At 51.6% G+C, this 70,446-nt stretch overlaps 2 protein-coding genes across 2 annotated transcripts in view; one reads left to right on the top strand and one right to left on the bottom strand.

The window, feature by feature from the left end:
• Positions 1-12,786, bottom strand: part of WNT3 (Wnt family member 3) — a 45,578-nt gene extending 32,792 nt beyond the window's left edge. Inside the window, exon 1 of the mRNA XM_039846805.1 lies at positions 12,594-12,786. Coding sequence (XP_039702739.1) covers positions 12,594-12,673 — 80 coding nt within the window. The 5' untranslated portion in view covers positions 12,674-12,786. The remainder of the gene's footprint in view (positions 1-12,593) is intronic.
• Positions 12,787-37,768: 24,982 nt separating this feature from the next.
• WNT9B (Wnt family member 9B) lies at positions 37,769-60,215 on the top strand. The gene is made up of 4 exons (XM_039846804.1): positions 37,769-37,903; positions 54,146-54,402; positions 55,787-56,052; positions 56,912-60,215. The coding sequence occupies exons 1-4, from the start codon at positions 37,824-37,826 to the stop codon at positions 57,383-57,385; spliced, it is 1,077 nt and encodes a 358-aa protein (XP_039702738.1). The 5' UTR covers positions 37,769-37,823; the 3' UTR covers positions 57,386-60,215.
• The last annotated feature ends 10,231 nt before the right edge of the window (positions 60,216-70,446 follow it).

Genomic DNA, 70,446 nt, shown 5'->3' with positions numbered 1-70,446 from the left:
CCTTCTTCTGGATTCTGTACCAGTCAGACACTGGGAGACCCCGTGTCCCATCCAAGTCCCCAGGCCTGGCTGGAACATTCAGAGAGCCTGGGGTGAGAGCACTAAATAAAGGTTCATCCACAGCGTGCCCAGTATTTAAAAGTTTCATGTCATGTTAACAAACTGTTAAATATAATATATTCTACCCAACTCAATGAGCAGTACACTTACAATTTATGTATTTTCCTATATGTATATTTCAATAATAAGTTTAAAAATCCATTCTATCATCTTGGCAAAATACTTCATTCACCACCTGGAAGGGGAGGTTCTCCACAGAGTTCTGTGCTAGAAAAATGACATGAGAGAATCAGCTCCAAACCTACAATCTGCTTACCCCTGCTCCATTCCACACTGGACACCCCACTGAACCCCCAAGCTCCATTCACGAGCCCTGTAAACAGCCTCCCCTTGACATCTCTTAGCTGTAAGGGCACCCACTCCAGCAGCATGGACTGCTCTGATGGAATGAACCCCAGGCGGAGGTCTGCACAGCCCAGAAGTTGGCTCATGGCCATTTGAGCAAGACACCTAAGGGGCCTGAGTACCTGGAGCCTGGTTGGGGTGTGGGATGTGGGCTCTGAGTGGATACGACCCCTTGGACCCCAGAATCCTTGCCCTGTGAGGAGGAGCATGGCCTTAAGATACCAGAGTGAAGCCCTCTAAATGAAGTGCCTGCAGCAGGACCCCCTTTGTCCTGGTCTAAATACAGTTCTGTGAGTCGCCACATGTGCAAAAAGATGTAGAGAAGCAGGTGACAGATAAAAAAGGGAGAACAAGGTGGTGAAGGGTGTGCAGAAGGCTGGGTCATCTGAGAGGGATTTTTCTGGAAAAGGGAAGACTCAATGAGGAATTAGACTGGTCCTTGAGTGTAAGCTGAAAATCGACAGTGATGCTCATGTCCCCAGGGGACCAAACGAGAACATCAGGGCCTGGACTAAGTCAGGAAAGATTGCAGTCAGACCTAAGGAGGAACTTCCTGACCGACGGGCTGTGGCATCACCAAAAGGGCTGGGAGCCTTAGGCGGCTCATGTTGTGGTTGGAGCTCTGGGATTTGTGGAACCCTGGGCAATAAAGTGGCTCTTTTGGGGGCCTCAGTTCCCTCATCTGTAGAATGAGGATAACAAGAGTACCTGCCTCCTGAGGCCGTTGGAGGATGAGCTAATGTGTGTGTTATGTTTCCTCAGCATGTACCACACACAACGAATTAGTCACTGGCCCTTAAATCCTGCCTCCCATCTCCTTACTTGGGCTCTGTGAGCCTTGATTTTCTCACAGGTAAAATGGGGAATGAAGATGCTGACCCCTTAGGACAGTTTTTACTTCAAGAATGGTGCTGTGGTCACAGACTCCATCCTTACTAAAAGCTGAGGAAGGCTCCAGAATCTCTGTTGCAGAAGCTTTAGTTAAGACAGAGGACGCCGGGCCTGTGGTTGGGCATTCTCTCCTGACGTCAAGGGGCTTGTGGGGTGGTCTCCAGAGGTGCTTCCAAGGGCAGGAACAGAGAGTTGGTGAGAAGCTACTCGGAGCTGAGAGGACACCTGGGCTCCCTGGCTGGCCGCTTTCCTCTGTCCCTCGTTGAGGCTCCATCCGTGAATGGGGGCTTGGCACCTCCCAAGCCAAGCCAGTGCTCCTCTAGGGTTTTGCTAATGGGAAGGGCCTGGCTGGCAGTGAGGGACCCTGTGAGCTTGAGCCCAGCCTTCCTCTGCTTTACCTTCCTGCCTGTACCTTCCAGTGACAGCAGTCCTCGTGATGGCTGTAGAGACAGGGGGAGGGGTGGAAGCAGCCCAGATGGAGAAACATAGTTGATGTCACCTACACAATGGCAGCACTAGCTCTGGCTGGCTTCCAGGGCAAGGAACCAGATGTGAAGGGAGCCGAGGAAAGAGGAAAGCACTATCGTTGGCCAGAAACGAGAGAGCTTCTCAAGAGGATAATTATGTACCAACTTCAAGTTTAGAATGAAGCAGATCATGGAGAAAAGATGGTGACTTCTTGAAGACAAAACTTTTATACGCTTTTGAGGAGAAAGCCAATGATAAACAGAAAGAAACTGATCAGAATTCTTGCAGCCCAAAACTAAACAGTCAGGGCCAACTCCCTAATATAGCAAAATTTATTGTTTTTAATTTACGTGCACCTTGCCTCTGTCCAGAAAGGATTTAAAGTGGCTGACAGCAAATACAATGAATATTTATTGAGCATCTACTATGTACTTGCCAGGCACAGAGAACACAGAAGTGTGCATGACAGTGCCTGCCCTCTAAGGATCTTATAATACAAAATACATGAGATTAAGTAATAAAATGAAATAGAAAATCATCATGAAGGTGAAGGGGAAGACAAATAAGCCAAGTCAAGGTCAATACAGGTACAAGGATTGAGCTTCAAGTTTGACACTGGGTTTTCTAACAACTGGGAAACTTTATCTGAAAGGAGAAAACATGCTAGTTTTTCATGGAGAAATAAAGCTAAATATTGAATTGTAAAGGTCAAGTAAAAAGTTATCTATATCAGAGATACTAACACAAGAATTGGTTTAGGCAAGAAAGAGTATTCCAACTGTTTTCTGGTATCTGTATGATGGAGACTGGATGCAAAGGAACAAAGCAGACAAAATAGAATGATAAAGCTTCTAGCTGGAAATAATGGGAGGGGTTATGTACTCTACTTCCCTCCTGTTTCACAGGTGAGAAAATGGAGACCCAGAAAGCAATGATTTGCCCAAGGCTACCCCACCCTAGCCCCTCGCAACACAATGGTCACTTAGTCGCCATTGCCAGCTTGAGGACATGTGGAAAGTTTGCCAGTGACTTGCACATGTTCCCAAATAAGAGACCCCCATCCAGAGGTTCAGAAATAGAATTATGAAATCCAAAGCAGCAGCCCTCAAGTTGAAGGTCAAATGCAATGTTGCCTCAAAGCCATCCTTTGAGGAATAAGGAAGACTATAAGTAAGTAAGTTCTTGCCCCAAATAAGAATTCCTCTTTTAAGCCTGACTTAACAGTTGGAATACTCTTTCTTGCCTTTTTGGTGTTAGAAGGAAAGAGCTTTGGGCCCAACAGGGCAGGGGTTCAGAGTATAGGCTGCGTGACCTGAGTCCTCACCTGTAACATGGACAGAGTTTGGTTTTGAATCATGATGTGTGACTAGGGATCAGCCCATAGATACAAACATACTGACCTATTTCTGGCTGGAGAAGCAAGTTCCACCTAATGGGATTTTTAAACTAAAGGCTTAGACGCCAGAGAGTGGTGTGAGCTGGTGAATGTGGGGGGTAGAAATAGTACACGTATAGGAAACATTTGCAAATGGAGCTGGGACGGAGAAAATAATCCCAGGGAAACTGAGTCTATGGAGACAAGGCTTACCTCAGCCTCTGGGATGGCAGCCTACTCAGGTCAGGGGCCAGCGGGCACGAGGTTCAGGTGCCTTTCAAAGTCAGCAGAAGCAACGTGCCCTGAGCCTCGGGTCACGCCCGGGGATGAGGTTTTTATTCATTCTGCTCGTTCAGTCTATTCGTGACACTGTCATGATTCAAGTGTACAACTGGCACTCTCGGAAACTGCCCTTGCCCATATGCCTTTCCAGGGCGTGCGACATGCAACACAGGGTTGTGCTCTTATTTACTAACCCCTACTGTATGCTGTGCACCAGGGGAGGGGGACCGAGGCGACCAAAACACAGACTCTCCCTTGGGGGGAGGGCACCTGCAGTCTAGGAGAGGAAAATAAGCCCCCCAAAGCCCATGGTAGAAGGCAGTGCAGTCTGTCCCATGGGGGAGAAGAGGAGGGAGTGATGACATCTTCCCTGCTCTGAGGGCAGCAGTTCAGGAATCTAGGAAAACTTCCCGAAGAAGAAGGGTTTTGATCTGAGTCTTGAAGGCAAAGTAGAGTTTCAGCAGTTGCTTGTGGGGCAGGGAGAGAGGGGTTGGCAGAATATCTCAATGAACAGGCACAAAGGGACGTTGGGGGGTTCATGGGGGATGACGAAACGTACGACTGACAGGTGGGTAGAGGCCAATTCTAGGGAGTCTCAGAGCCAGACAAGAAGTGGGGAGCCATGGGAGGTGTTAGAGCAGGGGAGAGACAAGCTCAGGAAACCAGGCTGGGCAGCAGCGAGGAGCCCGACAGGCTTCAGGATGCTGGCTCGCTGCACTGCCACGGCCCGCGGCTGGTTTTCCTCACTGGCCCAGCTGGCTCTGGCAGATCAGTGGGACTCTGTGCCCAGGGACAAGTTTTGCAAAATGGCCCTCCCCACAGACCTGGGTTCTGGGTCCTGTTGCTCCCATCCCCCCTCCACCCCAACTCCCTCTCTCTCTCTCTTTCCTCTCTGTTTTTCCAGCCTAACTCAAGTGAATGGTCTCCCAGTTGGTGAGTCCTTATCTAGGTGACCACAGGCCTCAGAAGAGCCCCTTCCAGCTCCAGCTCTTTCCCCTCAGCCCTCCTCACATCTACTCACATCTCCCACCATTGCATCCTTGCTTAGAAATCCTATTCCATGTTTGGCAGAGCCCAGGTGAGGCCCAAGATCTCTGTATCAGGTCAGAAGGGCTCTCAAGCCCCATGCCCTCAGCTGCGAACCTGGGTGTGCCCTGTGCCCACTTGGCCTCAAACTTTTGCTCCCTCCGCTGGGTGCTCCCCACTGTACCTCATGACCCCCACAAAAGGAGCTGAGAAATCCCCTGTCTGGGCCCCATTCCTTCCTCCTCATCTGGAAATACTAACTCCTCAAGCTCAGAGGCTCAGGGCGTCCTGATGGGTCCATTCTAGCACCCTCTGACCAAAGGCTGGCTCTCACTCCTCTTTTCCAGTAGGAACCGGCAATGGCGTTAACTTTTCTAGAAAGAACGAGATGCTTCTCCAAGGGCTTTCGTAAGGAGTATTCCTTCTTAAGTTCTTGACAGACCTGCAGGTTTGTGTTATTATCATTGCCCATACTGCAGATGAAAAAATAGAGGCCTGGGGAATAGAGACCCATCCATGATCTCACAGCTGTTTGAAGTGTAAAGTTTCATGCCCTGGCACTCCCCAGCCTGCCCTGAGGGCAGCTCTCAGTGCCAACCCCCTACCAGGCACAGATAATCCAAATAGCCGGATGACCAGAATCGGGGGTTGAGATCTCAGAGCTGGAAGCCCAAGGCCAGCAGTGTGTCCAACTCCAATCTTAATGAGGCCCAGAACAGTGAGGTAACTTGCCTAAAGTCACTAATAACTAGTGGCAAAGCCAGGTTTTAGGTGCCCTCACTCCCTGCCCAGAAGCCTCCCACCACCCCATACTGCCCCTCTTGTCTGAGTGTACTTCTGCATCTCCGTCCTTCTCGAGATGGATGGGTGTGCCTAACATTTCTGGAATTCACTCCACACACATAATGAGGCCATTTTGAGAAGGCCCGCCTCAGGGGGAACCAGAGAGCTGTCTAGTGTCCCCATCTTGACCCCTGCCAACTCCTCCTGGCTGTACACGCCAAGCTGCAAACAAATAAACAGACCCTATTGGCCTGGGCTTCCCTACCCCCTGCCCTCCCCCGCCCCCTCCCCGACACACCTTTCTAGCCTCAAGAACTAGGGGCGGAGTTTTGAGGTTTCAAAGCCTCTAAGAAGGCTGCCTGAGCACTAAGAAGCGGTAGAGAGATGTCAGGCCGGTTGCTGCATAGGTCACTGTTCATAGAGGGAATCCAGATGTCACTACAGCAGGTGACTGCACAGAATGGGGCTGCTCGTCAACAGTGCAGAAGTGAGTGATTTGGGCTCTAGCAGTTGAACTGTGGTGACTCCCTGAGATGTTAGTTTAACATGTGGATAGGAAAGTTTCTCTCCCTCCGATACAAGGCTGATCCTGCCTGGAGACCCTTCTAGATCTAAGGCAGCCATCGTGCCCACATACCTCAGGTTGCCTAATATCAAAGAATTGGGTTTTGACCTCTTAGACAGAGCTTAGTCCTCAGCTCCGGCCTGTGGCCCACTGAGAATTCAACAACAGAAAAGGAGCCCACTTGAAGGAAGGACCCAGAAGGAGCCTTTGGATAGGGCTCCGGAGAGAAGGTGTGAGGTTGCCACCCTCAGGAAGATTCTAGAACCCCTCTGCCCAGGTGGGTTAACTATTCACCTGCCCAGAAGCAGGGAGGAGACCAAGTGATCTTTCCCAGGCGGTCCTATGTCCCAGCACTTTCTGTATCCCTGACTCCCTTGGAGGAGTCCCAGGAGACCGGCCTCTGGCCTCTTCCCTTTTTCTCCACGTCCTGCACCCCACAAGCTCTTCCTGCTCTCCCAACCTAGTCCCTCATTGAGGACAGAGAATTTCTTCTTCAGTGCAGGAGAAAGAGGGACCCTGCTTGGAGTTGGGGCAGCTCCCGGGCCAAGGCCCGGAGGGGGAGGGGGTAGAAGTCATTCCCCCTGCTGTCGCCCCACTCATACCTCCACCCCCCAAAGAATGTAATTAAGCAGCAGGCCTCTGCCAGGAGCCAAGCTTTCTGCCTTCCGTCTATAAATCACCTTCTGAATCATCTCTCAGCTCCTGGAGGAGCAACTTCTGTTCGGGCTGCTTCAGGCGGCCCCAGTGCCACTCCCCCCCTCCAGTAAGCCTGCCTCCCCCACCCCTCCTTGGCCCAGCCCAAGGTGGCTCCTGGTCCCAGCTGGAAATGGCAGTGGCTGCAAGAGTCTGGCAAGCCGTGGGGTGGGAGGAGGGTAGGAGAGACTCCAGTGCCCTCTTTCCCTTCCTTTCTCCTTTCTGGGCAGGCGAAGAGCTGAGTTCAGGTCAGCCTGGCCTAGCTCCCTCAAGTTAAGGATAGAGCTATATGCTCATAGTCACCAGTGCCAAGTACAGTGTGGCAAGCCGACTCTGAGGATAAGAACAAAACTAAGCCAGGTGGGGCCAATCCGGGAGGACTTCTTAGAAGAGGCAAGTTTAGATCCAAGACTTAAAGAAGTCAAAATAGCTTGCAGATGGGGTGAAAATAACATTATATAGTACTTTCTGTATGCCAGACATTATTCTAAGAGTTTTATATGTATTCACTCATTTAATCTTTACGACAATCCTAAGAGATAGAATCAATCATTATTATCATCTTACAGATAGGGAAATTGAGATTCAGAGAAGTTAACTTGCCCTAGGTTACCCAGATAGTACATGAAAAAGCCAGACGTGAATGTGAACATTTGGGGGAAGTGAGGTTTAGAGGTGCAAGCAGGCTGGTTTGACAGTAGTGGAGCTGCCAGTTCTGGGATTTAGGTCAGATGGGGCTGCCGAAGTAAAGGGCTGGGCTGCCTAAGACAGGCTCTGAATACTTGAAATGGGTCCGGGAGGGGTGGTGGAAGCAGAGTCACAGGGGGAGTGACACTGGGGCCACCTGGAGCTCCATGCTTCACAGCAATGAATTAATCAGGACTCTGAGAGGCAGGAGGGACCCCTCAGTATGGTCTAGGTAAAAGAAGCCCAGAGCAGGCAGGGACTTGAAGTACAGAGAAGGAAAGGGACGCATCCTAGGTCACACAGCCAGTCGGTGGCAAGCTCCTAACTCTGACATACGTCTCTCCACTCTCGGCTCTAAGTACTTCCTGTCACACAAGATGATATGAATGTATAGATGTAATATCGGATTGGCCCTAACCTTTGGAAGAGGCACACCTCCTCCCCCACCTAAGGACAGAGGGTAGGTAATGTCTTTCTCTCCTTGGTGGCTTTAGAAGGATTCTGTGGCTCACAGGAGGGTGGGTAAAAAAGACGAGAAGAGCAGAATCTCCTCAAACCCTGGGCTCACCCCATTCTGAAGCCAGAAAGGTTGCCCTTCCCACTCTCCCTGGAAGCATCTGTTAATTGTATCTTCCTCTGAGAAGAGTCACCTCTCTTGCCACAAATCCCGGCTCCTTGTCCCTGCCCAGACTAAGTAAGTATTTAAAGTCGAGAGAAAACCCCAAGGTCATAGCTCCCTTCCCCCACCTCATGTTCATATCACCTTTTCAATTCTACAGCTGCCCAGGTACTGTTCAGGTTTATTAGCACTAAGTTCTGTAGAGAGCAGGATGAGAGACACTTGCCTGGCTGAGTCTACTCTTTGGGGATTTCCACCTAGAGCCCTTTCTCTTTTCATCAGTGACTGAGCATGCACTCAGATGCCAGAGAGTGTGGGCGCTGGTGGGGTCTGGCTGAGTTTGCCACTGGGAAAGCTGTAGGGATGGAGGACAGAGTGCCCACTGGGACTGGGCACCATGGTCTACCCTCTGCCTCTTTTGACCTTCCCCCCTTCCGACCGGGCAGTTACTCCACACTCAAGCTCCTCAGGATCCCTGGGGCAGGGGTGATGCTCAGGGTCCAGACTCCATCCATGGCTTACCTCTTAGCCCTGGAGCTGTTGACAAAATGCTGTGAGATTCTGGGATAACTTTCCCTGACAGCTACCCCTTCCCCCATGCCTACCCCACACATTAAAGCAGGTTCTTCCAAAAACATAACTCAGCTACAGGTACCTAGTATTATTATAATGTTTGACCTGTTGTGGCTTTTTTTTTTTTTTTTTTAAAGCAAAATGTGGTCCCATAGGAAGAATACAAACAGATCAGCTGCCACTTTTGCTCCCTTTGGACCAAGCTCCACCCACAATGGGGGTGGGGTGGGCTGGAGGGCAGTTAACTCACTTCCAAGAGACCTGGATTAATTTCCCCACCACATCCCCCCAGGGAAAGGCCTGCCCTAGAAGGGAGACCACCCGCTTAAAGCCTGGCCATTCGATCTGGTATCTGCCCATCTGTCTGTCTGTCTGTCTGTGGGATCAACAGCCTCCAGCCAGCTCAGCTCTTCGCCAGCCCCAGCCCAGCCAGCTGTAATTCCTGCCTGTTACAAGTGTTAACACCTGGCCTGGGGGCCTTCCTCCCCCGCAGTCTCCAGGTGCCTCTCTGGGCCCAGCCCACTGACCCCCACAGGGTTTGACTGAACATGTTCACAAGCCTCAGAGAGGCGGGCGGAGGTAGGAGTGGGTGAGGGAGGCAGAAGGACATCTGACAGATGGGGAAACTGAGGCAGGCTCTTGAGTTGAGAAATGGGTCTCAGGTATATTTCCCAGTTCACTGCCCTTGACTTCTGTAGAAGACTCCCTGCCCCCAGCTGTGAGTTGGGGCAGGCTGGTGATCCCTGGGTGAAAGCGGAGGAAACAGAGGCCCCAGATGTGTGGTCACATAGAGGTGGAGTGTGCTCTTGACCCCCATCATTACCCCCTTCCATCAGGGCCTCTGGACTGTAGCAGACACTAGGCTGGGCCCTAATAAGATACTTCATATTTCCCCCGAAGAAGGAGAAGAAAGACAAGTTCCTCCACCAGGCTCTAACTGCAACTGACAAGAAGAGTTACAGAAATCAGGGCTTGCTGTCACCTCTTCCCGTCCCAGCTCTGCCACTACCTGGCTGCAGGGGTCTGGAACACATCTCCTCCTTCCATGAACCTCTCTGTCTTAGGCCTCTCATAGCTCTACCTTCTGGTCTACCTTCTCTCAGGGCTGGGGCCTGACCAGTGCAGGACATGGGGATAGAAATGACTTCTTGAGGGGTGGCATAGACAGAAATCCCAGCTAAAGGATTTTCCCTATAATTCTCTCCTGGGGAGTATGTGATCTGGGTGAGCCAAAGAGGGCAGCCATGATAGGCTCAGATGCGAAAAGGACTGGAATCTGATTGCCGGGAGGGGGAGATGGGAGGGCAGAATGAGTGAGAACAGGAATCTGAAGCCTATCCACTCTACCACCCCTGTCCCAGCAGCCCTGGCCCTGGTCCCAGTCCTGAGAAGGTGACTCACCCTCCACCCCAGCTCGAAGACCAAAGGCAATCAGCCTCGGAGGGGAGGGCTGCTGACCACAGTTCTCAGGAAGACAGGATGATCTTGTGCCAAAGAAGGCTCTGCACACCCTGCCCCTTACCGCCCAGCTGTGGCCCTTGCAGCTTCCTTGTTAGACCTTTGTCTCCTGCTGGACTGTCCCTCCAAGACCATGAACACCCACCAAGCACCCAATCTCGGGATGTCATTCACACCCAAGGGTCATATGTGTGCAAACATAGCCGCAGGCCCAGCCATAGTCACTGGCACTTGAGGACAGGGTCACAGGCAGACTCAGAGACAACCCTCACACTCACACTTACAAGCACAATCAGGTCATGGGCACGAGCACTGATATCCACGCACAAAGACATCTGCGGGGCTTTCCCCTTACATTGCCACGAAGGCATGTGCGTGTGCACACACACATGCATGCACACATACACGCACACAACATTCACATGCCCAGTCATGAACACAGTCATGCAATGTCAAAAGCAGACACAGGTGCTGACCTCGACATGGGCATAGATAATTCTAGACTTTCTCTGTCACACACACACATACACACTCATAGGATCAGCCACTTGCTGACACTTGTATGCAGACATAGCACACCCTGTCACCAGCCACAGATGCCCCAGGCCATCTCACCTGAGTTCACATCCACAGTCACACAGTTGCAGGCACAGATACTCCTGCACACGGAGAAGCACTAGTGTACCGATGACACTCCTTAGGTTCACAGACCCAGAAAACACGCACACACACAGGTCTCTCCTCTCAAACAAAGCAGCATCCCTGTCCCTGAACCCCCAAACAATCCATGTGTCCAGCATTATGTTAGGGCCAATGCCCTTTCTTTCCAGGTTTTTCCAACATCTTTCTATAGGGTGTGCCTATCTAGATGCTCCCCGATACACCATGACACACCAGACTGCCACCCTCCCTACAGGCGCTGCCCCAGGAGGTGCCTCCTCCAGCTCATAGTGTAGGGGAACCTGGTCTCTCTTCCTCATCCTGGCAGCCTGTAGCATTCCAAGCCTTCTCTTCCTACCTTTCCCATGGCCAGGGTCCCTGTGAAGGCAGAGAACAGCATGTCCTTAGCCGGCGGGGGTCAGGGAGGGCCAGAGACGCAGGACTGGTTTTCACAGCGGCCTTCCTCACAACCGGCAAAGCCCCCATCCCAGAATCCCAGCTGCCCCTGCCACCCCCACAGACTTCTTTATGTACAGGAGGCCTCAGGCCAGCCCAGCGCCGCAGGAAGGATGGGCTGGGCAGAAGAAAGACTTGGGTGTCTGTCCTGGAAGCAACTCTCGGCACCCTCTAAACAGAGACCCTTGGTCATGCCCTGCTCACTGCCCTGCTCCTGCCCCCAAAAACACCCAGACACAAACGCTACCACCCCCAAACAACTGGAGGCAGTCTCAGGGTGTGGCCCCCCAATCTGCTGTCTCTGCCTCCTCTATCCTGGGCTGAGGAGGGGGTGGCAAGGCAGGGAAAGGGGAACACGCAGGTGGCACCGCACTCTGGTGGCACTCCTGACTTTCACTCCAGGGGCCATAGCCCCTTTTCTTACTCACAGATCCCAAATTCTTCCTCCTCACCTCCCACCCCCCAGGCCGAGGCTCTCCTACATCCAGGAGGGGAAGATTCTTTAATTAAAGTTTTCCGGAATGCAGGGGGCTGGAGACTGAGGAGAGGCGGGTGTAATTTAGAGAACTGGTTTCAGTGTGTCTTTCCCCTCTGGCCTCTGGGACCTGCAGGGGAAGGGGGGCGATGGGGCTGCTTGGAAAACAAGGGGACTCCCTGGAACTGGAGCTCCCAAAGGGTTGTTTATTCCTCGATCGGCTCCCCCATACACGCACACCCCCCAAAAACACCGTGCTAGGTTTCCCGGCCTTATTTAATAAACATGTCTTTTGCGTCCGCATTTCTCGGGGGTAGAATTCTCCTTTCCCTCTCTCCCTTTCTCCTCGGTCCTCGGTTTTCCAAAAGGAACGAATTTGACATGGAGAATTGGGTTTTTGGTCAAAGAACAAACCCACCCTCCTTCTGAACAACTACATTTTCAAGGATCCCTCCTTTCGCCAGGATGGACAAGCAAGAAATGAATAAAATCCGAATTCAATGGCATCTCGGATCAGCAAATACCACATTCACTTCTGAGGCTCAAGATGAATCTAGAGCAGAGTGGGGAGAGTCTGATGACCCCCCCCCATTCCCCTGCCCCTGAAGCCATTGGGGTCTGAAATATGAAGGCAAATGGGGGTTATTGTGGGGAGATCTCTTGATGGAGACGCCGGCAGAGGTGGGGGTGGCAAGGAAGGAACAGGATGATTTTGCCCATGAAGACCCCAAAATGGAGAAGAGGAGTGGCTGGGCCCCAGGGACTGCGCTAGATTTCCAGAAACCCAACTGCAAGCAAATGGAGGGTCTTCGGGGGGGCCCCCCCGATTGGGATGGGTGGATGGTTAGGATCTAAAAACAAGAGACCTCCTTAGTCGAGGGAAGTCCTCTAGCCTCTGCAGCGAGTAGCAGAGAAAATGGTGATTATCAGAGAAGCCAGGAGTTGGATTCTGAAGGCGACACCAGCAGAAAATCCAGGAGGGGTGGTCGGGTGGGGGTGGGGGCTGGAAGGAGGCACAGAGAAAGGAGCCCCATGCCTGCCAGCCCCACCCCAGCCAGCTACCATCCAGGACTCGGTGAAGAAATCGGGCCGCGGGCAGACAAGAGGAGAATCTTACCACCAAATTGGGTAGCCGGCGAGGACCCTGGTGCCACAGAGCAGGAGGCCGAGGAGCAGCCCGAGCAGGTGGGGCTCCATTAGAAGCAGCGCCGAGGAGGAAGTTTGCCCGCGACCATGAAGAGGGGGAGCGACGCCCCCAATAGTTGGAACAAAGTCCACTTGAGATTGGAAATGACTTTCGGGCTTGTCAGAAGCGCACCTCCACCCGCAGCCTCCCCCCTCCCGAGCCCAGCGCTGAGCAGCCGGGTTTGAGGATGTCAGCGAGCAGCCAATCAGCGCCCGCGGCCTAAGGTAAGAGATGAGTCTGTAGTTCAGCCTGTCAATCACGCGCCCCTCCCGCCTGGCCCACGAGTCGGGCTCCGGGAAGGGCATCGCCCAGTAAACTTGGGTAAAGCCCGCGCCCCGGACACAGTGAGAACTTGGGGGGACACGCACGTTGGACCCTCTGCTGGCCCGGTACCGCCGCGGCCCCCCGCCATCCAGGTTTTGGGAGCTGGGGCTTTGACGGGGGCGTTCACGTGGTGGTGCCCTGTTGGCGTGGGCATGGATGGGTGGCTTCTTTTCTCTCGGGGGACCGTGACCCCTTGGGACTTGGGCCCGTGAGGAATCGACAGTAGAAAGCACAAAAATGTTTCAGAAGCCTCGCTCGGGCAGGTCAAGATCCGAGGGTCGCGGCAGGGGTTGGGAAATGCAACCTCTCTTAGCCTCCAGCCTCCCGAGCCCGCGAGGCACCCGCCACTCGACCCAGCCGCAGGAGGTCGCTTCCCGGGTGTCTGAGAGGGGCGCAGAGGCGTCCGCGGAGGCTCGAAGGTCTGGCTGCGGGCGGCGCCGGGGGACAGAGCCGAGTGTCATTTGAGTCTTTTGTGAGGGATCAGATCGGTATCGGGACCTCCTGCTGCCTTTGCATTTCCTGCAACTGACACCAGCGGCCAGTTGCATTTCCTGCTCTGGAGCCGGGTCACTTTCTCCTCCTTGAGGGGTTCAGACCCGGCCTCCAGCTCGAATCAGAAGCACGACCCACAGTTCAATTTGGATCTTGTGGATGAACCATTTTGCGGCGGGCGAAACGCAGCGGCCCCAGCAGGGAGCAGTTGGGGTCCTCGGAAGATCCTGCTTCTCTCACCCCCCCGCCCCCCGCCCCACGCCCGCCCAACTTCCCTGCTTGAAGCCCTTTGCTTCAACCTAGAGTTTGGCGATAACGCCCCTTTTCCCTCTGTGGACACCAAATGCACCCAAATACTCCACCGTTTTTACCATAGGTAAAAAGTCCTTTCAACCTCCGTGGGTTCTTTCTATTCTCTCGCTTTCCAGAGTCAAGGAATTAGGTCTCAGCCCTGAGTGATGCTGAGATGGAAGGCAGACTTTGGGGTCACTCGCCCTTGTCGCCTGTGCTGCCTGCCTCCCAAATCCCCCTCCCTGGACACCCAACCCCTCAAGAGGCACTTGGGACCCTGGAGCAGCCCTGGACCTGGGGTGAAGAAAGCAAGGCCAGTGAGAAGGGGCTAGGGCCGCTGGTCAGAGAACCGCGGCAAGAAGGGGCCGTGAAAGAGCCCACCCCAAGTCCTTCTGAGGCCTGGAACGCGGGCTTTCCACAGGGTGGGGGGCATGGCTGGTGGAAGTCCACGCCAGGGGGCAGACATTTCTGGCTTTTGATCTGAGCCACCTGTGCCCACAGCTCAAACCCGCTGCCCCTGCGCATCCTGGGAGCCCTCTCCGCACACGGCTGCTGCGGGCGCGGGGAGTTCGGGGAACTGGCCCGGGGCACCAAGGGTCGGGAGAGCCGCCTGGGCTTGTCACGGCTTCTGCCGCGTTCCTAGCCCGACTGGGTGGGGTGGGGGGTGGGGGAGAGATGAAAGAGAGGAGGAAGGGAGAAAAGGGAAGACAGTGCAAAAGAGGAGGGAGGGAGGGAGGAAGGAGAAAGAGAGAGAGAGAGCGCTCCAGAGGCTGAGAGACTGAGAGAAGAGGGGAGAGGAGGGAAGACTAGCAGAGGGAGCCCAAGGAGAAAGAAGGGAAAAGGGGAAAAGAAGAGAGGTTGAGAGGGAGAAGGATGGGCACAGTGGAGAAAATGCCCTAACCTACCCAGGGACAGTGGATAAAGTGAAAGCTGCAAAGATGGGAACCCTTAGAGATGCCCCCCACGGTGGGCTGACTCTGGGCACCGTGTTTCTGATTCATCTGGAAAGAGGGTCACAGTAGATTTGCCATTGTCCCTAACTGTGGAGCCCCAGGGCCCCGGCTCTAGGGGTAGAGGACCCTCCACACATATCCTTTATATCCTGCTAGGTCCCACCTGTAATTCTGTCCTACCCAGTGGAGCTCTTAGCTGGTTTTCTGATCAGAAGTGCCTGCTGGAGCTCAAATCCTACTTGACAATGCGGGGGTGGGGAGGTTGGGTTGGGGAGTGGAGGGTGGGCTTCAGAGCCCCATAATCATCTTTCTTAGAGCTGAAGAGGGCTACCTTCCCTTGCCACCAAGACACCAATGTGGATTCAGTGTGATTGAGAGATAGAGCCTGGACTAGACGACTTCTTGGGGTCGTTTCTGGGTCCCCAAATTCCACAGCCCTGAGCAGTCTGGGCTAAAGAGTTAAGGCTATGGGTTGGGTGGGAGTTGGCCGAGACATGCTCAGTCAGTAGCTCTAGGCCATGTAGGTAAGACTGGCCATTCCCTGAAGGTCCACGTCATATCCGATGCCTCCTCCAGGCAGCCTAGGAGCATTACAAGACCCAGGACATGAGCCCAGGGAAGGCATGGAATAAAGGCAGGGAAACAAGTGAGTGGGAGAGTGGAATCTAGACTTGTGCTGGCCGCACGGCCTAAGGAAGTAAAGGAGAGGCCTGAAGAGGCGGTGTGGGAACTTGCTAGTGGCCTTGCATGGCCCCTGGAGAATGGAAGCATGTGTGGGGATTTCCCCCCCACTTGAAAGCTCCCCAGAGGAGGGGATTCCTGAGCCCTTTCCCCTCCCCTGCCAGGTGTCCTTCCTTCAACACAGGCTTAATTTCCTTCCTCCTGCCGGCTCAGCGCTGCCAGTGGGAACACAGGAATGGTCCTTGCCCGGGGAGTGGGGAGGAGGCGCCCCCTCCCCCTGCCAGGCCACGTGTCACAAACGGAAACACCCTCTCTTTAATGGACACCCCGGGCCGCAGGGTGGGTTGCACTCCTTGGGGAACTGGCTCAAGTCACTCCAAGGCCAGCTGGAGTGGGTGAGGTGGAGGCTTTCGTGCGGTGGACCCCGAGGCCTCCTCCCTGAATGGGAGGGTGGCCTCTTGAAGGAGCGCAAAGAAGGCGTGAGGGCCTGGGGCTGGGGGCTGACACGTGGGAAGCACTTTGTGTTATGTGTGTGAACATTGGGGCCCTCAGACCTGCCCATCTCCAGACGGATTGCCCTTCCCATCCCACCCCCACCTCTCTAGCTGCCCCCAGGTTCCTTTTGATGTGCGCTCCCTGGGGACACGCTGTCGGCTGCTGTGGATTCAGCGCCGCTCGACCGCGCCCCCCGCGGCAGCACCGCGGAGACAAAGAACTCTGCCGCCTGGCACCCGCCCGCCCGCAGGGGGCTACCCGTCTGTCTCACGGAGGGAGGAGGAAATCTCCGATCAAGCGCTGGGCCATTCATTTCTGCTGAGAACATGCTCTATGGCTGTTGGGTGCTGGGGCCCTGGAGCCGGGCGCCAGGACCAGCCTGGGTAGGATGAAGGGAGAGGGAAAGCTGTTGCAGGCGCGGGAAGCAGCAAGTGCGAAAAGCCGGGGGCCCAAAACAACGCGACCCACGCAGAGAACCGCACCAAGCGGGAGGGTGGGGGTTTCACACTCTCTGACCTGGAGAGAGGCGATTTGAACTTTCTGCTAAGAGCTATAGGAGCCGCAGAATGGTTTCAGGCAAGCTCTTTGGAGGCCACTAGAAAGCTGGGCAACCTGGACGCAGGCTGGCTATAGAGTGGGTGATGGGCCCAGGAAATAATCGAACAAGATTTCTTTAAACTGTCCAGCATAGAGGTAGCGTCCTGGAAATGCCAGTAGCATGCACAGGGTAAGCACATCGAGAAGCGACAAATGTCAGTGGAGCACACCGAGGCGCTCCGAAGCCTACCAGCCACTCCGTCGCCTGGCCCCGGCGCGCCCTCTGGCGGCGGTGCTGATATTAAGGCAGGAAGTCCGCCGACGAGGAAGGGAGTCCTGCCCCGCCCCGCCCCGCCCCGCACCCGTGGGCCTGGAGCCCGCGCCTTTGTTGGTGAGCAGCCCAGACCGTTGGGGATCCGGGTTAAGTAAGCGTCCTCGTGATTGAATGCCGTTAATCTACTTCACAATCCCTGAGCTTAGTTAGGGATAAAGTGTGCGTGGCTTCAGGCTCCCCTCTCCTCCCCACCCAGGTGGCTCCCTTGGGAGGGCGGGCAGGTCCCAGATACAGAACGAGGGCGGGCCAAGGCGATGTGAGGTCCCAGGCTCGCACTCCTAGGCAGTTGGGCACCGTTCCTGCGGCTGTATCAGCCTTGTGTCGGTGGAGATATGGGAGGCTGCAAACGGTAGGGTGATGTCACCGAGTCCTTCCTGGCCTGGCCCACCCGCACCCCAAAATCACAGGTGCCACCTGTGAGACCGTGAGGGGTTTTCCCCGTCACAGTAGTTCCTCTAGTCTTAGTCATCTCTAGCTCCCCAAGGGCATTTTGGAAAGTGATTTGGGTCAAAGTCTTTTAGAAGGGAGGGAGCAACAGAAAGAAGTGGGGGGCACCACGGGCCAGCTGCCAGTTGTCTCTGACCCTCCTCTATTCCGTGTGAGGTGGAGATAATACTTTATATCTCATAGGGAGTTGTCAGCGCTAAATGAGAACGGTGCTGACAGAATGCCAGACCGAGGATGGTGAATGATAAATATTGGGTTTCGTTCTTCTCTTAGAGGCTGAAGAACAGGCTGCTCTCTCTTGAGTCCTTCCTTCTGCCCCTGTCAGCTCTGCTAAGCATTTCATCCTCAGGCTCTTATGAGCCTTCTCCAGAAGGATTTACCCACGGAAATTTTGTCTGACATCCCCACTGGAAGCCTACTTCAAAATCTCTTCAGAGACTCCCCCACCTCCATGAGCAGCTCCCCCACCCCATCCCTCTGGGCCTCTTATTCTGCTTTATTTTTCTGCATTGCCCTTAACACTGACCTTATCTAACATACATGACACATCAAATATACCTGTTAAGTTGCTTATTTAATGTCCATTTCCTACTCTAAAATCTAAACCTGGCGGGACTGCTAAAGCCCCGATGCTCAAAGCAGCATCTGGCACATAGTAGGCCCCTTACAAACACTGTTGATGACTGGCTGAGGGAGGGAAGGAGGAGCAGGGGCTGAGGCCTCAGAAAGGATGACCGCTGTCTCGTGTCTGGGTTCCTTATGGCCCTTTTGGGTCTCGAGCAGATCTTGGCCCCTAGAACGCCCCACTCACCCCAGCTAACGCACCCTGTTTTGGGGCTCCTGCTTCCCTCTCAGATGATACCTACCCTGTCCCAAGTAGGGTGAGATCAGGGGTTAGCAGCTTGTCTGGAACTCCTGCTGCGCAGGGCACCTGGGGCTTGGTGGGCCTCATGCTGCCCTTCCTTTTCAGCCTTCCCCCATCCCCTTTATTCTGCCTTTGCCTCAGGGCTCTGAGCCCCCACCTGGGTGTGGCTAGCCGGCCTGAGGCCTTGGGGCATTAACCCAAGGTCATTTCCTGCTTGGGAAGTGCTCCTTCCCTAGAAAAGTAGGGCCTCTGAGTGTCTGTGTGTGGCTGAAATACAGTTCCTCTTGGTTCCTCTTGGTCAGGCCTGTCGCTCCCAGTTTTCCTTCCACCCCCTGGTGTGTGGGACACAGCCAGGCACAGGAGAGGTGGAGAGCCCTGCATGTAGCCTAAAGCCATCCCTGGTTTCTTCTCTCTCCAATCTCAGCCAAGCTAGGGCTTCCTTCACCTGGCTCCAAGGGCAAGGAAGGGTTTCTGATTTTCCACTTGGTGCCTGCTGTGGGCGAAGCTTGGGGCTGAGCTTCAGGGAGGAATGGTCTATCCTTGGAAGCCTGACTTTCTCGTTAATAACCCACCCATCCCACCTCCCTCAACACACATGTTGCACACAGTAGGTGTTCTGTGTATTCAGGGGTGGGGGGGTGGGGCGATGGTTCATTCATTCAGCACATATTCATTGAGCACGAGATGAGCACTGGTGATCAAAAACAGTCCAGGTTTTGGCCCTGCAGGGGAGATAGCTATCCATCAAATGATCAAATAAATGTTTCCTTAAAAACAAAGAGCTGTGAAGATTCTTTTCATCTCAGGAGTCTCGGGGGAAGACTTTGGTGGAAGCACATTAGGGAGATGGAATAGAACAAGCCCAATATTAACTTTAGGAATAATTATCTTGTGCAGAAATTTCTGGGTAAATCCTGGTTTGTACCCTCCAGCGCTCTGCCAGCTAATTTTTCCGCCATGGACAAGTGCAGCCTGCAGCAGCCATTGCTGGAACCTCTGGATGGGTCCTGGGTCCTGGGAGCCTGAACACATGTACGGGGGCCCAGTGGACTGGCAATGGGATCAGAGCTACCTTACCAGCAGGGACCTAGGAGCAGGTGGCTCTGTCTGGGCCAAGCATAGGCAGGTCTGTCTGTCATTGCCCCACACCTGACAGAACTCACCTCCTTTGCTTCTTCACCTTAGCTCCCAGGTGAGGCCTAAATAGGGATCCATATGTCTGGCTAGGGATACCCTCTGTCTGACTGGTTGTCTCAGAGCCTAGATATCAGACTGCCACCACTACTCCCGATGAATCCCAGCTCTATCTCTTACTGTGTGATACTGGGTATATTACTTACCCTCTTTGAACCTGTTTCCTCACCTGAAAAAATGGGTATAATAACACCTTCCTCAAAGGGCTGTTGCCTATTCAATGGAGTGATGTCTGCAGTGTCCGGAATGGCACCTGGGACATGGTAAGTGATGGGTGAGTGTCCCTTCCATTCCTTGACTGCAGTCAGCTGCTCCTTCTTGAGCCTCTCCAGGGCCAAGTCTTCTATTTAGGTTGTAGTGTAGTTTACACTACTGGTGGCCCCTTTTTCCAGGCTGGCAGAGGGACCCAGTTTATTCTGCTATTTATCCCTTTCCCACCTAGGTCAGGGATAAGTCTAGATTGGTCTAAGCCAATCATGGGGACCCATTGCCCTTACAGGCATTGGTTTAGGGATGGACATGTGACCCAGTTTTGGCCAATGAGACATGAGGAGAGGTCTGCTGGAGGGTGCAAAAGGACTTCTGGGAAAAAAATGTATCTGGGCTTTTAAAATGAGGCTAAAAATGTCCTTTTTTCCTGCTTTTAGCTATTGTTGTGTCTGGCCAGGCCTCCTGGAGCTGCAGCAGCCATCCTGTGACCATGAGGAAAGAAGATGAGGCTGACTAGCAGAAGAACTGAGCAAAGAGAGAGAAAGAAGCTGGGTCTCTGACACCATTGCTGAGACGTTAGCTGACCCAAGGGGAGTTCTGCTTTGGAACTTCTTGTTATGTGAAATAATACATTTTTCTTGTTGTTTAGGCCACTTCTGGCTGTTTCTTGCAACCAAAGTCCTCCTAACTAAAATCTGTATCCTCCAGCCCATAGTGTCTGATATAGGGCCGTTAGATGGAGTGTTGCTGATTGACTTACAAGTGGAGTTGCTTTAACTTAAGGACTGGTTAGGCTTCTTTTTCTCGGTTGTGGGGGTTCAGTGTGGGTACGGGTAAGGTTGCAGTTTGAACCTGGAGCTGGACACTTACCCTGAGACAGCTTGAGGGGAGAAGGAAGCAACAAAAGAGAGGGTATGGGCTTGAGGCGGGGTTTAAAGTTAATCCAGAATATAATTCTATATAGTGTTGCTTTTTCCTTTCCTTTAACATACAGCAGCTTCACTGCTAATGGGTACAGGGTATCTTTTCGGGGTGAGGAAAATGCTTGGGAATTAAATAATGGTGATGAGTGCACGACTTATTGAATATACTAAAAGTCACTGAATGGTTCACTTTAAAATGGTGACGTTTATGGTGTATGAATTATCTCCCATTAAAAAATAATAATAATAAGCTGCAGCAGCTCAGCTGACCTCCTTCCACACTCTTTCCTCCACCTGTGATCTCAGCCCGCCCTTCTCCAGCCTCCTTAGGCTCCCTGAGTGTGGGGAGAAGCAGCCCTTGGACACATGCACACAGCACTCCCCCAGGTTGCTTCTCCAAGGGACTGGTGGAAGGACAGAGGACTATATTCTGCCTTCCACCCACATTTTCAGGCCTCTGTGCATGAGCCTCGCCCTCTGACCAGGATCTCCTAAGGTCTGTCCTCACTGGCCAAAGAGCCTCTGATTGCAGGGAGACAGTCAGAATAATGGTGTGGGGGGAGGATGGGCTCTGTGATCAGAGAGAACGATTTCAAACCCTGGCTCCACTGCTTAGCTGTGACTTTGGGCAAGTGACTTAGATCTCTATAGGACTGTTTCCTTATCTGGCAAATGGAAATACTAATTCCTTAGCTCACAGGATCAAATGGCATAATTTACCCAAAGAGCCTCAAGGTATATAGTAGACAACAAATGCTGGTACCTTAGGACTTATTAACTTGTGACAAAAAAAGAAAAAACAAAAACAAAAAAACAACAGGCAAGATCTTGGCCAGATTGTCTAATAATTGAGGGGCAATGGTGATAATGATGATGTTCCCAGCTCTCCCACTTTGCTGGGCCCCAAAGGCTTCCCACCCCTACTCGGACCCTCTACCCTTTGTTCTGCACATCAAGAAATAGAGCATTAAGATGAGAAATCATTTTCCGATCCTCAAATCAGAGAATATGGCATAACTAAAATATTTTTATTTTACTTCTTTATTCTTTTCTTTTCTAGAATTTAAGAAAGTCTGAAACGTTATTTGGCCAAAGGTTGGAATTTGGAGAGCATTTCCACGACTAACGGTAATGTTTCTCAGAGGCTGGAGAGGACCAGGCCTGCCCCAGGAGATGAAGCGTGGTGTTAACTAACTTTAAACTCAGTGAGAAAGCTCATTTATTCATATTCCCTATTCCATTCTCCTTCCCTCCTTCTGAGTATTGTCAAGGAGAAAGTCTGTTTGGTGCGAATACAACACTTACTAAGATTCCTTTCTAAAAAAAAAGAGGTCATTCAGAGCCTTTGGGTTGGGGGGCAACGGTATCTGGTTAGAATGAAATCACATTGTTGAAAATCATAGTAATCTAAACTTTCCTTTTTAGTTGAAGTTATTAAGAGAAAGGCAAATCAAGAAAATAACAAAATAGTTTGCACGCTACTGTGTTGTGAAGGTGACATGTAAAGGCCTGGCGTCTGGAAGACACTGGATCTAAGCTGAGTGCCTGCAGTCAGGGTGCCCTGCCAGTGCCAGCCTGTGTGGTTAGGACATCTTCTTGGTGGCCCGAACCTGCTGAAGCCCTGGCGGTGAGATGACCTGGAGCTGGCAGAACTGGAAGGCACCGGAGTTGGATCTAGAAGCCACCCTGGCCACAAGCTGAGAATCACCCAGAATCATCCTCGCCTTGACGTGTCATATAGTAGACTTTAGGCCATCTATCCAGCCATATGAATCTGTTGGATGACAGGGTGGCCCAGCACCAGGCTTCTGTGACTTAGATACTCGCGGTGGTGGCGGTGCTGGTGGTAGGAGGCAGAGGAGGAAGCATAACTGTCTCCCAGTTGTCTGGAGGAGCTCGGCAAGGTTCTGGGTCACCCTTCCAGTCCAGGACTGATGGGGGCTTTCTGCATGAGGGAGAGGGAGGACCTTAGGTGGTCTGGTCAAGTGCAGGCACCCCTTGAATATTGCACTAGAGGTAGGCAGATCGGGGCCCAGAAGGTGCATTGACTCAGAGAGCCACTTGTTTCCCTCCAATAAGGAGAATAAAGAGCCACAGAAGAGGGAAACCAGAAACCAGGGTTCCAGCCTCAGCCTTCCATGACTGGCTGTGTGTCCCAGGGCAAGGCACTTAACCTCTCTGTGTCTCAGTGTCCTTCTAGATTGAAGTGTCCAAACGAGGAGTCCTTCCAGTCCTGACACTCACGGGTTGGATGGTCCCTTTGGCCCAACACCCTTTGTGTCCCTCCCCTTTCGGGGCAGACCAGGACACTGGGCCAGAGCTGGCTGCAGACCTCTGGCTAGGGCTGTCTCAGCCTTCAGTGCAGGCTTGTCCTTCTACGTGAGGGGTTGTTCGCGAGGACCTAGCAGGGCTGGGGAGTGCCCTGTGGCACTATTGGCACTAACAGAAGAGACTGGGACCTCAACGGGAGGGGAGGAAAGGAGAGAAGGAAGAGGTGCCTGGGGAGGGGGCGGTTCTAGTGGCTGTCCCTCACAAACATGCAGAAGGTTGCCAAATTGAGTTTAAGCTTTGGTTCCAGAACACAAAGCCTGTCTCTAGGGGCTTGACCCCTCAGAGCCTCCCCCCCAGGGCCGGCTGGCTGAGCTGCCCCTGAAGGAACTGGCCCCAGAAGGGCCTGGTTGTTGGCTGCGAAGTGGCTGGGAGGGAAGTTTTAATGATACACAACACAAGACACAGGGGGGAAAAGAGAAGGGGGGTGGTGGAGGAGAGAGGGGTGGGGGGAGAAAGAAAGCCCTCCTGCCAGGCCTGTTGCCAGGAGACGGCTAGGCAGCCAGAATCAGCCCTGCTCTTTTCACAGTTGCCTTTAAGCACCGAGAGAAAGCCCTGGCCATAAAGGGGGACATGTGTTGCTGGGTGTGTAAGGCTAGCCTCTGCAGTTAGGGGAGCCCCTGGCCCCCGCCCCATGCCGCTGCCTGGACAGAGTTCCTCTCACCCCCAGCCCTGCCCCCGCTCCTGGGGGTTATGGATGAACAGAGATTGGGCTACAGAGCAACGGAAAAGGACTGGAAGAAGGCACTGGCCCCGGCCACCAAATGCCACAGCCACCTCTGGGGTGAAACTCACCAGCTGGGGCCCCAGGAAGCTGGCGGGGGCCAGCGGGGGTGGGGAGGCCAGGGAAATCCAACAAGGCATATCCATGGAAAGTAGTCCGTTGGCTCAGGGCGGGCCACTGGCACATGGGTGGGGGTCTAGGTGTCTAGGAATCCTCAACGGGAGACTTAGAAGAGTGGACTAGAGAGCTGACGAGTCCTCAACCTGCCCTCTGGCCCCTTGGTCCTTGTCACACATCCCAGAGTGGGAACAGGCTGCTCTAGGCTATGCCTTGGCACTTGGGGACTGTGTCCTTGCAGCCTGGCCAGTGACTGCATCTGTTTCCATGAGGAGTCAATCAGACAACCACGAGAGTAAATAGAGGGCAAGGGCTGTTGGCAACATAAGGACTTCAGTGTCCCAGGCCCTGGCAGTCAATGGAGAGACATCCACCGTGGGGGTTCACTCAACATAGAGGCTCTCAGTAAAGGAGTCGCATGCATACAGATGCAGGCTGCATTCCCTACCAACTGTATTTTATTTGACTGCAGAGTGTCAGCTTCCTGGTGTTCGGGCTCCTTCACTGTGGTGTTCTTCCGCCTGCTGAAAACAGGCTGTGGTTTCTGTAGCTTCACGGAACAATTAAATGTTCCTTCTGATCCTCTAACAGCCACTAAACCTGAGTTCTAGTCCCGAAAGCATGACCAGCCCCCTTCGAAGCCTCAGTGTTAGTGGTGGGAAGAAAGGAACAGCTAACCCACTGCAGCTTCCCAGCTGGTCGTCCAGCTGCTGTGTGTACTTGGGGCACTGCTGGAGGCTCGCCTGAGCCCACACACCCGCTTCCCGCTCAGGGCAGTAGACAGCCCTACTTCCCTGGCTGCCCCACACAGGACTGTCCCCGCGCTGTGAGTGAATGAGGGAGTGCGTGGGAAATAGCTCAGGAAAGGCCAGTTCTGGACCAAATGGAGAAATCATTGCGTCTTCTAAGAAATCTCTTACTCTGCGTACATGTGTGCATTGAGATGTTTTCTGCAGAAGCTAGTGTTCTGGAAATGGACTCTGAGTGGAGTGAGACTGCCCCTGAGGGCTGTCTGTCGGGGCTCCTGTTGAGAGGGTGGCTTTTCCTCCAGCTTCCTTTGCATCTTGTTCCTGCTGAAATATGTGTTTTTACTAGTTCTCAAGTCTTTCCTGTCCTCATTGGGGGCCAGGTCCCACCCCAGGTGTCAAGACTTGCTTCCAGAAGGGACAAATCTCCATGAGGTGATAACCAAAAGGGCAAATTTGTCAACTCTCCCCAGGGGGTATGGGGTGGGGGTGGAGTAGTGGTATCTTGGGCAGTGGCTGAAGATGTGGGTGGTGACCAGTACCTTTGCAAGGGGCCTCTGGGGGAGGGCAGACTGGCGGGGATGTGAGGAGGCAGCAGGAATGTGTGAGGGGAGGAGAGATGGGCCATCAGGAAGCACAGAGGGGGCACTGGGAAGCTCTGCTGAACCCTCTGAGGTCTTGGTGGGCTTTGCAACAGGAGGTATTGAGTGCCTTTTCTGGAAAAGCCCATCTCCCTGGCTTGTCACTGACTTTTCATCTCAGGAAAGGCTAAGGTCTCAGGGAAGCAAGCACTCCGGGCCAGGCTCAGCCGCGTTCTTAAGGCTGGCCACAGGTTTAGTCCTTCTGCTCTGCCTCCTCCTTCTTCTTCTGCTGTCACACCCCTCCCCCATCCAGACAACCCAATTATTACCTGGATAAGAGGTCTCCCTCTCCCCTCTCACAGCTCTGCATCCTGGTATTCCCTCATAACACCTTGCCAGCTCCTCCCAAGGCTCCACACCACCCCCAGTCTCTTAGTCTGTGGCTCTTGCTTCTCTGGTTTGTGGCGGGAGAGTCCCTGGAAGCCCATCCCAACCCCAGAAACATCCCCCAGCCCAAATGGCCATTGATGAACTCACCTGTCAGCATTCCTCCCCCAGACAGTACCAAACCCCTAGGCTGACCCGATATACCACTCTTGTTTTTCACATGAGCGAAGGCCATGTGTTACTCTCTTGGGTTCACGCTCACTTCCTCCAGGAAGCCTCCTTGACTTATAGCACCCTTTGCTCTTTCTAGCTCCTTGTCAATGTAGTGATTCCTGACCCTGTATGGCCCTCAGCAGTCATCAAGATTTGTCCCCAAAGCTCAGGGCTGGTGACCAGGTGAGTTAAGGGCAGGGCACTCTCTTAATACAATGGAAGATGTGGCCTGGCCAGCTTACAGGGAAGGAAGGAGAGTCTAGGTCCCCTTTCGCCCCTTCACTCTCCACCCTCTGTACCTGCTGCCTAGCCCCTTGACCATGAGGTTGAACCTTCACTGAACCGCAGCCCTTCCTTAAAATGGTCCTAAGAGAGAGTGAACCAGAGACAGGACCCTTCTCTCTAGGACAGGCCCCTCACTGTGGGATTCCTTAGAGTTGCGGTCTCACTTCTGGGAACAACCCCCGCCCCCGCCGCCCTCCCCGCCGACCTCAAAGGTGTTGTATGTGTACTGGCCCCAAACAGGAGCTTGTGAGGATGGTCAGGGTCACAGTGACACCTGCTGGGCATTCTAGGAACAGCAGCTGAAGAGGTGCTGACAGTGAGTGTTGGGGTGGGGGTGGGCAATTAAGAGCTGTCACACCAATGATCTTGAAATTCACCTCAGATGTTAAACCTTCATCCCTTTTCCAGGGAAAAAGCACAAGAAGGTGCAGAGGGAATGGGGGCATTGGAATTCCAGCCGGAGCTCTCAGGGACATGAGCTGCGTTCCTTGGAATGGGTGTGTTTTGAACTTCATTCAGAATCTGGTTTCTAGGGATGTACCAGAAGGAAGTCTTAGATTGTTCTTTGCATTTCTATGTGAAATGGAGTTTTAAGGGCACAGAACAAGTACACCCTCTGTATATATGTTTGTATTGTATTGCATCGACAGAAGGAAGAAAAGTACATAATATTGCAAATGCCGATGATTTAAAAACAGTCCAGCTGACCACGGTATTGTCAATCTCTAAAGAAATTGGGAGGAATAAATAATACTATGAAACGAATTAGCACAGTTTCTGATACCTGATAATACTCAGCATGTTGAGGCAATTGGTCGATAAAATGAAATCCATTGCGGAGAGAGCCATCAGCCTCCCTGGCAAGCCAGCCTGGAGATGAGCAGAGTTGCCTAAGGCCACAGGGTGATGTCTTGGTTGGAAGCCACCAGCTGACCAGTGTCCTTCTAATGCACAGGTGTGCTGCTCAGTAACTCTCTGGAATAAATGAAAAGCCAGATGTGTGAACAGAGAAATCCAGGAGTAAGGATTCCAAGTTGTAAAGTGACCCAACACTTTACGAAGAACCCAGTCTAGGACTCTTGCAAGTATTCCATATATTATTTATTTTACTCTTGTACCCTTTACTGGGGTAATCAAACTCCACCTGCAATGACAGGGCTAGAGAGATTACCTACCCATGTAGCCAAATGCTGATATTCCTTCCTTGGGCAGAGTTTGGAGTTTAAAAGGGAAACTATTTGGGGAGTGGTGGTAGGACTGATGGTGGTGGTAGGACTGATGGTGGGGACTCAGCAGGCATCAGGCCCTGGTCCTGATTTATTAATATGTTTCCCATCTAATCCTCATTAAAGCTCCATGTGAGAGCTGACACTGCTCTCACTTCACAGATAAGGGACTTGTGGTCCAGAGAGGCTGTGTCACCTAGTTGAGGTCGTAGTCCTAGTAAGGGTTAGAACTGAGATGTGAACCCAGAAACTAGGGGTTGAGGTGTGACTCCCAAGGGCCAAAGCGGGTATACAGGAAGGTGGTGGGGTCCCTGTAGGGAATGTACATGGTGGAAGGTTTGGAGGAATAGCCAATGGTTAGTGAGACTCAGTTTCCCACTCACAGGGCAGAAGACCAACCTGGTATATGACTTTAGGGCTGACATGCACAACTGTGCCGGTAGCACACTGCAAAAGGGTACCCCACATAGATGCATAGATACCCTTGCATCACAGGCATATTTGCAGTGACCGGCATATTTTCTGACAGTTGGAAGTAAAGTGCCTGGAAGAGGTGATATCTGTCTCTAAATCACACACACACAAAGGGCTGCATGGGTGGGCAGTGCCCTGCCAGACTCTTCCACGTGTACATCCCATCTTCCTTCAGACCATCATCCAAAGAAGTGAGCAGGTGTTGGGGCAACTCCAGGCCATAGTCTGAAAGTGAAGGAATCTTGCACATTTTCTGCTCCATCTTGTTTCTCTCAGCAGTAGTCAGAAGGGCAATGGAGAACAAAAGCCTTCAGTGTACCACTGGTCCTGCTGGTTCTCCTCAGAGATATCCAGCTAAAAATTCTGGATTTTGCTTTCCCTCCTGGAGCAGGACCTCATAATGCACAGGTGTGCTGCTGGAGAGTCTGGAGCCCAGTGGGTGAGTGGAAGGGAAGATACAGGGCAGAAATTGGCTCCCCTCCACTATATCTAAGGTTCATTATTAAAAATAACATCATAGATCATTTGAGGAAAGGGGGAAGCCATTTTCCCAATGCTATCAATCAAGTTTGGGAACCCTGAGACTTTCCTGGAGCAGTGTTTGTTGTAACAAGCATGTGAGCATATTGAGCTTCAAGCAGATGTAGTCTATAAAAATCTTGGTGTACAAAACAGATAATTTATCATGGAGCTCTGTGCAGGTAGAGGGGATTATTCACCATAACGTAGTTCACAAGAGTTGTTTCCTTTTCTAATAAACTTCAAATGAATTTTCACAAGTCTCAAATATTATTATTAATTGTAACGGTGTTTATCAAATACTTATTCTATTAGACATACACATACATTTGTGATCGGGCTCCACAGCACATACCCTGTCCCCATGACCACAGCCAGCTGGATCAGGTGCAGATACCTGACCCTCGGGTGGCCAGTTCACAGCCTTTGACACAGATGCCACTAGGTTCCAAAGCTGAATGGCCATGGCACAACAAGGGTGTCAGGGTGGCCATGTTGGGCCATGTGCAGGCTGTAAGTTCTAAGAAGCAGGAACTGGGAGTTAACGAAAGCAGAAGCAGATAGACATGTTCAGAAAGGATACAGGGTGGGGAAGCCAGCACAAAGAGGGGAGCGAGAGAGGCAGACCAGGTAGGTACCTGAAAGTCATGTTGTGGGGAGCATTAGCGGTAGTGTGGCTTGATTATCCCATTGTTCCGCCTTTTCTGTCCTCTGACAACATCCATCCTTCTTTCCTATGATCCTTACGCCGGCTCTGCGTGGCCCCTTCCCTGCCGCTGCTCACAACAGGAGGCATGGGGTGAGGAGGATTAGAGCTGAAAGGTTCACACTTGGCAAAGAGGGATCAAATGCTAGAGGGATGAGGCCGGAGAGGCTCACCTGAGGCTCCCTGAAGTCTGACTAATCAATCTTGCCAATCATTGAGTGCCTGCTATGTTCCACATTTTACACATTATCTCATTTAATCCTCAAACCAGCTCAAATCCTCACAACAGCTTTATTTCTATTTTACAGTCTGGAAACGGAGGCTCTGAGAGATTTTGAGTGACATGCTCAAGGTCACCAGCTAGGAAAGAAAGTCCCAAAGCCAGCATAGGCATCCTGGCTGTCCAGAGCCAGAGACACTCTGCTAGGCTGTTTTGCAGCCGGAAGAAGAAAAAGTCATCAACATTCACCACCGAGTGAGAGCTCAGCCCTGTTCCAGGCACATGTGGGAGTGGTCGTGGGAGGGGCTTGGTTGGTGAGTGGAAAAGGCAAAAGAATGAGGTCCCTCTATGGTCCCCAAGATCTTGCCAACAGGCCGGCAAATCCATGTCCTGGACTTGAGAGCCATTTAAACTCGTGTTCCCTGGAGGCAATAGGGCTTCGTACATGAAAGAACTCAGGAGTTGCAGGGCGGGAGGGTTCCTGGAAGAGATGAGCTTGAGCGGTAGTAGGGACTGAAGACGAGAGGAAGAATAGGAGCTGGGTGCAGGGCGGGGAGGTAGGGGCCCTCTGGGCTCAGGAATGCGGGCTAGGGGGGAGGGGAGGGAGATGGAGGGCTCTGCGGTGTGAGGTGGGACGACTGGGAGACCGGAATGCCGCTGGCTCGCTGAGAGCCCTTGAGCAAGTCACTTCCTCTTCTGAGCTTCATGGTGGCCATGTTCAAAGTTAAGGGGCTGGGGCGACCCCCCCTGGGCCCCTTCTGCTGTACTCTGGGCCGGGGGGCGCGGCGGATCTACGTTCCTCCAGAGAACGGACAGACCCTCCATCGCTGAGCCCCCTCCTCCACCCGCGGCCGCCGCAAGCAGCGGCACCGGTGACCAGCAGGGGGCGCTCCTGCAGAAGGCTGGCCCCCGCAGCTGGCCTCAGCGTCGTCTGCCCCGCCAGGGTGTCAAGACAGGAAGGTCCCCTCTTCTACAGTCTCTTGCCTTTCCGCATTGCCCCTTCGCACCCTACGTTCTGGGATTAACTGTCTGGAAGGTTTCAGGAATCCAAGTTCTTGGGCAGGTCACTTCACTTTTCTGAGCCTCTTTTTACCCATGAGTGAACTGGGTTGTGTGAGGAAGAAATAAGTTATTTGGCGGAAAGACTTCCAGCCACAGGTGAAAGTGAATGTCCTGCCCCTTCACACCCTATTATCTTTCCCAGGGCAGGGGATTCTGTTTCTATTGCTAACTAGGGAGAGCTAGAGCTCCCCCGCCCCGCTATCCCCCTATCCTGCCCCAGGGTTACAGTTTGCTGTAAACCTTTATTGAAATTCCGTTTATGCTAAGGTAGAAATAATTTCTGGATTCCATATGGCACCTGGTACAGTGAGCGATGCTCAGCAGGTAGTTGTAGAATGATTAGTGTTTTGAAATCATCTGGACTCTTCTGAATCACACCGGAAGGGGCCTGCATTCATCCTCGCGTTTCGCATCACTGTTCTGCGAGGAAGACAGACAGGGAGTGTTATATCCATAATATAATTGGGGAAATCGAGGTCACAGAGGAAGCCAGGGACAAGGATAAGTTAGGACCCTGGGTTCTTTCCATTCAACTACAGGTGCGCTATCCCATTATAGTCAGCGACCCCGGTTGGAGACATGTGGTTTTGCAGACAGGTCATTGACACAATGCCGGGTCATGAGGAGGAAGGTAGGCATGTCCCGGGTGCTAAACCCAGAGAAGGAGTGACTGGAGTAGACCTTGACATTGGAGCTAGGTGTGAAAATGAGATTCCAGAGTCAGTAACACAGAATGGCAAGGTTCAGCAAGTTTCAAAGACATTTCTTATTCTAAAGTCCCAATGTCCCTTTCAATCTACTTTTCACTCCAAAGTTGAATCCAATTTAGCAAAGGAATGTCTGATAGGGCCATCTCTTAGAATTATAATAACAACCACTGGGGAAACTTGATTCCTTATCAAACATTTATGTGGCAAATTAAGAAGGACTGTACCATTTGGTAAAGTGAAGAAACGAACCGAAAGAAACCACTGCAGGATCCAGCTCAAATATCACCACCGCCTCTTGGTATAGTCCTAGACACACCTTCCCTGGAACAATGAATGGATTGTTCCTCAAATGGATTCCCATCTCATTTGGTACTGTCTTCTCTTTACTGCAGCACAGCGATGAAACACAGGCTTCTGGGGCTGGCTCCTGGGTTCTAATCCCAGTTCTAAGTGTATTAGCTGGCCAGTTACTTAACTTCTTTGTGTCTGAATTTCTTCATCTGTAAAACGTTGTGAAGATTAAATGAGTTAATATTACTTTAGGACTTAGAACAATGTTTGGCACCTCGTAAGTACTCAATAACTAGTTTACACTTACATAGAAATATCAAAACACTGCATGTACTTATTTGCGTGTCTTTTTCAAACTGTGTGCTTCTCAAGGATAGGACCTGGCCTAATCATTTTACTCCCAAGACTTAGCACCAGATGCTCAAAATTTGTTAAATCGAATATTATAAAATCATACTTTATAGAAAATGAAAATTTTACAGTAAAATGAAATTAGTCACTTTTTTTTTTTTTTTTTTGAGGCATTAAATCTGAGCTTACTGTTTCCCAGAGATAAGTCAAGGTTTGAGTCTCTCCCCAGTTTAAAGAAAACCCTCTGGCTGGGCAACTGGGGTCCCACACTGGGTTCAGGAAAATATGCTGTAGTCCGACTGTCTGCTAGTCAAGACTCTGTCAATGAGCATTTCCTGCATACTTGATTGTACCTTATTTGGAAACACGACCTGGAGAAAACGATCTGCGATGACCATCTCCTCCAACCACGCAGTGGCTTGCGTTCCTCCAGGCATCCGTTGCATTCTGAACTTCAAAAATGGATGTCTTTTCTCTCGGCCTTCCTTTTCAGAGGGCGAGATGAAAACAAACTAAAATGATGTTGAGAATGCCTCTGCTTAGAGCTGAATCTTTGGAATATTATTTATAGTAAATTCTGGACAATTTTTCATTTCTATTTCCCATGACAGTTGTTTTTCCTGCTTTCTTCTTTCCTTTTATTTTTCTTTCTTTCAAGTCATGTTAGTAGCTGTGCCTTGCGTGGAACACCTTTCTGTTGTAAAACACCCAACTCTGGTGCCAGTCCGTGGCCTGTTAGGAACCAGGCCTCACAGTACGAGGTGAATGGTGGGCGAGTGAGTAAAGCTTCACCTGTATTTGCAGCTGCTCCCTAGCCCTAGCATCACCGCCTCAGCTCCACCTCACATTTTCAGGCATTAGATTCTCATAAGAGCACTGGTCCGTGGTGCCAAAAAGTTGGGGACCGCTGCTATAGGGGATTCACAATAGTCAAAGACAAATGAATGCTGTTCAGTGCTGCCTGCCCAGTCGTCTCACTGTGTTCTAATGCTTCTGGAAGTAGGATCCCAGGGCTGGGTATGTTTATGGTGAGCTCAGTGCCCAGGTGGAGCATAGACATATATGAGTTGACATATGAGGACGATGAAACAGGCTATTAAAAATTGAGACTGTCCATCCAGATTGCTATCTCTCCACCTACCCACCTACCCACCTAACTATTTATCTGTGATTATTTAACAGAACTAGACCACTTGGAATGTTCCTCCAGTTCTAACCATGTTAGTATAGAGGGCTCAACATCTTGTGTCTCATGAAGATTATAAAATCAAGGACAAGGTCTGTAGACATCAATATGTCAGGTCTGATCTATCCACAGTTTAGTGTTTATTTATTCATTGATTCTGATATTTAATAATTACCTTACTGTGGGCTAAAGCTCAGTACCACTAGGAGACAAGGTGTGGGATATAAAAGAGACAGGGGACAGGGTTTCAGTCCTTGAGAAATTTGCAATCTATACATAGCAGGGGTGCCTAACACCCCCAAACTCAAGGATAGTGTGCATTAATGTAGCCGCTAGCACAAAATTAGCTGTGCCAATGAAGTCTCTAGGGCCCAGGTGCTGAGTGAGTAGAGCCAGGAGTGGTCAGTCAAGGCAGGCTTCCAGAAAGAGGTAGTATACCACAGCAGGAAAACTGCTGGCCTGGACAATGGAAGTATGGCTGGATGGGGGGGATGCTAAAGGGCACCCCTCTGAGTTCAGCCTTCCTTGGCTAAGCTCAAAGAAGCTGCTGTATCAAGGGCTGGAGAAGGGCCTCAGGCAGGCAAGGTCCAAGGGAGGGTCATACCACCCTCCACACAACATCACCTTCACTCAGAGTGCAGTTCTGGAGGAAGGCGAGGAAGTGGGGAGGGAACAGAGGTGATTAGGCCTCGAATTAGAATGGCCATGGGTGGGGTGAGCTCTGCCAACTCAGGAGCAAGCTTCCCAAGAGAGGACAGGGGCCCTTCCTGCGGAAGGATGGATGGATGGATGCCATAGGAGGATGTCCAGGAATGCTTCTCCCGCCCCACTCCCAAATAGCTTTCCTGCCAGTGCTTAAAGTTCTATCATTAAAGACTTATTTTTGAGTATTTGTCTCTTCCCCCTTTTAAGAATTTTATATATGCTTGTAATAGAAAATTTGGAAAATATAAAGAAGGTAAGAACATTTTTGAATCCCACACTCCCAACCTCTAAGGCACCCTTTTTTTTTTTTTTTTTTTTTTACCATTTTGGTGTCTTTCTCTGCCACCTTTTGTTGTTGTTTTCAAGCGTAGCCATGAGTCTCCAGCGTGTGGGATTCTGCAGCCTGCTTTCCCCACTTAGCTTTTAGTCCTAATTCAGCCTGATGTTCTGGAGACATGAAGTCCCCAAATATCAAGTGCCGATAAGTTCCATGATCTTGAGGAAGTTACTCACCTTTCTGGACATCAGTATCCCATCTATATAGTGGGGACAGTGGTGTCCAACGTGCTACCTCACAGGACCCGGAGCTAAATAATGCAAGTGAGAGTCAAGTCCAGTTTAAATGCGTGTGTTGGGGTTGGGGGTAGAAAGAATGGGAGTGGTCAGAACAGAGCTAGTCATGTTGAGGCCACAGCAAAGAGGGCTAGGTCATGAAGGGGAGGGCAGGGAGCAGGCAGAAAGACAAGGGAGCACACCCACGCCAGTCCTATTGGGGCCTTCCCGAGACTAGCTTTCCTGAGCAGCCTTTGGCCTGGGCACTGGTGCCTTCCCTTAGAGCTGCTGGGGCACTGCCTGCTCCACTTCCTGTTGGGCTGAGTCCATTTCCAGTGCAGCCGTGAGGGTGATTAGAGGGAGATAACCAGCCTGAAATTCCTCATTTCCGCTCACTCAGGGTCTGGTGGGGAGCTTGGGGGATTGTGTGATTGCTGAGCTCCGCCTGAGACCTGGGCTTGTCTAAGGTTTGGAGACTTGAGGGACCTGGGGCCAGACAAAGATGGATGGCTCCTGAGGATTTGCTTCAGGCAGGGTGGCTGGGATTGGGGGCAGAATGTGCAGGTCGGGGAGGAGGGAGAGGTCTGGGGACACCCTGGAGCTGGATTTGGTGCAGTCATTGCTAGCCTTTCAGCAACACCTTTGTAAGTGTGTATGTGTGTGTGTGTGTGTGTGTGTGTGTGTGTGTGCGCGCACGCGCACGCCCATATGTATACCCACGGGGGAAGGGAAGAACTCCACCCCAAGCGTGGCTGCCTTGGGCTGGGTAATGGAGACAGGTAGCTGCATGTGGATGTCTAAGAATGCTTCTTTTGCATACCTGTGTGAACGTGTGGGTCCAGGAGCAGCTGTGGGTCTGCCTAGGAATTTAGACATCCATGGGGGAGGTGTAGGAGGGTCTGTGTGTCACTGAATGCCTGGGCTTGTGTTGCAGTGTCAAAGTGTGTGTGTGTGCGTGTGTGTGTGTGTGTGTGTGCGCGCGGTGTAATGCAGCTAGTGTCTAAATATGGGAAGGGGTGCTTCTGTGAGCATGCATTGTGTCATGATACTTTCTATTCCTGCAGCCCCATAAAAAAGGCCACAGACTAAGATTATAAGCTGGCAACAATACGTATTTCCCAAGCACCGACTATATGTTGAGCCCTGTGCCAGGCTCTGGAAATACAGAGAGAAATAAAACTCAAGCCCTCCCCTGAGGAGCTCAAAGGGCAGAAGGGGAGTTTGGAGCTACAAACCATTTATGGCACAAGACCGTAATTCCTGACGGCCACCTCCAGTGCCCTTCCTCAGGGATCCCCAATACCACAATTGTGGAGATGATCTGTTTTTACTGCCATCTCCCCCTCAAGACTAGAGCCCCTTGAGGATCGGCACTTAGTGGATACATGATGCTCCATGAGGAGGAATGATGCGAAGGCCGCTGTGAGTCGGGCTGTGACTAGGTGGTTCCCAGCCAGCCATAGCCCATCATGAGCCACATCCTGTGTGACAGTCCTACTAAAGCTGGGCTCAACTCCTGCTTCCACTACTTACAGCTGGGTCACATGCACTAGCTAATTAAGCTCTCTGAGCCTCAGTTTCCTCATCTGTGCTATAGGGATAGTGATTGCCCTAACCTCACAGGGGGCATGAAGCTTCGGTGAGATCGTGTGCTGAGCCTGGCACACACACACAGAACTTGGTCCATGGCAGTAACAAGGGCTGCCACTTGGGCAGTTTTGTGAAGCCCTGTTGACCAATAACACAGAAGCAGAACTCTGAAGCCTCCATGGGCAAGCTGGGTGTTTCCACCCTAGACAGAGAGCAGTACAGTGCTTGCATTAAGAGGAAGGAGCCCAAGGGTGGGGCCACATCGCTGGCTAGTGGGAACTCAAGAACATCCATTCAGATATTCTCTAAGTGGATCTCACTGTCCCACCGCTCATGTCTTGGTTGACTCTTTGGTGCTTCCTCCAAGTTCTTTGCATGACAGCCTTAACTGTCAGATGTTGACATAGAACTTTAATGAAATGTTGAAAATGTGTCACTTTGGGAGAATGTGCTCCCCTCACCCCCACCTTCTCCAGGCACGTGCATACTCGTGCGTGCTAGTGTGCATGGCATGTGCTTATGAGCATGAAGAAAGGACAGGCAGCTGGGGCAGCCCAAGCTGGACCTGCTCTCTCCTCACCTGCCCACACTTGGTGCCCACTGGGCGTGGTTGGGGCCTCTTCTCTGACTCACAGGGGTCCAGCTTGGCCTACCTTCCTCTGAGCATCGCTCAGTCTGGTTCAAGTTCTAACCAGTGGTGTGCTAGAGCCGGCTCAATCTGGCTTGCAGAGCTGACTGTGCATACCTCCTCCAAACTCCAGAGATCAGAGATGACACCACATTGGTAGCTTGAAATCAGACATGGCGGGAAATTTTCCAGCACAGAAATTGGCAAATGAGATAAATCAGACACCAATCTGCTCTCCCCAAAGCATGTAAGCACTCACCAGCACATCACTGGTGCCGTGAGTGGTAGCACCTGCCAGGCATTTAGCATCATCACTCTTATCTGCATTAAAATCCTGTGGGGTATTTGTCATCATCGCTATTTCATATCTGGGGTTTATATGTACATGATTTTACTCCAGGTCTCTGGCCACCACACTAGGCCGTGCACCTCCATAAATAGAACCCTAGGTTTGATAGGGCTGGCATAGCTGTTAAAAGATCACCCACCATCTAATCATTGCTCATTTGACAGGGAAATTGAGCTCAGAAAGGCTCACTTTGGTGGTGGTGTGGGGGTTCCTCTGCTAACACGACTTAATGTCACACCTGCCATCTTCCCACCAGTCTCCCAGCCTGCCGTCATGCAAGTGTCCACTGCAAAGCCAAGGTCAATGTCACCTGATGTTCTATATGCATGGCTAATTTGGGGGAAATTTTACATGCAGATCTTGACATTCAGTGCAAGTTATATTTTGTTTTGCTTGATTTGACTCAGTGTTTCAGACCATCCAAAACATTTTAAATCTTGCTTGGGTCATTTGTTGTATGTCTCCCTCCTAGATGGGTACTGACCACTGCCTTGATCACTCCATCTTCGCTGCAGGAATCGGGGTTAAACTTTAAAAAAGAATAAGCAAAACAGCTTTGTGGCCCAACCCTGGAGATGCTCATCTTGTCTGACAGAGGTTCTGGCATCTATACACTTTAGAAAGCAGGTTTCTCCTTGGCCTCTCTCCCCTTCTCCTACCGCTCTGCCTGTCCCACTGACCAGAGAATGTGGATTTTTTTTTTTTTGGTCTCGCGAACATCAGCAGCACTTTGTCAAACGCCCACTGAGGCCCACGCTGTGCACCTCGCCCGTGACAGTCTTCCGTTTAAAAGAGGGCTCTCTTTCTCTGCTTCTCTCTAAGGGACACACCAGAACTCCCTTTGCGGAGCAAGAGGGTCCTCCCAGCCATTGCATGGGGATCTCCCGCGCCTGGAGGGCGGCTCTGCGTCAGAACCTGGCCCTGCCCTCAAAGAGTCCCGGGCTGGAGCAGAGAGACGTGCACCCGAGGGGCACGAAAGCGGACGCGACACAGCTTCTCCGCAGACTCCAGTAACCTCGCTCCTATGCCCCCACGCCCTGCTCCTCCCGGGAGAGAATCCTGCGCGTCCCTCCACTCCGCCCCAAAGAAAGAGGCACAGACTCCCTGATCCCCATCTTGTTTTCCCACCCTCGCCTCTTCAAGCCCCGGGGGCTTCACGTTCAGCCGCCGCGTCCCGAGGAGGGCGAGGCGTCAGGTAAGCTCTCACCTGGGGCGGGTGGGAGGCGAGGTGGGGGCGGGGCGGGGCGGGCCCGGGGCGGCGGCCCCACCCGCGACGGGGCGGGGCGAGGCCGCGGGGGCCAATGGGACGGGGGGCTCGCCGCCCGGGGGTGCCACCAGCGCTGCTCCCTCCACCCCTGCTCCGCCCCGCCCTTGTTTAAAGCCCCGCGGGGGGCTGGTGGCCGCGCTGCGAGCGCTGAGCGGCGCGAGGAGATGCGTCTGGGCGCCGCGCCACGCCACCGGCATCATGCGCCCCCCGCCCGCGCTGGCCCTGGCCGCGCTCTGCCTGCTGGCGCTGCCCTCCGCCGCCGCTGCCGCCTACTTCGGGTCAGTGCCCGCCGCGCCCCCGGCCCACCTGCCTTCCCCTCCTCCGGCTACTGCAGGGCCAACTTTTTCCTCCCTCGGCCCCGGCCACCGCTGGATCTCGAACTCAGACCTTAGCTCCGGCAGCATCCAGCCCCACCTCGCGGCGGGAGTTTGCGTGCCCAGCCCCGTCTCTGGCTTCTCAGGCTCAGACCCCCATAACACTTTCTGGCGTCCAACTTTCTTGTCTCCTTCCCTGCCGCTCTTCTCACCCTTCCCTGTCTGAGACCTCATCCAGCTCACCCCGCCCGAGCTCAGACCCCCGCCCAAGCTCCCGAACTCTGAGCGCATCTTGGACCCTGGCCCCGTCCACCCTGGCTCGCTCTGTCCTTGCCTGTCCAGGTGTCCCTCCCGCGTTCCAATGCCCTCTCCGTGATCCTCACTCGGCGCCCTGTCTGCTCCCAATCACGGGCTCTGTCTAGTCACGGTCTGCCTCGGGCTCCCTCCCCACCCTGTGCCTGAGGGCTGGGTGGATGGGTTGGGGTGGGTTGTTACGGAGGCCGGGGGAGGGGATCGCGCAGATCCAAGAAGAATTGAGGAACCCGCAGACCGTGGGGGAGTGTCAACTGGAGATGCGGGAGGGAACTGGCAGCTGGGGAAACGCGACCAAATCTCAGACCTGGCGTCGGGTGAATTCTCCGAATGACGAAGAGCGTGAGAAGGGAGGTGATGTACATGATTGGAAAAGGAGGATCAGAAATGGGCTGACACCTGGGGAGCGAGAGGGGAGGGAGCGGGGAGTGTTTGGAGCGCAAATTACCAGGCAATTGTCCCTCCTTCTCTGACGCTGAATCGCAAGGACTTGGGGCAGGGAAATGGCGTCGCGGGTGTGAAAGCACTTTCCTGACCTTCACCCTAAGTCCGCTCCAACTATGTACAGTCTGTTACTTTCAGTCATGCCACTTTTTGTGATCGTCACCCCAAATCAGGGTGAGGTTTACAGTCTGACTACAGCAAAGGCAAAGAAACACCAAGCAAGTGACCTGACAGTGACTGCTTTTAAGTACCTACCAAGGAGGGGCGGGTAAGGGTCTGAGGTGTCCCGCACAGGCTAGAATAAGAGCTGTGGGCCAATTTCCAGGTCACGACCTTTGTGGGTAATGGCCTCTCTTGAAATATATGGAAGTGGGGAGGGTTTGAGTTTGCCCCCCCCCCAGACCCTATCTCTGGGCTCAACTTGCTGGTGACTTGGGAAGACCACCCAGTCTCTGAGCCTCAGTGACCCCTTTTATAAAGAAGGGGACAAACTTGATATGACGGAGCCTCTAGATCCAGTCCAAGATCAGTGCACAGATATGTTTGTTTCCTGATGATTTCAGGCTTAAAGTCACTGTTGTTGCCTCAGCAAGTGAGATATAACAGGACACATACTCTAGGTTCAGTCCCCAATGCTGCCACTTGCTAGCTATACGCTCTTGACTAAGTCACTTAACCTCTCGGTGCCTCAGTTTCTCATCTGTAAAATGAGGATAATGGTTACTATTTCATATGAGGATTATGTGAGTTAGTACATATATAACAGTTAGGACAGTGTCTAGCACACGGTCAATGCTCAGCTAATGCTAGTGCTTCTTCTTATTAAGGAGACCAGGCATTATCTTGATATCCCAGCCCTGACAGGGGTTTCTGAGCTGGAATGAAGAGGGGAAGGACAAATGATGCCTTCATTCTCTTGGACACCAGCTCATTCCCACAATTCTTTTTTTTTTTTTTTTTTTTTTGGTTTAAGGTTGAGGATGGGGCAAGGGCCAGGCAGGGGAGGAGGAGAGGGTTCCAGGAGGCTTTAGACCACTCTGGCTGGTGTGGTTGGAAGGGAAAGCAGTTTGCTGCAGTGCACAGGGTTAGAATTTGAGGGCCGTGAGCAAGCGGGCAGCCTTGGAAATGAGAGGGGAGATAATGCATTAGGCCTGGGTTAGGGGTCATGTGAGTATTAGCGCCATCTCTTCCAGGTCGTGAGCCTGGCTGAGCAGAGCTGGCAAAGTACACTCAAGCCACCACCACCCCAATCTGGGGAGCAGGACAAATGCTCAGAGAACTCATGCTGTTATATGTTTGGTCTCTGAGAACATACAAGATTCAGCCTGAGTTCTCACTGAGAAAGCCCTGTTGTGACTCAGTCAGGCCAGTGTTTCCAGCTTCCCATCAAATTTACTCCCTGGAAGGAATCTGTATCAGTCATCTACCCTGTAGTGAGAATGTGAGGAAACGTGCTCTCCCTTCTCTAGGACATTTGCATTTACAGTCTTATTTCTGATTTTAAGATGAAATGTTTTGGCATCTTGATCAAAGAAAATTCAAACATCAGAAGAGCAGGTGAAGCCAATCTTCTTGAGATCTTCAAAATCATAGAATTATAGGCTTACGAGTTGGAAGTGACCCCCAAAGGAACTCTGGTCCAAATCCCTGCTTTAAGCGGGCCATGTATTATTAACCCAGTTTTTCAGATGAAACAACCATCATTCCCAAACTACAGTGAGCCAGCAGCTGCTTCTACTGATTTTGCATGAGACTAGAGCCTAATTCTGTCGATGGTGATGATAACAATAACTAGTATCACGATTTACAGTTACTTTCTCATACAGCTCTTCTCTCAGTTGATCCTCAGAGCCATTCATTGAGTTATACTAGATGGGTGTAAATAGTGCCCCCAAAGAAACCGAAGGTCAGAAAAGTTCAAAGACTCACCCAATATCACACAGCAAATTAGTGGGAGAGGCAGGATAGAAACCAGGTCTTGCCTCCGGTCTGGGATCTTCACCTTACGGCCCCCGGAACTAATGCTGTTGGTCACCCACGGGAGCAGCAGCTGTAGAGAAGCTGCAGAGGGTGAAGGGGTGGAGGGCGGCCCCCTCCCCTGCTTGGTTTATTCTGTCAGACTCACTTGGCTGTGGTAGGATGAGTGAGGCCAAAATTTTCTCCTCTGTCCTCAGTAGTGAGATGGGAGGCATTGAGCCCAGCTGGGGTGTCAGGTGGGCTACCAGAGAATGGTATGATGACAGTGGGATAAGAGGTAGACCAGAAGTCAGGCCCAGGTTTGTCACAGTTCTGGACTGCTCTGTGTGTTGTTCATGGTCAAGTCACTTGCCTTCAAGGTCTTTAGCACCTGGAGGTCCTAAGTTTCCCCGACAGGCTGGTCCTGGCCTGGAAGTCTAGGATTGCTTAAGGGCTCATGTTTTGGCTCAGATGGCTTGGGGATTCTGTAAATATTAACTTCTTTGATGTTCTATAAATGAACTGTATTATGTGAATAGTTGGGCACCTGACAGGCCTTGTCACCTGATCCAGGCTTTAAGTCATCCCGATGGCTTTGCAGTTAGAAATAGATCCTGTGGATACAACTTTTAAAATCATAGTTGACTTTGGTGGTGCTTTTAAAATGTGTGACCTCTGTGCTGGTTGGGTTTCTTTCCTTTCTGGGGACGGTACTAAGAACTTTATGAAAGCATACTCTTTTGAGTCAGTTAGACCTGAGTTTGAATCCTGACCTTGCCTTTTGCTAGCCGTGTGACTCTGGGCAAATAGTTTAACCCTGCTGAGCTTTGGGTGGTGATAATGCCCATCTTATAGGCTGGTGTGAGGCTTAATTGAGACAGTGAATAAAAGGGCCTGACAGACTGCCAGGCACATACCAAGTGCTCAGTACTTGGTGGGGTTCTAACCATCATCTTGGGGTGGGGAGATTTCATCATTGTGAAGAAGCCAAATACAACCTTAATTTTTTCCCAAACCAACGTTTCATACAATAAAATGCAAGCATTCTAAGTGTACAATTTGGGTTTTAACAAATATATACCCCATGTAACCACTACCACAATTATATGGAACAATTGCCTTCATCCCAAAGGATCTCCTGTGCTCCTCTGCAGTCAACTCTCCCCCACCAGCCCCAGGCCATCATTTTTCTGCCTTCTGTCACTATAGATTAATTTTTCCCATTGTAGAAGTTCATATAAATGGGATCATATGGCATATATAGCCTTTTGTGTCTGAATTCTTTTGTTCAAAATATGTTTTGAGATGCATCCATGTTGTTGCATATATCAGTAGCATCTTTTTATTGCTGAGTAGTATTTCATTGTATAGATGTACCACAATTGGTTTAACCATTCCCCAGTTGATGGACATTTGGATTGTTTCCAGTTTGGGGCTATTCCAAATAAAGCTGCTGTGTGCATGTCTTTTTGTGGACGTATGTTCTTATTTTTCTTGGGTAGATACCTAGGACTGGATTGTTAGACCATATGGTAAATATATGTTTACCTTTGGTTGAATAAGAAATGGTTGAATAGTATTATGAAGTGGTTGCACCATTTCACACAGTAATGTATTCGAGTTCCAAGTCCTTCATATTCTTGTCAGCTACGGTCAGTCTTAATTTTGCACATTTTAGAGGGTATATATTGGTATCTTGCTGTGGTTTCAATTTGCATTTTTCCATTGTTGAATAGTGTGTTGAACATTTTTTATGTGAATATTGGTCATTTTGACCAATGGATAACATCTTTTTCATTGGATTGTCTTCTTATTCTTGAGTTGTAAGAGTTCTTTATATATTTTGGATACAAGTCCTTTGCCAGAAAGTACTAGCAATATCCCTCTCTGTGACTTGCCTTTTCATTTTCTTATTAGTATCTTATAAAGAGCAGAAGTTTTTAATTTTGATGAAGTACAGTTTTCAACATGTTCTTGTATGGGCTGTGCTTTTTTTGTGTCCTGTCCAAGAAATCTTTTCCTTCCAGAGATCGTAAAGGTTTCCTCCTATGTTTTCTTTTAAAAGCTTTATAGGTCTAGCTTTTACATTTAGATCTATGATTCTTTTTTAGTTAATTTGTGCGTATGGTGTGGGGTAAGGATCGAAGTTTATTGTTTCCCACGTGCATATCCACTTGTTCCAGCACCATTTGTTTACAAGGTGATTCTCTCTCTGTTGTCATCTTTGTTGCAAATTAATTGATCAATATACGAGGGCCTGGACTCTCTATTGTTTCACTAATCTATATGCTTATCCTTCTGCCTCTGCCACACAGTCTTGCTTATTGTAGCTGTTTGGTAAGCCTTGAACTATAAGTTCTCTAACTGTTCCTCTTTTTAAATTTGTTTTGGCTATTCTAGGTCCTTTGTATTTCCACATATATTTTAGTATCAGCTTGTCAATATCTACAGAAAAGCTTGCTGGAATTTTGATTGGGATTGCTTTGGATCTATAAATCAGTTTACAGAAGGTTGCCGTTCTAACAATAGAGTCTACTGATTAATAAACAAGCCATCTCTCTCTATTTAAAGCTTTTAAAATTTCTTTCAGCAGTGTTTTGTAATTTTCAGTATGCAAGTATTACAAATATTTAAAAAAAATATTCATGCGTTTTATGTATTTGAGTGGTTTTTTTAATTAAAAAAAAAAACATTTTTAGGAATTGATTGGGTCCTGAAAAAAACAAGGCTGGAGAAAAGAAAGGGTAAAAGAAATTTTACTGCTTTGGAGTGGTAGATTGCAAGTCAAACATCACTGGTAAGAATCATTGTGTCTGGGGAAGGAATTTAGGCTGGCTTGCTCCTGGCTGAGCTCTCCCCCTCTCAAAGCTGGGCTCTAGAATTGGGCTCAGGGTCAAACCAGCCTCTTCAGTGGATGATAGTGGATTTTCTGAGGCTGTGAAGGGGAAAAAAGAAGGGAAAGAAGCAGGGCAGGGGAAATTATGGGCTGGAGTCCCACAAGCAAGAGAGGTCCTGGTGCCTTTGGGATTATGTGCTCAGGTAGAAGCTGGACTCAGGAGAAGATAGACCAGCTAGAGTGAGGGTTACACCACTGTGACATTAGCCTAAGTAGGACTGGATGCAGCCCACAGCCCTGCACTTGGAGTCACACAAATTGAGTTCAAATCCTTCATCCAACCACTTACTGTTACCCAAGGCAAGTCAGTTAGCTGCTCTGACCTCAATTTTTCCCATCTATAAAATGGGTTAATCCTTTCCTCATAGGCTTGCTGTGGGGTTAAATAAATGTATATAAAAAATAATGAAAAGTTATTTATATATAAGGAGTCTAAGAAATCTAGTGGTCTGTCTTAGAGCATCCTAAGTTAAAGAACATCTTTAGAGACATCTGTTCCTTCCTCTCTTCATTTTTAGCCTAGTCTTTGTTTAATTTGAGTCCTTCCTGTGCTCAGAACTTTATGTGCATGATCTCATTTAATCATTGTGACAGCCCAAGAGGTATAATTATCTTTATTTACAGATGGGTGGGGAAAATGCTCAGAGAGGGCAAGTGCCTTGCCCAAAGTCACACAGCTAGTGGCTGGCAGCACCAATATATGAAGTCTAGTGTGTCAGAATCAAGAGCCCACCTCTTTATTGCTGCCTCATGCTGCCTGTCGAGCCCCAGCTGAGGCCCGTCTCTCCCTGGGCAGCTCTGGCCCTCTGAGACCACTACTCTGTCACACACGCCTTTCACTTGGCCTATGACATAAGCATCTCTTACTACCTGTCTTAAACCCTTGTTTTGTTATCCTATTCTTCACGTGCTCATGTCTCCGATTCATGCATAGCTCCCTTTAGACAGAGGTCTTGGGGGCCCCGTTGTTGGTTGAGTACCCGCGTGATCCTCAGCATTGCTTCCTGGTCTGCAGTGACTGTCTGGGTGAGCAGTCTTCTCTCCCTTTCTCTGCCTCTTCCTCTCCCCCAGAACCTCCCTCTCTGCCTCATCACATTTGTTCTTTCATCTGCTGCTCACACTTGACTCTCTTGATCACATGTTGCTTTGCCACCATCTGGCCTCTGTCTGGATAGGAACTGGAAGCAAAGCAGAGAGCAGAGGCTTGCCCCCAGCATACTCCAGAGGTCAGCCATACCTGGCCTCCCATGGGAAGCGGGTGGCAGCAGAGATGAGCCTTGGGGTAGGACAGTCACCTCAAGCCCAGACCCCCTCACTGGAGAGATGAGACTGGAGTTGGCGGTAGGGGGTGGGTGGAGAATCTTAAAGAGTCAGGAGAGACTTGGAGCCCCATGCTTAGTCAGTCTTGGAAATTCCAAATACTGGCTTTAGGTCAAGAGTAGAGAAGGTCTGCTTTCCTGACAGTTCACAATCCCTTTGAGGCCAGATGCATTTCAGGATTCAAGTAATTTTGGATTTTAGAAGTACACATATACCATGTGTAACATAACATCTCTCACCTGTAATCAGACACTTAATTTTTGCAGAAAGACATCTACGTGTTGGGGTAAATCAAGTCTCTGCCATATGAGTTCACCACAACTGTACAAAAACTTTGTGGTTTTCTGAGCTTTCCAGAGTTTGGAATTGTGGGTAAAAGTTTGTCAACCTATGGCAAACTTTCAGTACGTGTCATCACGAGAGGTTGTACGAGCTGAGTTTTAAAGAAAGACTTGGGCCAAGTTCTTGGCTGGTCCTCACTGGGTATCAAAGGAAGCCTCTGGCTGTCCTGAGCACAGTTCGTCCCCAGGGAACATGCCTGGTTCTCCCAGTGCCCATAAGAGCTGTGCAAGCTGGAGGACTCAGGGTCTGACTGACTGTGGCCAGGTGGCTGGAGATCTGGTGTTGTGGATGGACAGCATGCACCAGAGATCACAGTCTCAGGGTGGGGAGGGCGTGGCCACAGGCAGGCTCTTCCAGAGCCACGCCCTCCCAGAGCCCACAACACCGAACTTGGGAGCCAGAGAACAGGAAAGTCAATGGAGAAGGGTAGGTAGGGGAGGGCTTAGAGAGCTATGCTATGCCTGGGGTTGGACATCTGAGGGATTTATGCAGTCAGCAGGTGTCTGAGGAGCACCTGCTTGTGGTGGGTGATCTGGGCTGGGGACGGAAGGACCTCAGGGGATAAGGAACTATGATGTCTGCCAAGATATCTGCTTGGAGAGAATGTCAGTATAACCCTGAGGAGAAAGAAAAAAAAGTGTCCCAAATACAAAATTAATGGTAATGAATCTGCAAAAGTGGGAGAAAACAAAGAGGATGGTCAGAGCAGGGTGGGGCTGGCAAGTAAGGAAGGCTTCCTGGAGGAGACAGACAAGCATCATAGTGTGTTAGAGCTGGATGGGGCCTCTGGGTCACCTTTCCCATTCCTTGCATTGTTGAGTCAAGTGTCGAAAAAGGCAGTGTCCGTAAAAAAGTCCAGGGGATCCATGAGGGCTTTTGGATTGGGAAAGGCTCTCTAGGAAGGGTTACGGCATGAAGAAAGAATGGAGGTTGGACTGAGAGCCAAGGTAGGAGGGCAAGGAGGAGACTGGCCTGGCCTGAGGAGAGGGCCCTCTGCTATAGCCCTGGCTGGCTCTGCGTCCAGGATGGTCAGAGGTGGGAAGTTGTTCTGGTCCTGCTCTGGAGGACCCCATTCCTGAGGGAGCATTGCTCGGGGCTGTCCTGGCTCACTCCAGCCCTCCCTAGATATTTCGGGGAGTGACTCCTTGACTGGCTTGGTAGGTTCCTGTTATCCCTGGAGCTGAGGAGAGGGGTGTGCAGGGGTGTGGGCCAACTCTGGGACCTTGGGGAAGACAAATGGAATCTGCAGCATGGGGTATCTCTGCCTGGAGCATCTGTACACGATGGAACTATCCTCATCACAGAATGATCGCACACAGGCATTTCCCAGGGACCTGGCTTTTCCAGGACCTACAGCCCCGCCTGAGCCTGCCTGTCCACAGGGAAGAGGGTGACGACTCAAGAGCCTGCCAGGATAGTTGTAGGTAGTTGGTCAATTTACCATGGTTAAATAATTTGGTTGAAGTTACCCAGTCCAGGATCTCATGGTTGGGACAGAACCGGAGGGAGTGTCGCTTACCTCCAGCCTCAGTAACCGCTTGCCTGTCTGTGCAGTCCCCACCCCGTGCCTCCTACGCTGCTCCTCACCCGTCCCCCGAAACCTCTTTCTCTCCACATTCCCAGCTTCTCTCCTTTGATCTTTCCTCTATCTAGCAAAGTGTGTTCTTAGGCAGTCATATTATATCAGACTCTTACACTCTAGTATAAATAGGCAGGCTGCTTCTTTAAAGTCAGAAGGCTTATTTCTGACTTTTGGCTAAGAAGAGAGTGAATTTTAGACCAGAGAAAAGTAATCTTTTTGACAAAGGGTCCATCTCTCCCTTGAGCTGCCCAGGAGGCCAGAGGAGTCCTGACCAGGTTTCTGTCTCTTCAAACTGTCTTGTGTTCCTATCGCCCTAGACACTTGCTGTGGTGATGGCTAATTTTGCTTCCCTAAGGTGTTACATTGAAACTGAAAGCAGAAATTGCCAGCCTTGATAGAAGCAATCCGGAGACCTGGTGCATACCCTAGTCCTGCCACTAACTTAATGGGTCACCTTGGACATAAATCTTACATGAGCTCCCAGGGCACCAGACAGGTCAAAGCAGAGACTCTCATACTTGGCAAACCTCTTGCCCTTCTCCCTGCCCCTAGAAGCCTCTGGGATACCTCCCAGGAGCCATCAGAGCAAAACCTCTGGACTGGGTGACCTTGAAGGGTTTCTGCAGCCCCTAAAATATAATGATTCAAATGGTGTCCTTGGGGCCCCGGCTGGGGAAAGCAGGGAGATGTAGAGGTGAGGGATTCCTCTGCACAGGAGTGACTTTTGGGACTCTCCAAGCCACCTGATCCGTGCTTGCCAAGGTTCCTCTCCTCAGCTTCAGCTTGAGCCTGAGTGGAGAGGGAGGGAGACAGGAGGAAAGAAGGGGGAAGCGTTTCCTCCCCAGATGTTCAGTAGCTGCGCTCTAAATACCCACGATTGTCGAGATGCAAAGCATGCCTGCTGTGTGGGCTGCTTACTGCCTACTTAGCTTATGATGCCATCCTCAGTGGGCAGCCCAGTCTGTGGCTGCAAAACAGGAAGTGGAGCTGTTCTCGGAGAGACAAAACCTACAGCTGGGACGGGCTCTTTCTCCCTGAGCCAGGCATGGGGTGGGGGATGAGGCTCCGGTGGGCTCCTGGGGGATGGGGGAAAGATGGCGACAAGATTAAGTCCTCAAGGTGGTTTCTGAGGTTAAGAGCTGGGGAGGAAAAGAAGGCTGGACCCGGGAGGGGCTGAGGGGGCCTCAGACAGGAAGGTAGTGAGTGGCCGTGTTTATCTTGGTCTTCTGTGGGTAGACCTGGCTTGAAGCTGATGCTCAATAAAGTCCTTCATATTAATATTTGAGTGAGTGCGTGCTGAGTGAGTGAGTGAGTGAGTAAGCGCATGAGTGAGTGAGTGAAGGAAGGGGACGGAAGGAGTTGGCATGAAGATAACTACTGGATTTGCCAGGCTGCTCAATAAAGACACCTTGGAGGAAACGTGAGATGACACTGAATCCGGAAGAGGAGACAGGAGTCTGAAAGATGGGGCGAAGGCTGTGCTGCTGAGCACATCAGGTGATGGGAAGAGAGGAGAGAAGCCCCCCGCTCTAAAGAAAGGCTGCCCGCCCACAGCCGTGGCCCTCTCTTCTTGGGCCAGCCACTGCCCTCACTAGCTCTCCCTTACTGGGAAGAGGTGGGTAGTGGAGAGCACCCACAAGGATGGCAAGTGTGGGTTGAGTGTGAGTGCGTGCGTGTGCATGCGCGCTCATGTGTGTGCATGCGTGCGCGCGCGCGCGCGTGTGTGTGTGTGTGTGTGTGTGTGTGTGTGTGTAGGGGGTTTAGCGAGAGCTGTGAGGGGAGGGCTGAGATGTTTGAGATGAAAGCACAAAGGGAGCACTTACCATGCAAATGGCCCTGCAGCGGAAGCCTGTTATCGGGGCATCTAATGGGGTTTTGTAGAACCAAGGCCAATGCTCTAGGCAGGGCAAGGCTTTCCTGGTTCCCAGGAGGCTGTCTGCAGTTGGCATGAGCTCTGGTGCCAGGCACAGCTCCTGGTCCCTCTAACTAAACCTCCAGACACGCTGGCATGACCTGGTGCCCTGGGAACCACCAGCCTTGTTCTGCGCCACCCCCAACCCCCCACTCACCTACCCACATCCTGGGGGTGGTCTCTTCTGGAACCATCAGATTCTCTCAAGCAGAAACAAGGGTGTGTGTGTGGGGGGGGTGCGGGCGGAGAATAGAGCCTGGGGCTTCGGTCCTGCTCTCCCCAGGTGATGGAAAGTGTTCTCCACCTGCTAGGTCTGGGAGCTTCCTCCTGCCTCCCTACTCCCACCGCATGGCCTCGCTCTGCAGGCAGGATGGGACTGACCGAGGTCAGGTTCTCACACAGATGGAGCTAAGAGTTCTGATCTGGGTCCCTGAGCAGCTACTGATTGTTCCTTGGGGAGCTGGGCTAGTTTAAAGCTTTCTTCTCCTTCCGCTGTCCTTTGGGACCTTAGGAGAATCTTGAGTGTTCTTGAATCCTACTAAATTCTCTTTAAGGTCAAGAGGGGGTCCCAGCACCCACCGCAGCGCCTGGCACATAGTAGGTGCTTAAGAATGACATTTGCCTGGAGCTTACTTTGTGCCAGGCGTTGTACTAAGAGCTTTACACATGTTAACTAATTTCATCCTTAGGACAATCCTACAAGATAGGTACAGTGATTTTACAGAAGATGCACAGAGAGATGGAGTTCCTGCCCGAGGCGGCACAACTAGTGAGAGGTGGAGGTGGGATCTGAACCCAAGCCGTCTGGCTTCGGTCCTGCTCTCCCACTAGTCAGTGTGTAGTTGTCAGATGGAATGAACTTAGGTGGTGAGTGGGTGGCCCCAAGGTCACCAATAAGTGAGGGCAGACCTGAGATCCAATAGCTTTGGGGGCCAGAGGTCCTTGGGCTCCCACATTCCAGCAGGCGGTGAGTGATTATTCTAAGATGAACCTCCTTTCTTCTCTGGGGTTTGATGGTCCCTAGGGTCCTGCCGACATTAAACCAAAGCAGTTTCTTGGGAAGCTTTCCCCAAAGCCTGGAGAAGCTTCTTTTGCTTCCTTGAAGGTCATCCCGGATGGGGTGGCTTTCATCAAAACTGTGAGTGAGATGAGCATCGGGAGACATGAAAGAAGGCAGGGGTGGGAAGGGCCAGGAGTGGATGGAGATCTGGCAGGAGTGGGGGGCGGGGGTGTTATGTAAGATGGAGTCCTGAGAGGCACCCTTGACTTTCCCCACTCTGAGGGGAGACAAGGTGGCCCAGAAAGTGGCTGAGGACACTCCGAGGTCAAAGCTAGAGGCATCTTATTGTGTGGGGGCGAGGGCTTTCGATCTTAGTATTCATCTAAGTGCCACAGGCCAAGGGCACAGGGAGCAAGGAGCACAGGCTGGGGGCAAAGAAGGGAAGAGAATGGAACTGATTGTTGCTTTCTTAATGGGAAAAGAGAGGTGGAGTTCGGGCTGGGGAAGCCCAACTGGAAGCACGAATTGGGACGACCGGCTGGGCCAAAGCAGGTGCAACCCATGAGAACGGGTGGTTCCCAGGCGTCTCAGGAGCAATTGAATTGAGCCTAAGTCTGAAGAGCTCTCGTCCACCAGCCCAGCAGAGCAAGTAGCAAGTTCCCAAATTATGCATCCTCTGCTCTTCAGTTCAGAACACTGGTCATTTGTTTAGCTGATAGCATCTGATTTGACATGGAGCAGCATTTTTATTAAAACGCAAAATTTTGTCGGGATTCATCAGCCTAGTGAAACTCACCTGATCTCAGATTTACCCTCATGGGGCTCAACTAACATGTGGACAATCGAGATTTTTGCAGTGGGGCTGGTGGGTAGGGTTCTCAGGCCTGGAGTGCCGGGCAGTATAGTTTCTTCGAGGGGAGGGAATTATATCCACTGACCCCAGAACAGACTGGAACCTGCACCACACAGAATGGGTGCATGGAGAAGAAGCCTTCCCTAGCGGATGCCATGGGATGGGCATGTGTAGGAGAGTTTATGGAAATGCTTTGAGTTATTTTCTAAATTTGATGTCATGGCCTTATTTCTTCAAAGGAAATATGATCCCAAACTGCAACATAGAAAACAAATAAGAGGGAAACTGGGTCCTGGAAGGGCTCCCAGCTGTCTTCCTAGACACTGCAGGGCAGTGCCAGGAAGACTTCTAGGAGAGCAGCCCTGGGCAGACCAAGGCCCAGGGTGGCCTGAGGCCCCTGTGCGGTTGGCTGCCTTTCCTGACCATTAATCGCTACTAAGTGTCATTACCGCTAATAAAATTAACCGACTTTATACTGGACTCCTGGGGCCATCAATCATAGGGTCTATTACCTGAAATTAAAAAAAAAAAAAAAATCAGGTGCTTGTGGATGGGAAAAGGGTGCTGACCCTGGCTCACAAGTGCAGCCTAGGGCACACTGGTACTCCACAGCTGGCAGAAGGTCATGATCAGGGAGGGCACTCTTAGTTAGACAAACCAACTCTAAGCCTTGACACTGTACTATCGATAGGAGTGTCTCAGGCAAGAACACGGCTGACCTCAGGAAGACCCCGAGACCAAGAGCTAAAGAGCTCCCAGATTCTGCCCCCCACTTTCACTTCTGCTTCTCTCGATGCCTTTGGTTCATTCTTTCTCGATCTCATTAGATCAACTTTCTCTTTTTATCTTGAGTTACAGGCCCTAGTTACCCAAAGAAAGAAAGAGAAAGAAAGCAACTATATGCTCTCTTAATTCAAATCCCAAATTCCCAGAGAAAGAACTGATTGGCCTAGCTTGGGTCATGTGATTCTCATTGGTCCAGTCAACAGGTCAGAGCAGCAAGGTCACGTGGTATAAAGTAGCCTATATGGTAATCATGTAGATCAAGGGTTCCCAACCCCTGGGCTGTGGACAGGCACTGGTCTGTGGTCTGTTAGGAACAGGGTCGCACAGTAGGAGGTGAGTGACAGGCAAGTGAGCGAAGCTTCATCTGTATTTGCAGCTGCTCCTAAGCACTAGCGTCACCGCCACAGCTCCACCTCAGATCATCAGGCATTAGATTCTCATAGGAGCACCAGTCCCTGGTGCCAAAAAGGTTGGGGGTGGCTGATGTAGACAGAAAGAACAGGTAGGTAGCCAACCCAGCAGGTGTCCACAATAGTAATTTAAAGAGCTTAAAAATAAGCACTCAAAAAGTGGTAGCTGTACAATGTAATATATATCATATAGTTATAATGACATAATAATAATGGCTATTCTTCTTAAGATGGCATTTAAGATAGGCCTTGAAGGATGTGCAGCCCATCGGTCAAAATTCCTATCACTCCCTGCTTGTTCTCTCCTCTGTCAATCAGCTGCTGTAAGGAAGTTCCCAATTTCTGAAACGCAGGAACTATGTGAGCAGTTGTCCCTCAGACCATCCCCTAATGTGGGGAGGAGGACATTTGAGGGGCTAGATGGTTACTGCCTCTTTGCTCCCTGCAGCCCCCAAGTGGCCCTCCACACGGGAAACCAGTCAGGGTGGGGCCTCCTCAGCTGGAGTTGACATTAGGTTCTGCTGTGGACCTGCCAAGGGTCAAGCTCTAAGGGTTTCCTGCCAGGCTGCAGGGAGGGGTTTGGGTGTAGACCTGGTGGACTGGAAATTTACCCATTTGCCCCCAGATTAATGATTAACGGGTCCCTGCCCTCACCCTGTCTGGGAGGGGAACCCAGGGCCAGGCCGGGCCAAGAGGAGCCTGATAGCATCTGTCTCTGCTCAGAGGTTTCGGAGATATGCTCCACACTGGGTTGGCTGCACCTGATGGATTTGAAATCTATGGATACTTTCTGGGGGCACTTGGGGCCTGGCCAGGACACACTCTCCCTCTGGGGCAGACAAGGAGGGTGTGGCATCCAGCTAGATGTTTCTGGCTGGGGCAGTGGCTACAAACAGGAGAGCTGTGCCCTTGGCTCCAAGAGACATGGGCTTCTCTGACCACTCAGGGCTTGCCTTGGCCAGTGGCACATGAGCAGGAGTGACAAGTGCCACATCCAAGCAAGAGCTTTAAGAGCCATTGCGTGACTCCATCTTTGCTCTTTTACCTCAGCTATGAGGCCGGCATGTTCCAGAAGGGGCTGCTTCCTCCAGCCTGATGTATGTTCCATTCATACTGAGGGCCACTATGGTATAGGACAGTAAATATTTTGAACCAGTAGAACCATTTCCCAGAGAGCTTCTGGGGAGAGGAAAGGTGGATTCTAATTCTAGAATTCTGCTGCTGATCTGCTGGGTGACTCAGGCCAGTCACTGCCTCTTCATAAAACCTTTGTTTCCTTATCCGGACAAAGGGAAGGCTGCCGAAGTTAAAGAATAAAGCATCTCGTAAGACGAAAGAATTTTGGGAAACTCCAGCTACCAGGAAGGTAAACCAGCGTGTCCCAGGTGCTATGGTTGATACTTTTCATGTAATCCTCCCAGCAGCTTCAGGAGGTAGGAGGGATCACTATTTCTCCTTTCCAGAGGAGAAAACCAAGGCTTCAAGTTTACACAGCTAGAAAGAGGTGGTCAGGCTTAGAACTTGGCAACTGGACTCCAGAATCCATGGACTGCAGATGTATTAAAACAAGAAGTCTGGAGCTGATGGCCTGATGGAAATACAGCTCCTTCGCCTTCATCCACCCATCTGTCGATCTGCCCATCCATCAGCCTACCCACCCTTCTTTCCCTCGTCCCTTCCTGTGATCCTTCCTCTTTCCTCTTTTCCATCCATCTTTCTACCCATCCAACTGTTCCCCAAGTACCTCTTTGTAACAAGCACTGAGTGGCCAGATGGTTGAAGATCTATCTGGGAATTATGGGAACAAGTTAGGTCGGCCTGGGATTAGCTGGGCAGTGACATAATAATGTAAGGGGGAGAGGGATATCAGTGAGATCGGCTGGGTATCTGCTCATCTACCACCCTCTGCCTGGCCCCTCCATGCAGCAGCCAATCCCGCATGTAATATTTTCCAAACTTCCCTGATTATCAAAGCTGCCCAGGGTTGTGGTAAATATAGAGATCCCCAGACCCTACTCCAGACCAATGAAGCAGAATTGCCACGTGTGGATCCTGGGGATCTGTATTTTTAACAAGCACTCCAGGCGATTGTTCTGATTGGGCAAGTTTGAGAAATAGGGTGGGTAAGAAGAGAAGAGATTTAGCATTAGGAAAACTTGGGTTGGAGCTCCTACACTAGCCCTCGTTATAAGCACCTTGGTTTCCTTCTCTGCAAAATGGAGACATAACCCCATGGGGACAGGCTCCCTCCAAGAAGGGCAAATCATGAAGTCCCCTAGTAGGCCTCCTTCCCCTCACCTGCCCACGTCCTCAGGGACTGTCATCTTTCACCCCCCCACACACCCATCACAGCCCCCATGGGTCACAGCTATACCTTCTCTCGCCCTCTCTAGCCTGACTGGGCGAGAAGTCCTGACGCCCTTCCCAGGGCTGGGCACCGTGACAGCCCCAGCACATGGTGGGGCCCACCTGAAGCAGTGTGACCTGCTGAAGCTGTCCCGTCGGCAGAAGCAGCTCTGTCGGCGGGAGCCCGGCCTAGCTGAGACCCTGCAGGATGCTGCCCACCTAAGCCTGCTCGAGTGCCAGTTTCAGTTCCGGCTCGAGCGCTGGAATTGCAGCCTGGAGGGGAGGACGGGCCTGCTCAAGAGAGGTGGGGAGGAGGGCTGGGAGGAGCAGGGTCAGGAGGAGGAGGGTGGGGAGGGGGAGGGCTGGGAGGGGAGGCCACTCTTCCCTCACCCTTGGCCCAGGTATCTTGGCCACACTGCCCTTGCACAGTCCCAAGTAAGAGGTGTCCTGGGAGTTAACGAGGTCCAGCGTTTCCCTCAGTTTTTGGGAGTAGAGGAGCAAGGAGGACACAGTAAAAGAGGAGGCACAGCCCATCCTAGAGGAGGCTGCAGATGAGGTGGGTGGTCCCCAGTTTCCTCCCTCAGCCTGCTACACACACACACACACACACACACACACACACACACACACACACACACACACACACCAAGGTACAAGAACATATAAACATGGGAGGCAGTTCATAGTTGGCCAAATAACATGAGACAAGCAAATTCATTTGTTCACTCACTCACCTGTTTCTTTTGTTTATCACATCTCTTGATCCGTCTTTCTCCTCTTCTCTTCCTGCCTCCCTCCCTGGCCATCTGTTCCCTAAGCATCTGGTGAGGCACACAGTGAGCCAGGCACTGTGCTAGATGCTGGAGGCAGAGCTGATCAAGACCCCATCTGCCCTCAGAAAGCATACAGCCTAAGGGGGAAAACAGGTCATCCTGTGGCTCCATCATCACGTGGCAGGGCTACAGCAGGGACTTTTACAAAAAAGCAGCCATGGTATGTAGGAGCAGCCAGCCCCTCTAGGCCAGTTGCTCTCCATGGCTGCACGGGTCTGGGGTGGAGCTGATTCCCATCACCCCCAGTGTCACCAGCACCCCAGGTACAAAGGAGAGCAGGCAGCAGATAGCAAGCTCAGCGGGAGGCCGGGTTCGGACCATTCCCCAAAAGTACAAGAGTTGCAATGATCCCAGAAGTGGGTAGATGGTCAGTCTGGGACAAGTCAGGCAGGAGACCCAAGGTCATTCTGTCATTGGGTCATTCCATAGTAGGTAGCAGAAAATGACATCTGAGGGTTACCATGAAGCACAGGTGGCCCACAGGGCATAGTTCAGATCCAGGGCTTCAGAAATGATTTAGTCCAACTTGCTCACACATTGACTTGGAGTCAATATCAGTGGTTCAGCCCCAGTTTTGCCTCTTGCTGGGTGCCTAAGTCACTTCCTTTAGCATCTCAGTGTTCTCATCTGTTCCCCTGTCCTGCCATCTGGGGAATCTAGGCACATGCTCCATAGTGAATTTGAAAGTCCCATTTAAACAACAGCCACTTACAGCCTGAGCTTAAGGGACAGGTGTCGGGGAAGCTGGCCTGAGCTGTGTCCTTGGGTTCACGTGCCCCCTCGTCCTGCTCACCACGGGCAGTCTCTAAACCCACTCTCCTTCTCCCTCCCGGATCCTCTCGGTGCCCGGCCCAGGTTTTAAGGAGACAGCCTTCCTGTACGCGGTGTCCTCGGCCGCCCTCACCCACACTTTGGCCCGGGCCTGCAGTGCCGGTCGCATGGAGCGCTGCACCTGTGACGACTCTCCCGGCCTGGAGAGTCGGCAGGCCTGGCAGTGGGGCGTGTGTGGCGACAACCTTAAGTACAGCACCAAGTTCCTGAGCAACTTCCTGGGGCCCAAGAGAGGAAGCAAAGACCTCCGGGCGCGGGCGGACGCCCACAACACACACGTGGGCATCAAGGTGAGCATGTTCCCGGACACTCCAAAGCCCTTCCCCGGCAGGATGCAGGGCCGGGGACCAAGGTCTGTAGGAGGCCAGCACGTGCCCTGCCCCCAGTATACACACCTCATTCCTTGGGCACCTACTCTGGACAATCATCAGGCAGCAGGAAGCAGGGAAGGGCCCTGAGGGTCATTGGTAGCTGGGCAGCAGGTGGGAATCAGGCGTGGGGCCGGGCCATGGTGAGGCAGACGTGTTTGGAGAGGGGTCTCCATTTCAAGCCCTGGTCTTCCTGGAGGTCCTGGAAGCCAACATAGTTTGAAATCTTTGATCTGGCGCAAACCCCTCTCTTTCAGTTTTACCAATGGGAAGCGAAGGAGGCCCAGAGGAGGGAAGGGACTTAGCTGAGGTCATATAGACTGTGGGAGGGCAAGAAAGTAAAAAGTATCTAGGTCTATTGGGATGAGAGGGCTGGGAGAGGCCTGGGCTTCAATTCTTAGGAGACCGAGTTCTGTCTGCTGCACCCTCATCCCTGAGCTGGCGTAAACCAGGGCGACTGCGTTCAGTTGTGCAAGCTGTCCGCTCCATAGGACTCAGCCGAGGGGAGAAGCTGGGGCTGAGATCCGGCCCACACTCATCTCACAATGCCTGCGTGTTGGCACAGGACTGCCTCTGCCCAGTGGAAGGGGAGATTTGGGCTAATTGGCACCAAGGGGCCACATGGGCCACCTCGAGTCCTATCTATCCCCATCATGTGGCCCTCTGCCTGCCTCTTTCCCATCCTCCTGCCACACCCCTGCCAGCATCAGTGCCCTGGGGGCAAGCTTGGAGCGTGGGCCCCAGGCCTCTGACCATGCCTCCCTTCTGCCTCTCCTCACAGGCCGTGAAGAGTGGCCTCAGGACCACGTGTAAGTGCCATGGCGTGTCGGGCTCCTGTGCTGTGCGCACCTGCTGGAAACAGCTCTCCCCATTCCGAGAGACGGGCCAGGCCCTGAAGCTGCGCTACGACTCAGCCGTCAAGGTGTCCAGTGCCACGAACGAGGCGTTGGGCCGCCTAGAGCTGTGGGCACCTGCCAGGCCGGGCAGCCCCTCCAAGGGCCTAGCCCCCCGGTCAGGGGACCTGGTCTACATGGAGGACTCACCCAGCTTCTGCCGGCCCAGCAAGTACTCCCCTGGCACGGCGGGCAGGGTGTGCTCGCGGGAGGCCAGCTGCAGCAGCCTGTGCTGCGGGCGGGGCTATGACACCCAGAGCCGCCTGGTGGCCTTCTCCTGCCACTGCCAGGTGCAGTGGTGCTGCTACGTGGAGTGCCAGCAGTGCGTGCAGGAGGAGCTTGTATACACCTGTAAGCACTAGGTCTGCTGCCCAGTGTGCCAGCTGGACCCTGCCAGGACCTCCCCTGGCGCCCAGCCACCTCGAGGCCACCCAGCTGTCCAGCCAGCCCCCGCCCCGGGCAGGTACACCAGTACGCATGCACTCCCCGACGTGTCAGCGCACACATTCTGTTCTCTCTACCAGGCCTCCGCAGCCTTTTCTTCCCTCAGCTCTCAGCAATGAGAGGTGTAGGTCTCACCCCTGAACCTAAGGCTCCCCAGACTTATCGAGGACTGAGAACAGGAAGAGAGTGAGAAAGATGTGCGGGAAATAGGGAGACCAGGAAGAGGGCAGGGCCAAGGTTTCGGAGGGAAGAGAGGGGATATCCCACTATCTCGATTCCTAGGATGAGTGGCCTAGAGCCAGCAAGATGCTGAGAGGTGAGCTCCTGGGCCAGGAAGGCACAGGGAGGCAGCGTCAGCTGGAAGCAAAGGCTGGAGTCTGGCTGGAACGCGTCAGTCCAGCCCTTGGGCCAGGCTCAGCTTGCGGGGAGCCTGGGGCCCACGCACTGTCACTGCCCATATGGCTTTGCTGTGCTCGAGAGGAGAGGAAAAGCCAGGTGACGGGAGCTATTGGTTTAAAGAAAAGAAAGCTTTCTGGGCTTCAGCGGACCCAAGTCAGATATGTGTCCTGGAACCCTGTGTCTTTGATGTCATTTTTAAAATACGCCTGTGCTGAGGCCTCATTCTTGTCTTGAGAGCTGAGTTTTCCACACCCACCCAGCCCTGCTCAGTAACAGCGCCAGTGGACCCAAAGCCAGTAGAGAGAGCCAGTCCCCGGGTCGGGGTTCAGACAGTGCTCTGAGTCGGCGCAGGAAGACAGTAAACCCTCCCCATTTTCCCTGGGACACAGAACCTACAGTCCCGGCTTAGGAGACGGTGACAGCCCCCTGGTGCCAGGCAGGGACTTGCGAGCTCAGTTTCTCAGCCTACCCTTAAGCCCACTTTGGTCAACTCCCCGTGGCTGGGTTATGCTGTGAGACCCCAACACAGCTGACATTTGTGATACAGAAAAGGTGGTTTATAAATTCTGATTCCGGTTACATTTCTACTCTTACAGCTACTCATCTTATTAAGGTTTTTCCCCTGGCTGGAGGTATAGGTGTGTGAAAGTCTTGCGGAGCCCAATTTCTTGTGGGCTCCTTTATTTACTACTAATGGCCCCTCACTTTGGTCTCACGTAAGAAACATAAGTGACTCTGCTAATTTCTTCTGATCCTGTGAACATTTCCAGGGCTACTACCAAGGCCCCATGTGGGGAGAGGAGAGAGAAGCTGGCACACACACACACACGCACACACGCACACACGCACGCGCACACACACACGTGTCCCTTGGACCTTCCAGGCTGAGGGTTCCCGTTTAACAGCACACACCCCTCTGGCTCAGGACCAAGACCTTGCTGGGCTCACTTTGCTGGATGCTGTGTGATTCCCCAGGGCAGGGCCAGATGCCAGCCGGGAGGAAGTGACCTCCTCCGGGACGTCGTTGGCCACTTCGCCAGCCCTGCCACGCCCTCTGTCAGCTTCCTTTCTCCCTGAACCCAGAGTTGCTGACCCTCCACTGAAACAGGAAACTTCATAATCAGCTGAATGCTCAGAAACTGCCCATGTAAGCCCCAGGAAGAAGTCCCGGGGGCTCCCGGTGACCTCCACAGCAAGGAGCTGCTCTGTCTTCGGTGGGTCAGGGCAGCCTGCAGGCTACTGGATCTTTGGCTGCAGAGGCTCTGATGAGAGGCTAGAATGACCTGAGCCTCTTTCCTAGACTGACTTTGCTGACCCAAGCAGCCGGCCCACATCTTGGCAGAACAGCAAAAAGGAAAGAGGCCTGGTTTTCTAGTTTCTTCCACGTTCCCACCGCATGGAGACTTCTTCTGCCAGTGCGATCCATCCTGCTTCTCTGAGACCCTACTCTGCCTACACCCTGGCTCAGCCTGAGGCATAAGGCGGCAGGAAGAGGGGACCTGATCCACCAACACGCCATCTGCACTATAACTACATGGCCAGCAGTACCAGGGGTTACAGGAGGATAAAGGGCAGATGCTGAGGAACCGAGGCCATGGCTGGCCACCAACACCGACGACCCAGGCCAAGTGCACAGGTGCAGGCTCTGAGGGCCCCTCGGCCTGTGGGGTCCTCCCCAGCCCTCTCCCTTCTTCTCCTTCCTCGCTTCCATCCCTTTCTCTTCTAGTTGCCCCTAAAGGTCCACCTCAGCCCCCCTGGGCCCCTGGGGACCAGCAAGCACTGACCCCCTCATTCTGTAGCTTTAAGGGAAACACTCACAGGGTATTTTTTTTTTTTTTTGTCTACCTCACATACATAGATTTTAGGGCAAAAGAAAATAATTTATATAGCTAAGATATATGAGAAAATATTTATGGTATTTATATAGTTTCTATATTGCATGGGCAGCACCTGGGGAGGCTTGTGTGTTCTGCAGGAAGCCATCTGTCTGGGGAGGTACAGCGTGGCCTGACTGGGGCTCCACTGAGCTGGACAGGAGGTGGCTGGGGAGGGGGTCGTGTAGGCACCTGTGTCCCGCTGCCGGGTCTGCCCTGGAGCTGGGAGCCCTGGTGGACTCAGTCCAGAACCTCCTCGTGCCATCTGTAACTTCTCTGCTTTTCTGGCCCCCCGGACCCTTCTGCTCTGGCAAACCTGTCTTGCTCATAATAATAACGACAACGAGGATGACCACACCTTACGTTTGTAAAGCACTTTCAATCTTCAGGAACACTTTTGCCCCTTTAATCTCCCTGGATTTCCCCATTATCTCTCTGAGGTTGGTGGGGCCACCTCACTGTACCCATGTTACAGATTTGGAAGGGTTGCGCTTGAAGTCATGCTGAAGAGGTTCCTTCGACGACTATGTCCTGAACTTCTCCATGGGCCAGGCACTATGGGAGCTGACTTATCCCAAACCTGCGAGCCCCAAAGCCTGGACACATCCTGAGCCCAAGGACCCAGAGAGTGGCTGCTTACCTGGTTGTGTGACACGTAGGCCATTTGGATCAGGACAGCACTTCAGCATTTCTCCACATGGAGTCCTGTGTCTCGGGGACGGGGACTGCCCGAGAAGCCTGGAGAGACCAGGACCCCATGCAGGCCACTCTAGGGGCTCCACCATCAGACCCTCCCTCCTTTTGCTCAGGCTTCCCAGGAGGGTTGGGCGATATCACAGGGCCCTTCCCAGCCCACAGATGGGTTTTGTTTGCTTTCATTTGTTTTTATTTTTTAAATGAATCGTTTTCCATTGGATTTCTGGCCTCTTCTTATAAAATCAGCTGTGCTGGCAAACTGGACCTGCATTCCCACCTGGCCACAGTCAGCTAGAGAAAGGGAGCTCTATCAGACAGGACGCACGGGGCTCCCCAGGTTGCCAAGTGCCACCCACCTCAGCCCAGCTCATGGATGTTCCCCCTGGCTCTTGTGGGTACATTGTGTCTGTCCCCTGGTCTGGATAAAGCCAGCTTCCCCGGTGTCCTCCATTGCCTAGCAGACAGACAGACCTGTACGAACCTTGAAAATCCTTATTGCTTTCCAGAGTTTTCTTCAACCATGGACTTCAAATGCTTTTTGTCTCAGTACATTTTAGATTACAGTGGGAGCTATCATGTATTGAGCACCTGTTCTGTCCACCCATTTAATCAACAATTGTTTAGGAAGCTCCTACTGAGTGCCAGGCACTTCCCAGGAAGCTGGGGTGCACAGTCAATGAGACCAAGTCCCCACCTTGTGGGGCTGACACTCTAGTAGAGAAGAGAAACAATAAACCAATAAACTACATGTCAGTTATCTACCCATTTTGTCTCGCTTTATTGCAATTACCCTGCACCTTGGAGAGAACCACCCACATCTCGAGGTTAAGGAAACGTGAGACGCGAAGGCTCTGGAATGCCACGAGGAAGCAGTGGTGTCAGGATGGGGATACAGAGCTGCTGGCCTCTGAAATACGGTTCTTTCCTCTCTCCAGTACTGCCGCCCCTCAGATGTAGGTATAGCAGGAATGGATCACCCCGTTTTATGGATTCTGGGCAAATAAGCCCAGAGGAAGGAAGTAATCCATTCAAGGTTACATGCCAAGCCAGGCCAGGTTGGAGCCTGGGTCCCCTTCCAGAGATAATAAGTATTTCTAGCGCCCTCATGCAGTGGGCCGCCATGCAGGGTGGGGTGGGAGAGAGATAAGACAAAGCAGGAGCCTCCGAGGACTTAGGGTCGGTCTGTTAGGAGAAACGAGAAGCATGGCTGGCCATGCAACAGTTCAAGTTATTTAGGGGTCAGCCCCAGAGTCCCTCTTCTGGCCACACTGCCTTCCCATCATGCTTTGAGAAGTGCGTGTCCTCAACCAGCCGCTGCTCCTGGGGGTCTGATGGGGCAGGAGGCCACTTTCTGAGCACAGGGCAGCAGAGAGAGCTTGTCCCTGCTCTGCCTCTGCTCCCCGGCCCTGCTGGTATCCACAGGAGGTCCCCAGGGAGGGAGGCAGAAGGAGGTCCACAGTCCAACAACCTTGAGGGCACCTACAGTTCCACTAGCAAGCCTGCCCCAACGTGTTCTTTCTGCCCAGTGTTTCTGAGCCTGGAGCTGGTTTTGAGCGGTGACAGAAGTGTCCACTTGCAGCATCAGGCTCCAGTGTACCAAGGGGTTTTTCACTTGAGCCTCATGAGGCAGTAACCCTTCTTCCCTTCTTACAGATAGGGAAACTGAGGCTTGAAATGGTTAACTGACTCACTGCAGGCCACAGAGTTAGGAAGCTGACCTAGGTCTTTGCTTCTAACTCTATGTTCTTTCTACCCAACGCTGCCGTCAGCCTCGCCCACCCGCATCTGTGGCTTTCCTCGTTCCCGTTAAAAACCATGCCCTCTGGCCTCCCCACTCTTAGCTGTGCAGTACACCAGTCTCTGTGGGGACCAGCAGTTGCTGAGACAATCACTAGGTGGGTACTTTACCCAAGGTACTCCCCCTTTAAAAATATTTAGCCACATATGTGTGTGTGTGTATTTCACTGAATCAATTGTGAGAACATTGCAGACACCAAGACACTTAAATATTTTCTCATATATCTTCTAAGAACGAGAACATTCCTTCAAAGAACCGCAAAGTCCCTAGTCAGAGTCCCTATTCAGACTTCCTCAATTGTCCCTCGGAATGTCCTTTATAAGTTTTTTCTTGATTCAGGATCTACTCAGGAATGAGCCATTGCATTTCGTTGTTATGGTTCTCTGGACCACTGTAATCTCAGATAGTCTCTCTGTCTTCTTTGCTTTTATGACATTGACATTTTGAAGGGTTCAGGCCAGATGTCTTATAGAATGTCTCTCAGTGGAGATTTGTCTGATTAGATTATACTGATTAGATTCTGGTTAAACATTTTGGCAGAAGAAGGCTTGGGTGATGAGTGTCCTCAGTGCATGCTGTCAGGTGCCATGGGATGTCGTTTCGTTGACATTACTGGTGATGTTGGATTTTATCACTCGGTTAAGGTGATTTCCGCCAGATCTCTTTGATGCAAAGTTGCCCTTTTCCCTTTGCGATTCACGTCATTCATGACTCATCTGTCCTTGGGATATTACTTTGAAATTGTGGGAATATCCTATGGCCCAATATTTACCCAATATCTTCTATCGGTGATCCCTGCCCAAGTGAATTGCAAATGGTGATTTTCTAATTCCATCACTCCCTGCCTGTTTTCAGTTGGGATTCTTCTATAAAGAAGAGCTTTCCTTCCTCCCTTAGCCCCATGATATTTAACCTTCACAATTACCCTGCAGGGTAAGAATTGTTATCCCATTTTGCAGATGAGAAAAATGAGGTTTAGAGGGTTTAAATTATTCACTGAGTGAGTGGCAGATCCAGGATTCAAACTCGGGCCTTTCTCATAACACACACACACACTGCTCTCTAAAATCTTCTCAAATTCCTGGCTTTCTTCTCTGATGACTTAGCTCTGAGCAGGGAGTGAGAAGCAGTGCCCCTCTTCCAGTGGAATTTCTGAAGCAGGTGAGGAAGACATTTAGAGCGGTCGTGGGGTAGGGGAGGGAGACTCCTCTCGTGAAATCATGAGACACACTTGCTCCTGACTCCCCAGTCCACCTCCCACCATAGAGGCTGATTAGTGCCTCAGCCTCCCTCTTTGCTAGCCCCAAGGACCCAGCCCTGCTCTGGTCCTTGCTGGGTTCCTGGCTCTGTGGAGCATGATTGTGGAGACCCCAAATCCTGGAGCTTCTGAAATGGGTCCGAGGTCAATTACTCTGCCTGCACTGGCTCCAGAAGACTCATGGAATGGTCCCATATGTCTAATTTCCAAGAGGAGAAATATGGTCTCACTGTCTAGCTAGCAAGCATAGCCTGCCAAGCCTGGCTCGAGAAGAAAGGCTTATGAAAGACCAGAGGGAGGACCTGTGACTGGGGTGGGGACATTCTGGAGAGAGAGCCATGGAGTGTGTGAGGTCCTCTACTTACCCCCCACCACTCTCTGTCGTATCCCACTCTAATTGGAACTTCTCTCGTCCGATGTGCTTTCTCATATCGCTCACTCAGAAAACTGAGTGGCTGCCTATGGCATGCCAGGCATGTGCCGGGATGCCGTGCTGATGAGACTTGAGCTGGGCCCTTCAGGGAGGTCACAGACAAGAGATCACTAGCTGTTAAGCACTGTGAGAGGTGCCTTACTGCACCAGAACTCCAGTTTCCTTGGATCATCTCATTTAACCACTACGGCAATCTTAGGGGTACATGAAACCATGATCCCCCACCTTTTATTTTTGATCCCCACCTTATAGATAAGGAAACTAAAGCTCAGAGAGGTTCCCTGCCATGCAAATTCCCTCAATAAATAACAGGGCTGGAAATTAAACATCCCCTTTATACCTCTTCTTCCCTAGTACAGGGGACGGCTACTGCAGAAGCCCAGGGACTAGGGAGAAGGTGACATTGAGGCATTGCAAGGATTCAGTGTGGCTGGTGATCTCTTCTGCCCTTTTACTCTGTCCTTCTTGTCTTCCTCTCCTTTCCTCTCTCTTTCTCTCCTCCCTGCATAGCTGCAGAGCTGAGGCTGCAGCCTCTTGGGCTCTTATTCCCTCTACTCCCATCCCTCCTTGAGTCCCCCGGGGCTGTGGGGCCCACATTCCTCCCTGGCTCTCTCAGGCCCATTAGTGTGTTTATGCTGGAGCCCTGGAGCCCCCGACTCTCCCTGCCCCACCCCCACCACAGAGAGTGGACAGTTGAGAGGTGGAGGCTGGTCAGAGCCGCAGGAGAACCTGACCCAGCGTCCGAATTCCTGCCCCCCTGTCCAAACAAGTCCAGGGCAGTCTACGGTAGCCCCTGGGTGCCTGCACCCCTTCTCATACAGCCCCTCCTGTGGCTGACAGGCCCTAATCTCAGCTGTCTTCATGCAGCCAGCCCTCCGAGCCTGGGGTCACCTGATGCCGACACATTTTAATTCAGAAGCTGATTTCTGCTTGTTGGCAACATGTCATTTCTGAAATTGCTTTCTCTGCCCAGAGGCAGATGTCAGAGCAGCGCAGGTGTTGCAGTGGTGCCGCCCCCACCCCACACCCACCCCCCCCAAGTTCAGGAAGGATTAAGGGGCGTGGGGGGGGCGCACATTAGATCCTCAAGCTTTGCTTCTCATGTTTCCCCAAGGGCCCGGGGCCAGGAATGGAGGATGCTGGGAACAGCCTCAGCTTTCCTCTTTTGCCCAAAGACAGAGGCCCAGAATTGGGTAAACGAAGTTGCTGCTGCTGCTGATATTGATGATATCAATGGTAGGTTGTTTTGAGCATGTTCTAAACAGGTGCCAGGCACCCTACAAAGTGCCTTTTATGCATTATTGCATTTGAATCTCATGACGATTCTCCAAGTTGGTGGCATCCCTACTTCACAGTTGAAAAAATGGAGGCTCAGAGAGGTTAGATTACTTACCTAAGGTCACACAGCAAGTATGAGGTAGTACAAGAACTCACATCCATGAGGGCAGCAGGTAGACTGGGATTTAGAGGTCTGGGAAGAGATGGACCACAGAGCTGGGGAGGACTTAAGGGCTGGCTTCTCCTTTGCTTGTTTCATGGCGTGGCCTAAATATCTTTAGTGAAATTTGCCTGATTCACTAACTTTCCTACTCCTATAACCCATTAAAGAGTTATTTGCTACTTTTACATTTTCTTAGTGTGTTGCATATACCTTGATTGGCAATTATCTTAACATTGGTACCTTTATTGGATGAATGAGTGAAAAGATGAATGAATCGATGAATTTCTGAATCTTGCTCCCATATTGTCTCCCCATTCCCATTTCCCGCCCCAGCAGCTCTCTACCATGGCAGGCTTCCTGCGTTAGCGCGCACCCTGTCTCTCCCTGGCTCATTGACTCTTTACCAGCCATACTCCCTGCCCTTTTCTCTCCTCCCTTTCCTTCCCCTCACTCCTCTTGCCTCCCCTTCCCAACTCCCAGCATCCCTGGCTGCCTCAGCCATCAGGAACAAGGCTATGCAGAAGCCTAAACCTTGTGCTTCCACAAGATGAGGGCTGCTTCCTGCAGCCCTAGGCAGGGAATGAGCTAATGCAGCTGGAAAGCAGCCTGTTGGTTCCCCAATAAAGACAGTGCGTGGGCCACCCTCCCCTCCCCAAGGTAGTCCTCACCTCTCAGCTCCACCTGCTTCTCTGCCTGCTACTTCCTCCTGCCTCTCCCTCTAGCTCTTCAGAGGATCTATGGCTATGTGTACTTGTCCCTTGGCCAGAGCTAGAGACACGGTCAGATTGGCTGGTGTGGAGAGAATTGTCCTGAACCACTTCATGCATTCGTTGTATTGGTGTCAAGCATTAGCTTTAATCAAAAGGTTTTCACAGCTATTATTTCATTTTAGCGCTGGCATAAAGCAGTACCACCTGGAAGGCGTGAAAATAGAGAGGATGTGAACGATCTATCGAACTTCAGGCCCCTTCCCATTTGACAGATGAGGAAACTGAAGTCCCGGGTGAGCAGCAGCGGCAGCAACAGCAACAGCGTACTGAATACAACTTGGGGTCAGGAATGGGTGGGCACCGGTGGGGGGCGCTCCTGAAGTGTGGCAATGTTCTATTTCCTGACACACGGCTCTTTGCTTCGTGATCATTTATTGATGGGTATACTATTTCTGTTCCAATTAAAAAATTAAACTAAAAAAAAATGAAATCAGAATCCATTTCACAGAAGATGGTCAAATGTCCAAGAAGAAAGGACCGGTGGTTTTTCAAAGTCAGATGAACAGTCCCTGGGTGAACACTGTCTTGGGAGCTAGAGACAAATGGGCAAGTTACTTTTCTTCTCTGAGCCTCATTCATTAAAGCAAGCAAGCAAACAAACAAATGCTGACAACAAAAACCTCTCTATAGAGGTCCATAGATAGTTAAATAGATAGATAGGAAGATAGGTAGGTAGGTAGATAGATTGATAGATAGAAAGATAGAGATAGATAGATAGATAGATAGATAGATAGATAGATAGATAGATAGATGATAGATAGATAGGAAGATAGGTAGATAGACAGACAGATTACATACAAAATGCTTCTACTATGTGTCAGGCACTGTGCCAGGCCCTGGAGATGAAGCAGTTAACAAAGCAGGCACCAGCTCCTAAAGGACAGAAGACAGATAAACAAGTCATCACTACTCAGTATGATGAAACTGACAACCCTGGTCGCCTCAGGCAGCTGAACTCAGTGGCTGGGGTCCGGGGTGAGAGGGCAGGGAGACTTCTCACTGTATTTCTTGTTGCTATTGGATTGGAACCATATGACTGCATTATTCACCCTTCGAAATAAGTAAATTAAAAAAATAGAATAAATAGAAAATGTAATGAGTGTTCACAAGAGGTACGCACAGAGTGCCTACAGAACACTGCAGGACTGTGGGTGCAGACCTGGCCTAGAGGAAATGAGAGAGGCCCCCCCAGAGGAGTGACAGCTCGGCTTCTGCCTGGAGCTTGATGAGGCCTGGGCCAGGTGAGGAGTTTGAGCGGGAGGGAGATGCAGGTGCCAGTGGAAGGTTATGGCATGGGATGATAAAGCAACCTTGCAGGGTCATTAGGAGGGTTAGAGGATGTGCTTAACCTATGGTAGCCGCTACTATTATTATTCTCCAATTATGGTTGCCACCGTTGGCAGGGGCTAGGGAGACAGGGACCCTCGACCTGCCACTGACCTATGATATAGTCTCTGTCTTCTGGGAGTCCCTTGGTGACTCCCTGTTTGGTTGCAGCATTTTATAGTTTACATAGATCAAGCCCTAGGTGCAAGAAGGCAGAGAGAAGGCCTAAGCTGAGGATGCCCTTTGGGGAGGCGTGCGGGGCATGGCTCTTTTAGAATCAGCTCCTCCTCAAACACAGGACCAAAACAATCCCAGACTTCTCATGCAAGGGACAGCTGCCCAGGTGATTTCCTCATGTCACAGACCAAGAAGTGTCCCCACACTGGGAAGGTGCAGAGTCCCCGCCCAGCCGCAGGCCCGGGCAGAGTGTGGCATAGCAGTGAAAACCCGCGTTATAAGCACCAATGATGCACTAACTCCTCATCCTCACAGCCACGCTACCAGGAGTAAGGAACTGAAATCGCTACCCCCGTTTTACTGAAGAGGAAGCCGAGGCATACAAGGGTTAAGCGACCTTCATAAGGTCATTTGATGAGGTCATATGGTCATGCTGTGACCCCTGGTGGCCTCTTAGCCACTTACCCGCCCTAAATCAGAGATCCCATGTCTTCAATTTTTACTACTTGCCTGCTCAGCCCTTCCCTGCAACAGGAAGAGAACCATTTCCTTTGACTCAGCAGCCCACTAAGTGTGACTAAAACCTTATTTGTGTTCTAGACTTAGAATCCACGGTGACATCAATGAAATTTCGGAAATTTGATTTCCAGGGAGGCCGGATGGTCAGGGGTTGACTATATCTAGATGCAGGATGGGTGGGGGTGCACAGCTCACTTAGAGTTGTTCCCTTTGGAATCAGGTCCTTTGGGATGTGACAGCTTTAGCCCAACAGGAAGTGCTTCCCCTCCGGAGGGGACTCAACAGATCTCTCAGGTGGTTGGCCAGGGCCAGAGAGGAAGATCACTGACCCCAGGGAGTTGTAGCCTGGCCAGCCACAGGGAAGCAGTCCTGGTGAACATGTCCCATCTTTCCTTTTGGGGAGAAAGCAAGAGTCACATTGTAACCTATATCTTCATCACGGCAGGATCCAAGCCTACTGTCTGTCATTGGTCACGGCCTCCAGCCCCTGGCTGGCTAAATGGACCTCTGACTTCTGACTCCTACAGGCTAATCAAGACCTCTGACCTCTGTGTTCCTGGCCCCACTTCTCTCTGGCACTCCATGCCTGAGAGGTGGTTATGAGCTCATGTCATTTCTTCCCTTCCAGATCTTGGAGGAAGGGGCTCCGCACAGCCCTTCTTTACCCTAAATGTGGTAGTTGTATTTCACGGACTCCTGAGTGAGGCCTTTGACTTTTGACTTTTCGAGAGTAGCAGAAGGCCTCTGGGAGCAGCAGATTCCAGCCTTGCAATCAAGATCAACCTTCTTTATTGATAGATCTCTGTGTGTTGTAATTTCTACATTTACATAGTAATACTAACACCTACATCATGAGGATTGCATTCATTAATATGAGAGCTTAGAACATTGCCTGGCACATAGCAGCTCTAAACAAGCATTAGTGGCCGTTAATACTATTTTCATTGCTGTTATTGTGAGACCTGCCCCCCAGGCTCCTGGGCAGCCCCTCTCAGACCATGACTTGGGCCCTGCCCAATTTCCCATCCCGAAGGCCCTGCCTCATTCCCATGTCTGCTCTGTCTCTTTGTCCCCCCTTGCTCCTTCCCCCCTCTCCTCTTCCCTCCCTGCTATCCTACTGCTCCTGCGGCCCTTTGCTGGCTAATAATGCTGCTGTCACTTCAGATTAGAGCCCATTACGTTCCTTCATCTCAGCTTAAAATTTTTGTGGTTTCCCAGCTCTGCCTAAAATACTCCATGAGGGGCAAGGGCTGCCCAGCCGAAGGAAGCTTCAGGAGAAGGAATGCGGGTCTGTGGATTCCCCACGTGGGCTCTCCTGGATTCTTGCCTCTCGGAGCTGAGGCTGAGGTGGGGCATGCGGAACCAGGAGGAGCAGCCCCTCCGTGGACTGTGCTCAGGAGACCAGAGAGCTGGAGGTCTTGGAAACTCAGCCTCATTGCCCTGGGGTAGGCTCTCAGCCCAGTGTCCTGTGACTAAGGGAGCCACAATTGGGATCGTGTCTTTGGCAGTCAGTCTGAGAGCAGTCACAGAGTTATGAAATTCTGCAACTGGGAAGCTCCTGGCAAAAACACTAGGCCCAGCCCTTGAGTGGAGGTCCAGAGCCTTCGGCTACAGATGTGACGTCTTCTGGATGTCATCATCCATGGTAGCCCTTCTCAGGCCACGAGCCTGAATTCCTCAGGCCCAAGCTCCAGGCATCTCACGAGATACAGGGAGGGGAGGGGTCTCTAGGAACCCTGAGTGTGACTCACAAGAAGAGACAAAAGTGGGAGCAGGGGAATGGGAGGGGGTCGAATGCAAGGAGGGGAAGAAGACAAGCAACCACCTCTATGAGCATTTTCAGTGGCCCGGCTGACTGCCAGGATTTTGCAGGCCTCATCTCACTTCATTCCCAGAATGGGCTCCTGAGGCAGGCACTTCTGTCGCTGCTTTATACATAAGGAAACCGAGGCTCAATGAGGGAAGCCCCTTGTCAAGGTCACAGATGGAAGAATACTAGGCAAGAGCTCAAAGCAAGGTCTTTGGGGCCCAGATATACAGAGTGCAGACACTGGATTCTGATTTCTCTAATGGACGAGAATTGTCATTGACACCCACCCTCTGCAGTGTTCTCAGATGTGCTGCACTAATTGCTGAGAGGCTTCTAGGGAGTACCCAAGGGAGGATCTCATCTGGGCCCCTCAATACTTCTCCTGTCCCAGCTCATCTGTTCAGTCGGAAGGATGTAATTTTTCCTGTAGAGAACACTAGAGAGAGAATTACATGAAATGTCTCCCATTCCACCAGGC

Source organism: Pteropus medius, unplaced genomic scaffold, assembly GCF_902729225.1.
Source record: "Pteropus medius unplaced genomic scaffold, Ma_sr-lr_union100, whole genome shotgun sequence".
Classification (NCBI taxonomy): Eukaryota; Metazoa; Chordata; class Mammalia; order Chiroptera; family Pteropodidae; genus Pteropus; species Pteropus medius.
This window is presented reverse-complemented; position numbering and strand designations above follow the sequence as displayed.

Coding starts and splice junctions, on each gene's coding strand:
- WNT9B (XM_039846804.1), top strand. CDS start 37,824: ATGCGCCCCCCGCCCGCGCTGGCCCTGGCCGCGCTCTGCCTGCTGGCG. Junction 37,904..54,145: donor GCCGCTGCCGCCTACTTCGG/GTCAGTGCCCGC, acceptor CGCCCTCTCTAG/CCTGACTGGGCGAGAAGTCC. Junction 56,053..56,911: donor ACACACACGTGGGCATCAAG/GTGAGCATGTTC, acceptor CTCTCCTCACAG/GCCGTGAAGAGTGGCCTCAG.